Source organism: Triturus cristatus, chromosome 1_1, assembly GCF_964204655.1.
Source record: "Triturus cristatus chromosome 1_1, aTriCri1.1, whole genome shotgun sequence".
Lineage (NCBI taxonomy): Eukaryota > Metazoa > Chordata > Amphibia > Caudata > Salamandridae > Triturus > Triturus cristatus.
This window is the reverse complement of record NC_140579.1, coordinates 695,689,297-695,761,385: the sequence shown is the minus strand read 5'-3', so window position 1 is coordinate 695,761,385 and position 72,089 is coordinate 695,689,297. Positions and strand designations below refer to the sequence as shown.

The window sequence follows — 72,089 nt, the reverse complement described above, 5'->3', positions numbered from 1 at the left end:
CCATAATGGACAGACAGGAGAGAAATCTGCAGCATAACAGACCATAAAGGGCAGGAGGGACGGATCAGGGGCATTACAATGGAACAGACAAGCCAGGAGGGAGGGAATAGGGGTCTGCACATGGAAACAGAGGGCTGGGGGCAAGGGGGCAGGGCAGGAGCAGCAAGATGAGCATGGAGGTCAGGCAGGATGGGCACCAGAAACAAGAAGCACCATGGAGAGCAACAATGAGAATATGATGGCATACACACAGACCATGGAGGGAAGGTGGGAGGGGGTCAGGGGCAGCTAGCTGACCACACAGGGAAGGTGGGAGGGGCCATGGCAGCACAGAAGACCATGCATGGCAAGCTGCAGGGTTAGTGGCAGCACAATGGCTATGATGGGCAAGAAGGAGGGTGCAGGGGCATGCACAAAGGACCATGGAGGATAGAAGGGAGGGTCAGGACCTGGGCACAGACAAGAGAGTTCAGGGGAAGGGGCCTCACAACAGACCGCGCTGGGCAGGCAGGAGGAGCAGTTGCAGCACAACAGACCAGGGAGGGTAGAAGGGTGTGGCAGTAAACTGGACCATGGAGGACAGGAGGAAGGGGATAGGGGCATGGCATGTGGACAGGCAAGGTGGAGGTGGCAGGGACAGGTTACAGTCATCTGACAATGCCCTGTATGTTGGCATCCCTGGCTACTCTATGAATAACTCAGAGTAGATAGGAGTGGCAGGTGCATGGAACATGGTGGGCAAAAAGGATGGAGCAGGGGCATGCACAAAGACATCGGAGGGCAGGGGGGAGGAGAATAGGGGCAGCAAGCTAAGCACAGAGGCTAAGCAGGAGGTCAATGATGGGCCATAGAATTGGGCAATGGAAGGCGGGAGGAGTGGACTGGTACTTCATGCTAAATGGAGGGCAGTGGCAGCACATCAGACCATGCATGGCAGGAAGGAGGAGGCTAGCCCATGGATTCAGACAACAGAGGATAGGGTGGAGGTGGATGGGACAGCAAGCTAACTGTTCAGAAAAGGTGGGTATTAGGAACTTTATTGTTTTTAAAATGTGTGTCTGTGCGAACTACTTAAAATATGAACAAGTATGCAGCATAATCTCACTTTTATTCAGGAAGAAGAGGACGTTTGTGACTGTGACTCCGGGCTCACTTGGCAATAACACCCCCTGACCCTCCACCCCCATTGCAAAATATAATGCCCGTGAAAAGGGTAGGTGGACGCAGTGTTATATAGAACATAGTCCTGAGAGCACGATTGAAAATGAAAACTAGATATAGTATATGGTATAAACTATGCACCAAAAGTGTGATATAGCTGAACCGGGGCGTGAAATATAATATGCAATACATTGTGCGCAATGACAGATTCATTGGAGAGCGCGAGATAGCACAGGCACTAGCGCGTGCTATGCGATATGCGCCTTGGAGTGTAATATGCACAGGGCAGTGTTGTGTAACCTAACTAGTCTCTAAAGTTGTAATATAACATATGTGCTGGGGAGTGTAACGTTGCATATGCACTGTGACCCCTTGATGGGTTCTGACACTGTCTATGTTTGCCTCACACTAACATTTGCTTTGTGCACATTCTTTAGCTGTTCGAAGTTTTAAATATTTTAATTTAGGTAGGAATGTTATGTGACTGTTGTGGTGTAATTGGACACAAAGTCTTGTTCCTGTAAGAAAATAGTCGGTGGGGAATTGAATATCGTTTTCCTTGGGGGGCTACACTTACTTCCTGCATTGCCGGTCAGCCATCTAGAGACGCCATTTTCGGGCAGTGCGCTCTCTAGCTTTTTTTGGTTGCCGGCTCATAAATATGCACACGGGGCGGATGCGCAGCGGACGAGTGCAGCGGGCGTGCCGTTGGCGCGTCGAAGGCGCACCTAAGGCAAGCCCGTCTGCGCCTGTCAGCGTCCCGGTAGAGGTCAGGGTCAGTCACTCTGCCTGTCGGCCTATGGGCGCTCAGGCTAGGCTGGCCTACGGTAAAGAGGTGCTTGTAGCTTTTCGCAAGCCCTCAGGTCACATCCATTCTCAGTTCGACCTGCTGGCTGCCCAGGATCATGCTTGCACTGCCTGTGGCTTCTGTTTACACCTAGCACCTCTCGTTTCCCCGCTTGTTCCGGGTCCCCGGCTTAAGCCCTCTATGCAGCTTTCCATCTCAGCGGCTTTTATCAATGTGCGCTCCATGAAAAAACATCATTATGAAGTGTTTGAGCTTCTCTCTGACCGTCCGGTGGACCTTTTGTTCCTCACTGAAACGTGGCTGGATGTTACTTCCGACCCGTTTGCCACTTTGGCCATCCCTTTGGGATATAAAATTGCCAGTGCAGATCGCCTGGAAGGGAGGGGTGGAGGAGTGGCGATTTTGTTTAGAAAAAAGTGTGATTTTATCAGGGGTGATACTCATGCTTGGGGCGAGGGGGAGGCACTGGACTTTAGTTTCAGGTTCTCTCCCCATTCTCTGCTAGGTGGAACTCTGATTTATCGCCCCCCTGGTTCTGCTCGCTCTGTCTTGCAGTCTTGGGGTGATGCGTTGACCACTAGGGCTCTTCGCTTCTCGCAGTTTCTGTTTTTAGGGGATTTGAATATCTACCTTGATCAGGTGGAGTCAAAAGATGTCATCGCCCTGGGGGACATTTTTCAGCTTGCTCAATTGTCGCAATGGGTTACCCATCCAACTCATCAGGGCAGTCATATCCTTGACCCTATTTGCTCTAACTTTAGTATTTCGGTGGAGGACCCTCTGCCAATCTCATGGTCTGACCATTTTATCATCTTTTTTTTCCTGGAAGCTAGCCCCGACCTGTGGGACGGGATCTATCTCTCGGAAACCTGCTTTTAAAAAAGTGGATCCCGCTACTTTGGCGGGGGTTCTGGTGGTTTCTAGACCTGCCCTTACCCCTGACCTTGAGGGGAGTCTTGCAGGCTTTATGAATTGGTTAGCTAAGTCTATGTCTCTGCTTGCTACTCCATCCTCATCTAGGTTTTCGAGAGCCTTGCCGTTGAATCCCTGGTTTTCTTCTGATTTGCGCCTACTTAAACAGGAATGTAAAAAGCTTGAACGGATCTGGCGTCGTAGTGGCTACTGTCCCTTGGCCAAGGCCGCCCTTAGGGGCAGACAAAAAATGTATTATTCTGCCATTTTTCAGGCCAAAAAACAATATTTTACAGCCCGTATCGTGCAGGCCCATAACAATGCCAAGGAGATTTTTCATATAGTTCAGAGTTTTACGTCTCCTACAGCTCAAACGTGTATTCGCCCGGCCACCGCAGATTGGTGCAATACTTTATCCAGTTTTTTCTTAGATAAAATCTGTCTGATTCAGAAGACCTTCACTTCGTGCACGGGTTCTCCTGTGGCCGCGGGGCCTGTTGTGCCACCGCAGGGTGCCTTAAAACACGTATTGTCAGCTTTTGCCCCTGTGGATCTGGTCAGTTCTCTGAAGATCCTCAAAGGCTTGAAGTCCGGTTCTCCCACGGATCCCTGCATGGCGAGATTGTTGGCAGCAGTAGAGGAGATCATTAACCCTGAGGTTAATGTTATTATTAACGCCTCCCTTGGTGAGTCCCGGGTTCCGTTGGAGTGGAAACAGGCCAAAATACTTCCTTTGCTGAAGAAGCCTACTCTCGACCCCCTGATTCCTGGGAATTACCGTCCAATTTCTCTTCTTCCCAGCTTAGCCAAAGTCTGTGAGAAGGTGGTTACCAGACAACTCACTGAGTATGTGGAAAAATCTGATGCTTTGCATCCAGCGCAGTCTGGGTTTCGGGCCTCCTACAGTACGGAGACAGCGCTGGTTGAGATCTCTAAAGCCATCCGTGATTGCTTAGACGCTGGGGGCAGAGCAGCTTTGGTTATGCTCAATTTGTCGGCTGGTTTCGACACGGTCCCGCACTCCGAGCTGCTCACCCGCCTCACGGAGATTGGTGTCTCTGGTTTGGTTTTGGCTTGGCTAAGGTATTTCTTGGAAGGGCGGGTCCAACAGGTTTGGCCGCCACCGGCTGCCTCCTCTTTGCAGGAGGTCACTACAGGTGTTCCTCAGGGGTCTTCCCTTAGCCCCCTTCTTTTTAACATCTATGTTACTCCTTTGGTCTTTTTGGCCGAGGAGCTGGGGGCTAAGGTGATAGCATATGTTGATGACACCCAGCTCCTCTTCACATGGGGTAAGGATGCAGACTCAGTACTGCCTGTGCAGAAGTGCTTGTCTTTGGTATTTGGGTGGCTTGCTAGGGCTCAACTCAAGTGTAACGAAGACAAATCTGAGATCCTTCTTTATGGTAACTTTCCCCTGGACTTCAGAAGTAGGATTTGGCTTCCTGGATTTCCCCTTCCTTCTTCTAATGGGAAATCCGTAAAAAATCTAGGAGTTTGGTTTGAGGACAACCTCTCCTTCTCTGTTCAGGTGAACAAGATTTCAGGCTGCTGTTTTGGTCTTCTCAAAACACTCAGGAGTTTTCTCCCTCTCCTCCCTAGGTCTGCCAAAGAAACGGTTATTCGGCGTTAGTTTTGTCTCGCTTGGATTATGCTAATGCCCTGTATGTTGGCATCCCTGGCTACTCTATGAATAAACTGCAGGTGATCCAGAATGCGGTGGCCAGACTGCTTCTGGGAATCGCTAGAAGAAGCAGTGTGCGTGTTCATCTTTGCGCCCTACATTGGTTGCCTGTGGCGGAGTGGGTCAAATTTAAATCATTGGTATTTGCTCACCGGGCACTTTATGATCAGGGTCCCATTTATCTGCAGAAACGGTTCTCCTTCTATGTCCCGCCTAGATTACTGTGTTGTTCGGCTCTTTTGTTGGCTATAGTGCCGTGCTTCTCCCGCTCCAAATTGGGGGGCGGCTCTCTTGCTGTTAGAGCCTCTCAGGCTTGGAATTCTCTTCCATTTCTCTTGTGTAACACCCAAGACCTGCTCCTTTTTAGGAAACTATTAAAAACTCACCTGTTTCCGTAATTGCTGGCCCTATGTTGAACTTCCTCTTGGCTCCGCGCTGGGGCACTCTTTGGAGTAGCTATTGCGCGTTATAAAAGGATTTAACATAACATAACATAACATAACATATGGTTGCCAGATTGTAATATGTATGGCATAGCGCTGTGCGTTAAAACATAGGCATCGAGGAAAGCACGTTAGATGGGGCAATATAACCCGTGCGAAGGCAAGTGTGGCATGACATATTCACGGGGTGGTGTTACAGTGCACTTGGGCTAGAGAGTGTCATAGCATACGCACTAGCTGGTGGAATACAACACAGAGGTGTGTGGCACTCCGTGGGCACTGGTGGGTGTAACACAGCATTGGGCTCAGCCAGGAGCACGCTGTGACTCTCAAGTGAGGTTTGTCTCCTTTCCAGAGAGTAAAATAAAAAGTATTACACATCCGGCGGTGGATGTGTGTTTTATTAAGCGTGAGGGGGGTTTCTTGCATAGTTTGGTCGAATTTTTGTCGAATCCCCTTTGAATGGCTTGGTGTGCGTGTGTATTAAATGTGCCCGTCAATAGCTACCCATGTTTGTATAAATAAACAACAAGGGTGTCTACTTGGAGAGTACCCACTGGCGGGGGCGCCGGGATTAGGCACAGTAGGGCGTCAGACACGTCAGAGCTTTACTAGCGGTGTAAATACATTTCACGTGGATTCATTGTATGCATAGTCGCCTTTTAATGAATATCACGCATATCGTCATGGTGATAGGTACATACGGTCTGTCCAGCATGTCCTAGGTGTTTCTATAAATATATATTTTTTTAAATAATAAAAAACAAAGGCCGGCCCCAGGGGATGGGGTCCCCGGGGCCATAAGTGGCCTGAGGAGGGGGACAATGCAGCCCCCCTCCTAAAGAATAAAAAAAAAAAAGGCCATGACCCGGGAGTTAGGGTCCCCGGGGCCGATTAAGGCTTTGTGAGGGCCAAATTTATTTTTATCAACAAAAGAAATTAGGGTGCAGGCCCTGGGGATGGGGTCCCCAGGGCCAATAAATTAGAGAAAGAAGGGGGGGCCACACAGCCCTACTTCTTAAAAAAATAAAATAAATAAAAGACCTGCATCGCGCCGGAGGCCACACCCCCTCCTTGCAGCACTCTCCAAACACGCCCCCTGGCCAGTTGTAAGTTGTGGAATTAATTCCCCTTCAAAACTGAGGGACCCTGAGGGCCAACTAGCCCAACAAGTATCTCCAGTATGCACCAGGGAGCTGCTTTGCAGACAGGCGTTGTGAGGCCACGCCCCTTTTTACACCTCTATGCAACGTAGCTCTGTGGCGCTTACTGGAGGTACCTAGTGGGCTAGTTTGACCCTAGGGACCCTTAGGATTCAAGGGGACTTAATCTCTCAATTTAGAACGGCCACAGGGCGCGTTTACACAGTGGTGAAGGGAGGGGACGGAGTCTGAGGTGACATGTGCAAACACGCCCTGTGGCGTGTTTTAAGTTGGGGAAATAATTTCCTTTCAATCCTGAGGGACCCTGGGGGCCAACTAGCCCACCAGGTGCTTCCAGTAAGCGCCACTGCTCTGCGTTGCAGAGAGGTGGTGCAGGCTGTGCCCCTTTTTAGACCTCTCTGCAATGGCACTTACTGGACGTACCTAGTGGGCTATTTTGCCCCAAGGGACACTGAGAATTCAAGGGGACTTAATCTCCCAACTTAAAAAACGGCCAGAGGGCGTGTTTACACAGTGGGGAAGGGAGGGGTCGGGGCCTGAGGTGACGTATGCAAACACGCACTATGGCGCGCTTTAAGTTGGGGAAATAATTCCCCTTCAATCCTGAGGGCCCCTGGGGGCCCCTGGGGGCTAACTAGCCCACCAGGTGCTTCCAGTAAGCAACACTGAGCTGCGTTGCAGAGAGGTGGTCCAGGCCGTGCCACTTTTTACACCTCTCTGCAACGCAGCTCTGTGGCGCAGCTCTGTGGCGCTTACTGGAGGTACCTAGTGGGCTAGTTGGACCCAAGGGACCCTCAGGATTCAAATGAACTTAATCTCCCAACTAAAAACGGCCACAGGGCGTGTTTACACAGTGGTGAAGGGAGGGGACGGGGCCTGAGTTAACGTGTGCAAATAAGCCCTGTGGCATGTTTTAAGTTGGGGAAATAACTCCCCTTCAATCAACACAGCTCTGTGGCGCTTACTGGAGGTACCTAGTGGTCTAGTTGGACCCTAGGGACCCTCAGGATTCTCCCAACTTAAAACGGCCACTGGGTGTGTTTACACAGTGGGGAAGGGAGGGGACAGGGCCTGAGGTGACGTGTGCAAACACACCCTGTGGCACGTTTTAAGAGGTAGTTTTAATCCACTGCCCTATTATATACTAGGGGCTTACAGAGGAGGTCATGCTAATCACAGGGGGACCCCAATGCATAGTGTTCCCTAGTGTATGTAGGTGTTTTCACTGTATTCTGAGTGTCTTTTAACATAGCACTGGCTCTAGGACTGGTTAGTCAGACACAGTTACCACCAGTATCCGTCTGAAAAAGTTGAGGATACAGGATGATTTTGCAACAAGGCTTCTTTCTGCTCTTCTGTTTGTTCTTTCTGCACGTTATCCTTCTTTCTGCACTTTTCTTCATCTTTGAGGACTTCTGTTGCTTCTTTCTGCATTTCTTTTTTTCTTTATGTGTGTATTTTCTTCTTTCTTCACATGTCCTATCTCTGTAGGCATAGTTAGAAATTAGCGTTTAAAAAACCTTTGAAATTCACTGAAAAAAACATAGGTTTCAGGCACGTTATAGTTAGGAATTAGCATTTGAAAAACCTTAGAAATTCACTGAAAAAACCATAGGTTTCAGGGGCGTTATACTTAGCTGGACTTTTCACTCGTACAAAACCATTGAAATTCCCCCGTTATAGTTAGTTCAGCTAACTATAACTCGTGCGCCCACAATGCACTGCTGATGACGTTACATATTACATCACTCATGACATGGTCAGTGACATCACTCATGACATCACTGATGACATCTCAAATGACATCACTCATGACATCATCCTTGAGACAGAGTGGCAGACCTCCTCTCCCCCTAATATAACCTTTGATACGCACATTCAAAAATAGAATCTAACATTTTCAAAACAATGGACATACCAATACCAGATACAACAACCTAGTCAGTAATTCTAAGATCCACATACACATCCACTCATTCACCAACAGTCCTATACAGTCACTCATACATGTACTCACTCATCATATGTACTCATACACCTATACATCCTGTTACACAACGCCACTCATCCATAGAGTTACTCACACAAATAGTCACTCATGCTAATAAAGAATCAAACATCCATTTACTTGCATATACAGTTATACACACACCACCACACTTACTTCTACAGAAACTTACACATACTTAGTCTTTTAAACAATCACTTATAGAAACACATACTTATTCATACAGGAACTCTTTCAATCTCTCACTCTCACATATACTCACTTATATACACCAATATATACTAGTTTAAAACATATGTAGTTACTCATAAAGACACTATTGAGACAGTCATTCACTCACTAATACACCCTTGCACACACTCATCCACCCATACAGTCCTGCACACATGCTGTCTTCAACACATACAAACAGTGAGTCACTCATTCATGCACCTATGCACTACATAATACCCCCACCGAACCATACAGACACTCAGACACTCATACTGATACTCAAAAAAACAACTAATAACCTATATAGACACTCATGTAGCTACTCACCAACCCATGCAGCCACTTATACACAAAGTGAGAGACTGATACAGATATTTACATATTTAAACATTACTCACTAAGCCATGTATTCACTAAGATACACTTAATCAGTCAGTTATACAATCAATTTTACAAAAATGAATCATCCATTTAAACACTCATATACCCATTTATTCTTCCATCGACCTTGAGATATACATATATAAAACATATGTAATTTTCAGAAAAACACACATTGACTGGATGATGTCATCAGTGATGTCATCGGTGATGTCATTTGAGATGTCATCAGTGATGTCATGAGTGATGTCACTGACCATGTCATGAGTGATGTAATATGTGACGCCATCAGCAGTGCATTGCGGGCGCGCGAGTTATAGTTAGCTGAACTAACTATAACGGGGGAATTTCAATGGTTTTGTACGAGTGAAAAGTCCAGCTAACTATCAGTGTCTATATGGGTTATTGGTTGGTTGTCTGAGTATCTGTATGGGTGCCTGAGTGTTTGTGTGGGTAGTGTGTGTGTGACTCTGTGACTAGATGTGTGAGTGGGTGATTCAGTGGGTGCATGTTTTTAAGAGTGTATCTGTGATGGACTGTATGGTTGGGTGAGTGTATGTATAGGTGTGTTAGTGATTGAATGTATATCTCAGTGGTACATGTGTGAGTAACTACATATGTGAAAGGCAGTATATATGTGTGTAAGAGTATATAAGTGGGTATATGTGAGAGTGTGTGATTGTGAGAGTGGCTGTATGGATGAGTGTGTTCTTGTATCAGTGATTGTATAAGAGCGTAAGAATGTGGTATTATTTTTATGAGTAAGTGAACTTGTGTGTGTATAACTGCATAGGTGAGTAAATGGGAGTGTGATTAATTATTTGCATGACTGACTAGGTGTGTGAGTATGTCTATGGATGATTGGCGGTGTTTGAGTGTCTATGTAGGTATATAAATGCATATGATAGTCCTGTACTGAGTGACTGTAAGTATGAGTGACTCTACAGGTGAGTGAGTGGTGGTGTGTGTAGACCTAAGAGTCAATGAGTGTGTATGTAGTTATTGGTATTGGAGTATCTATGGTTTTGAGAATGGAAGTCTGAAATTTTGAGTCGGTGTATCAAAGGTTATATTAGGGTGTGAGAAGATGCATTATTTTATCACATGAATGACGTCATCAGTGATGTCATCAGTGATGTCATTTGAGATGTCATCAGTGATGTCATCAGTGATGTCACTGACCATGTCATGAGTGATGTAATATGTGATGTCATCAGCAGTGCATTGCGGGGGCGCGAGTTATAGTTAGCTGAACTAACTATAACAGGGGAATTTCTAGAGTTTTGTACGAGGGAAATGTCCAGCTAAATATAACGCCCCTGAAACCTATGTTTTTTTCAGTGAATTTCTAAGGTTTTTTAAAAGCTAATTCCTAACTATAACGTGACTGAAACATATGTTTTTTCAGTGAATACATATATATATATATATATATTCACTGAAAAAACATAGGTTTTCAGGCACGTTATAGTTAGAAATTAGCATTTAAAGAAACCTTAGAAATTCACTAAAAAACCAGAGGTTTCAGGGACATTATATTTAGTTGGACATTTCACTCGTACAAAACCTGAGAAATTCAGCCATTATAGTTGGTTCTCCTAACTATAACTCGTGCACTCGCAATGCACTGCTGATGACATCACATATTACATCACTCATGACATGGTCAGTGACATTACTGATGACATCACGGGTGACATCACTGATGACATCATCCCGTGACTGTGTGTTTCTGTAAAGTTTAAATATGTTTAATATATATAGGCCAAGGTGTATTGAACAATGAGTGGGTGTATGAGTGTCTGAATGGATCATTTAGTAGGTGCGTGACTGACTCTATAAGGGAGTGATTAAATATATCTTACTGAATGCATGGGTTAGTGACTAAACTGTGTCTATATGGGTTATTGATTGGTTGTCTGAGTATCTGTATGAGCGCCTGAGTGTTTGTGTGGCTGGGGGGTATGTGACTCTGTGAATAGATGTGTGAGTGGGTGATTCACTGGGTGTATAGATTCAAGAGTGCATCTGTGATGGACTGTATGGGTGGGTGAATGTGTGTATAGGTGTGTTGGTGAGTAAGTGGATGTTTCAGTGGTATATGTGTGAGTAACTACATATGTGAAAGGCAGTATATGGGAGTGATGGAGTATATAAATGACTATAAGTGAGAGTGAGTGATTGTGAGAGTGGCTGTATGGGTGAGTGTGTGCTTGTATCAGTGATTGTATAAGAGTGTAAGTATGTGTTAGTATCTGTATGAGTAAGTGAGGTGGTGTATGTATAACTGTATAGGTGAGTAAATGGGAGTGTCATTAATTCTTTGCATGACTGACTAGGTGTGTGAGTAGCTCTATGGATGAGTGCAGTGTGTGTAGGTCTATATAGGTGTTTGAGTGCATATGATACTGTACTGATGAGTGACCAAAAGTATGAGTGATTTTATGGGTGAGTGAGTGGATGGGTGTGTAGACCTAAGAATCAGTGATTGGGTATGTAGTTATTGGTGTTGGAGTGTCTATGGTTTTGAGAATGGCAGTCTGTAATTTAGAGTGGGTGTATCATTGGTTATATTAGGTTGTGAGAAGATGCATCCGATTATCATGTGGATGATGTCATCAGTGATGTCGTCATGGATGTCATCAGTGATGCCACTGACCATGTAATCAGTGATGTAATATGTGACATCATCAGCAGTGCATTGCGGGGGCTCGAGTTATAGTTAGCTGAACTAACTATAACGGCTGAATTTCCCAGGTTTTGTATGAGTGAAATGTCCAACTAACTATAAAGTCCCTGAAACCTCTGTTTTTTTCAGTGAATTTCTAAGGTTTTTTAAATGCTAATTTCTAACTATAACGTCCCTGAAACCTTTGGTTTTTCATTGAATTTCAAAGGTTTTTTAAATGCTCATTTCTAACTATGCCTACGGAGGTAGGACATGTGAAGAAAGAGGAACAAAGGCACAGAAAGAAGCAAGACAAATGTAGAAAGAGGGAACAGAAGTCCAGAAAGACGAAGAAAAGTGCAGGAAGAAGCAAGAGATGTGCAGAAAGAAACAATAGAGGAATAGAAAGTCCTCCTGTGCACCCAACTTTTTGCTGACTGGTACTGGTGGTAACTGACTCTGACTAACCAGGCCTGGAGCCAGTGCTATGCTAAAAGACACATAGAATACAGTGAAAACAATTACATACACTAGGAATCACTATGCATTGGGGTACCCCTGTGATTAGCATGACCTCCTCTGTAAGGCCCTAGTACATAGTAGGGAAGTGGGATTTAAACTACCTCTAAGTCAGAGGTGCAAAAAGATGCTTCTTTATGTAGTAGTCACGTTTGCAGAGTGGTGGAGAAAGTGTGCTGGTCCTCTGACCAGCATTCAGGTATTCAGCTGCGTGGGACTTACAGGAGGTACCAGTAGGGCTTCTTGGCCCACAAATTGCCCCAGGATGATGTCCTCAGTGATGTCATCAGTCATGCCATTTGTACCATGTCATGAATGATGTAATATGTGACATCATCAGCAGTGCATTGCGGGGGCATGAGTTATATTTAGCTGAACTAACTATAAGGGCGGAATTTCTATGGTTTTGTATGAGTGAGATGTCCAACTAACTATAACGTCCCTGAAACCTATGGTTTTTCAGTGAATAAATATATATATATATATATATTCAGTGAAAAAACCATAGGTTTCACACATGTTATAGTTAGCTGGACATTTTACTCGTAAAAAACCAATGAAATTCCCCCGTTATAGTTAGTTCAGCTAACTATAACTCGCGCGCCCGCAATGAACTGCTGATGACGTCACATATTACATCACTCATGACATGGTCAGTGACATCACTCATGACATCACTGATGACATCTCAAATGACATCACTGATGACCTCACTGATGACATCATCCAGTGAATGTGTGTTTTTCTGAAAATTAAATATGTTTTATATATGTATATCTCAAGGTTGATGGAAGAATAAATGGGTATATTACTGTCTAAATGGATGATTTCTTTTTGAAAAATTGATTATGTAACTGACTGATTAAGTGTATCATAGTGAATACATGGCTTAGTGAGTAATGTTTAAATATATAAATATCTGTATCATTTTTTCACTTTGTGTATAAGTGGCTGCATGGGTTGGTGAGTAGCTACATGGGTGTCTATATAGGTTATTAGTTGGTTTTTTGAGTATCAGTCTGAGTGTCTGCATGGTTCGGTGGGGGGTATGACGTAGTGCATAGGTGCATGAATGAGTGACTCACTGTTTGTATGTGTTGAACAGAGCATGTGTGCAGGACTGCATGGGTGGATGAGTGTATGTATGGGTGTGTTAGTGAGTGAATGACTGTCTCAATAGTGTCTTTATGAGTAACTACATATGTTTAAAACTAGTATATGTGACTATTGGTTTATATATGTGAGTATATGTGAGAGTGAGAGATTGAAAGAGTTCCTGTATGAATAAGTATGTATTTCCATAAGTGATTGTTTAAAAGACTAAGTATGTGTAAGTTTCCGTAGAAGTAAGTGTGGTGGTGTGTGTATAACTGTATATGCAAGTAAATGTATGTTTGATTCTTTATTAGCATGAGTGACTATGTGTGTGAGTAGCTCTATGGATGAGTGGCTTTGTGTTACAGGATGTATAGGTGTATGAGTACATATGAAAAGTGAGTACATGTATGAGTGACTGTATTGGACTGTTGGTGAATGAGTGGATGTGTATGTGGATCTTAGAATTACTGAAGAGGTTGTTGTAACTGTTATTGGTATGTCCATTGTTTTGTAAATTTTAGTCTCTATTTTTGAATGTGTGTATCAAAGGTTTTATTAGGGGAAGAGGAGGTCTGCCACTCTATCACAAGGATGATGTCATCAGTGAGGTAATCAGTGATGTCATTTGAGATGTCATCAGTGATGTCATGAGTGATGTCACTGACCATGTCATGAGTGATGTAATATGTGACGTCATCAGCAGTTCATTGCGGGCGCGCGAGTTATAGTTAGCTGAACTAACTATAACGGGGGAATTTCATTGGTTTTTTACGAGTAAAATGTCCAGCTAACTATAACATGTGTGAAACCTATGGTTTTTTCACTGAATTTCTAAGGTTTTTTATATGCTAATTCCTAACTATAACGTGTGTGAAACCTATGGTTTTTTCACTGAATTTCTAAGGTTTTTTAAATGCTAATTCCTAACTATAACGTGTGGGAAACCCATGGTTTTTTCAGTGAATTTGCAAGGTTTTTTAAATGCTAATTCCTAACTATAACGTGTGTGAAACCCATGGTTTTTTCAGTGAATTTGCAAGGTTTTTTAAATGCTAATTTTTTTTTTCTTCTATTTTTTCTAACATATTTTTATTTTAATTTTCTTACCTTTTATAAAGACTATGATTAAATTTTGAAAATTCTTAAATATGTTTTTTTTTATATATTTTTTAAAATAAACATGTAAAATTTATTTGCAGTACTTTTTTTCTAATTTTTTTTTAATTTTTTTAGTACGCGTACCGTAAGCTCACGGTAAGCGTACGGTTTACGCAACGTCCGTAATTTTCCTACGCTGCTTGCGTATAGTTACGCAATTTGCGTAGCCGCGCGTACTCCGCGTGGGACGCGTACGCGTGTACGCTACACGCGCACGTTACGCGGAAGTGCCGGGAGTCACTGTTATGCGCATGCGCGCAAGCGCGTGTCTTTTTTACGCGCATGCGCACTTTTGCCGTAAGCGTACCGTAAGCGTACCGTAAGCGTACGGTAGGTCATGTGATCATGAAACACAACTTTTGATTGGTTGAAACTACTTTCAGTTCTAGAACTCTCCTACACCACACCCATTCCCCTCATTTCTGCTTGTGATCCCTTGGGAGAAGGAGCTGGTTTGTCTTTGGGATACGATGGCAGAACAGCAGAGCTCTTCTGAGAGTGAGGCTAGCACTAGCAGCACTGTCTTGAGGCAGAGATCGAGGAAACAAAAGCCCTCTTATGTATGGGATTATTTTACTTTTCCTGAAGGCCAGCAAAAGGTAAATGCACCCTTAGTGACTTGTAAGCTGTGTAAGCGTGTACTTTCTAGAGGTAATCCTAACAGGAAGTATTCCTTTGGGAATCACACCATGAAGAGACACCTCCAGGATGTACACAGAAGGACACATGGTCATCTTTTTGGAGGTAACTCTTCAGAAAGACAAGCCAGTACATCCACAGCAGCTCAGCCTGAACCATCATCTGCAGGGCTGACTCCTTCTTCTGCAGGTCAGGTGAGCCCTTCATCTGTGGGGGGAGAATCTCCTTTTGCTGGCCCTCTGGAAATCAACCCTCGATTTCGGAAGGTTGATATTCGATGCACATTTTGTCAAGATCTAATTTGCTATAGGGAGACCAGTGTTTCCCTAGTGAACAACAAAATAGATCAACACATTTGTCGCTTTGAATAATTTTCCCATGCTTCCTTTCCTCTGTCCCTGCATGAACACAACGGTTCTTTTAAGAGCCAACCTTATCTTTCATCTTTTTTTTACATATGTTTTTAAAAACTTTTTTTTATTTTTTTTTTACCGTACGCGTACGGTGCGCGTACTTTTTTTTTTTTTTTTTTAAAAACACTAAAAATCAATAAACACATTACATGAAAAAATATTTATTCATTTGTTTTTTTTAAAAATAGTTTTAAAAATGTTTGTAGTTTTCGAAAATTTTCTATATCTATCTGGAAAAAAAGAAAAAAGTATTAATATTTTTAAAACATTTTATAATACAGTACACATATTTACATTTTTTTCCATAAAATATTTTTGCCTTATTTTTGCTGTTTTCAGAATATATTGCATTTCACTATAAATTGTGAAAGCAATTGCATTCATCATTTTACAGCGGGCAAAAAAAAATAACAATCACAAAGATTGTATTAAAAAAGCCCTGATTCTTTTTTTACTTAAACTTAACATTATAGAAATGCATAATATTCTAAAAAAATATCATCTAATACCAATACTTATTTCTTTAAAATACCGTCTGATATGTTTGTTTCAGAAGTATAATCACAATATTATATCTCAAATAACTCCAAAATACATCTGATTTCATTTCCTTTAGACCAAATAGTAATTTTAAAATTCTTTTTTGATTAAATTTCCAATGGTAATCCAATAAAATTCTAAAGTTTTATTTGTACAGATCTCACCGATTCTCTGTAACAATTCCTTTATTGTATTTAAATATATTACTACATTTCTTTTCACAATAGTCACAAAACGAAATTTCTATGCCAATTTGAATGCACACTAACTGCTCTTTTTTTTGGGCAAGTGAAAATCACTTTTACAAACTGTCACATTATGAAACCACTTTTCAGATTTTTTAAAAAGCCCATGTCCAGACTGCTACACTACAGCAAGGGCAACCAGCCTTAGTGATGCTGAATGTATTTGCATTACAGACTGAAACCTGAAAACCCCACTCGCTTGTAAATACTGTGCATGACTATACATGGCAAGCACATGGGTGTGTGCTAAGACTCTGCTTCTTCCCCCAAAAATTCGCTCCCCCTTTCCATCTAATGCAACTGTGAAATCACCAGAGCAAGACGCAATAAATCTCTGCCTATAATTCCTCTCTGCACACAGAGTCATGTTTTCACATTAGTCCCAAAACAAAATTTCTTTGCCAATTTGAAAGCACACTTACTGCTCTTTTTTTTTCGGGGCAAGTGAAAATCACTTTTACAGACTGACACATTATGAAACCACTTTTTTTGATTTATTTAAATGCACATGTCCAAACTGTTTTTTCAGACCACCACCATGTGTATTCTCGGTGACTGCCTACACTCCAGCAAGGGCAACCAGCCTTAGTGATGCTGAATGTATTTGCATTACAGACTGAAACCTGAAAACCCCACTCGCTTGTAAATACTGTGCATGACTATACATGGCAAGCACATGGGTGTGTGCTAAGATTCTGCTTCTTCCCCCAAAAATTCGCTCCCCCTTTCCATCTAATGCAACTGTGAAATCACCAGAGCAAGACGCAATAAATCTCTGCCTATAATTCCTCTCTGCACACAGAGTCATGTTTTCACATTAGTCCCAAAACGAAATTTCTTTGCCAATTTGAAAGCACACTTACTGCTCTTTTTTTTTTCGGGGCAAGTGAAAATCACTTTTACAGACTGACACATTATGAAACCACCATGTGTAACTACAACAAAAACAATTTCCATTTCTATTATTCATTTCTTAAGTTACCACATACATCCCCTCTCAAACTGTAAACTCACCTTTAAAATTAGTTAGTTGTGAAAGAAATGTGACACTCAAACAGCAGATTATCAGAGCCAGGATCTCTGTTGTGTTCACCTCTCTCCTCTCAGCAGAACCAGATAATGGCAAACTTTCCCTCTATTTTTCCACACATATACTTGTAAGTTTCAAATCTCAGTGCTTCCCCCTTTTTTTCAAATGTAATCACACATTTCTATTGGTTGAAAACCAACCCTTTTCCAAAAGTACCCTTCCCCCAACTTGACTTCTGCCTAGTACCCTTCCCCCAACTTGACTTCTGCCTGCTACCATAGCAACAGCTCATGGAACACTGCTGTGTTGAGTTAGGTCAGAAGTTCGCCAAACAATGTTTCAATTCCACAGAGCAAGAGTGCTTGACTTTTCAAACCTAACAGCAAATCCATAGTACTGTTCTTTGGTTACACATTTTTTTTTACCAATACAAAACATGCTTCTATTAATTTACACATACAGCCTAGTTTTTATTCTAGAATGGTATGAAACAGCCAATCAGTTCTTTTTGTTTTGTAAAAAATATGTATGCCTCCATTTCCAAACTGTCTTTCTTTTCATATTGCCATTCTACTGAAAGACACCTCCTGAGTGCATCCAGTTCTCCTTTGAAGATGTTCACAGTGTGGATTGTAGGGCACAGCTATGTCTTCTGGAGTGAAAAGTTTGCAGAGAAAACAGGTATGGTGAGAGACCTTGCTTTGCCAAATGTAGACATTAAATGGATTGGTCAGAGAGGGTTAAAGTGGCACCAATTGATGCCATTGGTGAAATCCTTCATTCAAATCCAACACCCTGACCTCATAATAGTGCACTTTGGTGGCAATGACCTAGGCACTTTGACTGGGGTAGGTCTGGAAATGCTTATGAAGGACACCTTTGCACAACTGTTTACACTTTTCCCTAAAACTGCCTTTGTGTTTTCCAACATATGCCAAAGGCAAAAATGGAACTGGTCCAATCATTCTGTTTCTGCTTTCCTCCGTGACTATGGTATGGGTGCCATTTACCACAACAACTTGCGTTATGACATGCAAGACATTTATAGAGGAGATGGTGTGCACTTCAATGATGAAGGGAACAGAGTCTTCCTCTTGAACCTTAGACTCTGCATCGGTACTTACTTGTAGGTACCACCTAAAAAATGACTTCATAAACACAACAGCTCTTTTTAGAGCTCCCTAATATCTAAACTCTTAAATCTGCTTTTCATTTATTTTTTTTTATTTTTTTTTACCGTACGCTTACCGTAAGCTTACCGTACGCGTACCCCGTGATTTTTTTTAAAATCAATAAATGTTTTTTTTGTACTTTTCTGTCCTTCTTTGACCCCCTTACAAATGTTAGGGGGTCTGTAACTCTCCTCATTGCCCCCTTTCCTTGTTTTCACTCTTTTTTTTCCAGAGTGAAATACACAAAATGGCGGCCGCCGCTTCCTGGTTTCGACCGATTCGAATGTTTACTAAGATCTAAGAGCCAATCAGAATCGCGCTCGCGCACGCCACCGTATGCTTACCGTAAGCGTACGGTAAGCGTACCGTAAGCGGGCTCAGATATATATATTGATTTAAAGGCTATTTTCTCAGAATCTACTGAACAGATTTACACCAAACCTACAAAAGGCACTTCCTTGACCTAGGGACTACCTCTCTGCCAAATTTTGAGTCCCCCCTTTTATCTCAGCCCCCGCTTGACGGATCCCCCCGAGACTTTCAGGGTAGGAGCGGAGCGTAGCGCCCCACCTATTTTGAATATCGCGAGGATTCGTCAACCGGCGCCAAAGTTATTCAAAATAGAATGTTGCGGATTTCCTATGGAAACGTGGTCCTAACTATAACTACCTACTGGCGACCGCCAGTAGGTAATATATATATATATATATTCACTGAAAAAACCATAGGTTTCAGGGGCATTATAGTTAGCTGGACATTTCCCTTGTACAAAACCCTAGAAATTCCCCTGTTATAGTTAGTTCAGCTAACTATAACTCGCGCCCCCGCAATGCACTGCTGATGACGTCACATATTACATCACTCATGACATCGTCAGTGACATCACTGATGACATCACTGATGACATCTCAAATGACATCACTGATGACATCACTGATGACATCATCCATTGAGTATGTGTTTCTGAACAGTTTTATTATGTTTAATATATATAGGGAAAGGCCTGTTGAAAAATAAGTGGGTGTACAAGTGTGTGAATGGATGATTTTCTAGGTGCGTAACTGACTCTATAAGTGAGTCATTAAATGTATCTTACTGCAGACTAGTGACTAAACTTTGTGAATGTCTGTATGTGTCTGTGTGTTGGTGTATAAGTGGCTGCATGGTTTTTTGAATAGCTATATGAGTGTCTATATGGGTTATTGGTTGGTTGTCTGAGTATCTGTATGGGTGCCTGAGTGTTTGTGTGGGTAGTGTGTGTGTGACTCTGTGACTAGATGTGTGAGTGGGTGATTCAGTGGGTGTATGTTTTATAAGAGTGTATCTGTGATGGACTGTATGGTTGGGTGAGTGTATGTATAGGTGTGTTAGTGATTGAATGTATATCTCAGTGGTACATGTGTGAGTAACTACATATGTGAAAGGCAGTATATATGTGTGTAAGAGTATATAAGTGGGTATATGTGAGAGTGTGTGATTGTGAGAGTGGCTGTATGGATGAGTGTGGTCTTGTATCAGTGATTGTATAAGAGCGTAAGAATGTGGTACTATTTTTATGAGTAAGTGAACTTGTGTGTGTATAACTGCATAGGTGAGTAAATGGGAGTGTGATTAATTATTTGCATGACTGACTAGGTGTGTGAGTATGTCTATGGATGATTGGCGGTGTCTGAGTGTCTATATAGGTATATAAATGCATATGATAGTCCTGTACTGAGTGACTGTAAGTATGAGTGACTCTACAGGTGAGTGAGTGGAGGTGTGTGTAGACCTAAGAGTCAATGAGTGTGTTTGTAGTTATTGGTATTGGAGTATCTATGGTTTTGAGAATGGAAGTCTGACATTTTGAGTCGGTGTATGAAAGGTTATATTAGGGTGTGAGAAGATGCATTATTTTATCACATGGATGACGTCATCAGTGATGTCATCAGTGATGTCATTTGAGATGTCATCAGTGATGTCATCAGTGATGTCACTAACCATGTCATGAGTGATGTAATATGTGATGTCATCAGCAGTGCATTGCAGGGGCGCGAGTTATAGTTAGCTGAACTAACTATAACAGGGGAAATTCTAGAGTTTTGTACGAGGGAAATGTCCAGCTAACTATAACGCCCCTGAAACCTATGTTTTTTTCAGTGAATTTCTAAGGTTTTTTAAATGCCAATTCCGAACTATAACACCCCTGAAACCTTTGGTTTTTTCAGTAAATTTCAAAGGTTTTTTTAAATGCCAATTCCTAACTATAACGTGCATGAAACCTATGGTTTTTTCAGTGAATTTCAAAGGTTTTTTAAATGCTAATTCCTAGCTATATCAGGCCTGAAGCCTATGTTTTTTTCAGTGAATTTCAAAGGTTTTTTAAATGCTAATTCCTATCTATAACGAATCTCTGAAGATATCATGTTTAATGATTTTGATTGGATTTCTATATTTTTCAAATTCAGTGTGTCATTTCATTAATTACATTTTTGTTAAAATACTTTTTTATCACCATTTTTAAATGTATTTTTTCAATTAATTCTTTTAAAAATTAAAAAATAATATTTGAACTTAATGGGTTTTTCAAACATATTTTTTTATATTTTTCAAAATATTTTTTTAACTATATGGGCAAAACTTTATTTTATATATTTTTTTCAATGTTTTTGGATCCGCACACCCTAAACGCACCGTTCTCGATCCCTACGCGATAGCATGCGCGCATGGTATGCGTCGGGTACGTGGTTAGTGCGAGATTTCAATGCGACTGGTACGCGACTCCTAACCTATACGCGACACGTTCGATGCACGTAATGCGACGTTTACGCGCTTCCGCGATGCGTCATCTGCGTCTATGACGCCGTAGGTCCGCGGATCCCGCGAAAAATGTAACATTTAAAAAAACATATTTATGTATTGCATGTGAATATTAATTGAAGACAAACTCTAAACTAGTCTTAAAACTAATATATTTTGACATCTAATCCTATATTTCTTTTTAATTCAATTTCGCGGATGCGCGCTGGGTGCACGCTGCATAAGCGCACGGTGCGCGGATCCCATGTGACCTGCAAAAAAAGAGATTTGATTGGTTCATTACACTTCCTGTTCTAACTACTGAAAGACCCCACCCATTTCAATCATTCTTCTTTGAGCTTCTTTGGAGAACCACCTCTTTGGAGAGAAGAACATTTTTTAAACTAAGTTTACACTTAGCTCTAATTTTTTTCAACCATAAATGGCTTCAGGGCAGCAGGCATCACCTGCATCACCTCAAACCTCTGAGGATGAATTTTTGCCGGAGTTAGCACGCAAAGAACGTTTCACTTCAGTGGTATGGAAATTTTTTACTTTTCCTGAGGGGCAGAATAAAACCAATGCCACCTTGGTCACATGCAAGATTTGCAAAAGAGTCCTATCGAGAGGGGATCCTAACAAGAAATACTCTTGCGGCACGGCAAGTATGATGAAGCACATGAGGACTCTTCATCCAAACAATCTTGCAAAAGAAGAGTGCCGACGGATGAGAAACACTCCTGTTCCTGCACCATCCACCTCATCGCAGCCGAGCACATCAAGAGTGCATCCATCAGACCAAACCTTGGACATCCGTCCTCAGTTTCAATTTTTAAAAGTGCTCTGCACTAAGTGCAATAAGACTTTGTGCTATGGCGAGCAGTCGATCGATCTGATCTGCCGCCGCCAAGAAAGTCATATTTGCTAGTTTTAAAAAAAAAAATTTTTTATTGTTCCCTGAAGTTCCTTCTTTGGTTTCTCCTGTTTTTTTTTGTTTTTTTTTCAGAAAAACCAAAAAAATCACAAAATTGTTCAGAAAACCCCCCAAAAAATATAAAAGAAGAAAGAAGAAAAAAAAAAGTTCTTGTAAGAACTAACTTTCCTGGTTTAAAAAAAGAGCTAAATTTCTTTGTTAGTGTATGAAAGTTTAGATGAATGTATGTGTAGTACGTAATTGACTGAATGAATGCATTAGTAGCGTATGGTGAATGTATAAGTGCAGAACTATAAGGAAGTGCTGCAGCATCACACAGTAACCTCTTTAGCTGCAGTGTGCTGTAGTACTTCCGAAGCACAGGGATGCAACATATGTACATAAATATGTTGCAAATCTATGCTTCTGCTTAAACTGCAGCCATGTGGTGACACAGGCACCCTTGCACAATAGTGCAAGGATATCTGTGTCATGTGCTGTTTGTTTTTCGACAGGAAGACACAACTTCCTGTACAAAAACAATGAGAAACTGCATTTTTCTCCTTCAATGTATGCTGAACATTTCAGCATGCATTGAAGATATAAAAATGTGGAGAAATTAAAACAATTCTCTTTGTTGTGCTTTCCTACCCCAATTGTAGAATGGTTCACCATTCACACACATATCGAGATTTATGATTTCTGATAAATCTAGACATGTGTCTTGTTCTATGAGTATTAAGTGCAATCATGCACAACAATACTTATAGAACACCCTTTCAACACTTGGGTGCCGATTCCGGTCCGTTAAATCAATTTACCGTCCGACTCGTATCCGTAATTTTTTACGTACGAATCGTACAAGTACCTTACAAACTGCGAAGTATGATTCGTACGTAAAAAATACATACGAATTGCGTCGGGAAAATGGTCCGAGAGGGAGCCGTAAATTTTTACATCCGATTAGCGTCGGGAAAAGTGTCCGATAGGGAGCCGGACATTTTTACGTGCAAATCGTAAAACAGAAGTCCGAGCGCGCAAGTACGATCCGTACCGGATGTCCGAATACACAACCGGATGTAAAAGGCCCCGTACGGAGCGAACGCTGTAGCCTACATGTACACGGGTAAACTTGTGCCCGAATACGAGTTGTACAGCCCCTCTCACTCCGCACATCTCAGCACCGTACCCCCGTATGTCAGCACCGTACCCCAACACCGTAGCACAGCCTGCACCTATACGCGCCGCACCCCAACACCGTAGCACAGCCCAGCACCTGTACATGCCGTACCCCAACACCGTAGCACAGCCCGCACCTGTACACGCCGCACCCCAACACCGTAGCACAGCCCGCACCTGTACGCGCCGCACCCCAACACCGTAGCACAGCCCCGCACCTGTACGCACCGTACCCCAACACCGTAGCACAGCCCGCACCTGTACGCGCCGCACCCTATCACCATAGCACAGCCCCGCACCTGTACACGCCGTACCCCAACACCGTAGCACAGCCCACACCTGTACGCGCCGTACCCCAACACCGTAGCCCAGCCCCGTACCTGTACGCACCATACCCCAACACCGTAGCACAGTCCGCACCTGTATGCGCCGCACCCAACACCGTAGCACAGCCTGCACCTGTACGTGCCGCACCCCAACACTGCAGCACAGCCCCGCACCTGTACACGCGTACCCCAATACCGTAGCCCAGCCCCGTACCTGTACGCGCCGCACCCCAACACCGTAGCACAGCCCACATCTGTACGCGCCGCACCCCAACACCGTAGCACAGCCCGCACCTGTACGCGCCACACCCCAACACCGTAGCACAGCCCCGCACCTGTACGCACCGTACCCCAACACTGTAGCACAGCCCTCACCTGTACGCGCCGCACCCCAACACCGTAGCACAGCCCGCACCTGTACGCGTCGCACCTTAACAACGTAGCACAGCCCGCACCTGTACACGCCGCACCCCAACACCGTAGCCCAGCCCCGTACCTGTACGCGCCGCACCCCAACACCGTAGCACAGCCCGCACCTGTACGCGCCCCGCACCCCAACACCGTAGCACAGCCCGCACATGTACGCGCCACACCCCAAAACCATAGCACAGCCCTGCACCTGTACGTGCCGTACCCCAACACTGTAGCACAGCCCTCACCAGTACGCACCGCACCCCAACACCGTAACACAGCCCGCACCTGTACGCGCCACACCCCAACACCGTAGCACAGCCCCGCACCTGTACGCACCGTACCCCAACACCGTAGCACAGCCCGCACCTGTACATGCCGCACCCCAACACCGTAGCACAGCCCGCACCTGTACGCGCCGCACCCCAACACCGTAGCCCAGCCCCGTACCTGTACGCACCGTACCCCAACACCGTAGCACAGCCCGCACCTGTACGCGCCGCACCCTAACACCGTACCACACCCCCGCACCTGTACGCGCCGTAAAACAACACCGTAGCACAGCCCGCACCTGTAAGTGCCGTACCCCAACACCGTAGCCTAGCCCCGTACCTGTATGCACCATACCCCAACACCGTAGCACAGCCTGCAGCTGTACGCGCCGCACCCCAACACCGTTGCACAGCCTGCACCTGTACTTGCCACACCCCAACACTGTAGCACAGCCCCGCACCTGTACGTGCGTACCCCAACACCGTAGCCCAGCCCCGTACCTGTACGTGCCGCACCCCAACACCGTAGCACAGCCCGCACCTGTACGTGCTGCACCCCAACACTGTTGCACAGCCCGCACCTGTACGTGCCACACCCCAACACCGTAGCACAGCCCCGCACCTGTACGCGCCGTACCCCAACACCCTAGCACAGCCCTCACCTGTATGCGCCGCACCCCAACCCCGTATCACAGCCCGCACCTGTACGCGTCACACCCCAACACCGTAGCACAGCCTGCACCTGTACGCACAGTACCCCAACACCGTAGCACAGCACCCTCACCCAGCATCGCGTATGTACGGACCGTACCTACGCGAAAAAGACTCGTACAGAACCAGGACACTGTAAAACAGCACAAGGAGGGTCAATTCGACTCAAACAACACCACAAAACACGTCAACATGACAAAATACATCTCTATGACTGACCTGCCACATCCAAACAGGCAAACAGAGGACCAAATCACAACCACCTCTTATAACACACCCACCACAAATACAAACACAGCCACACCCACAAATGGACCAATAAAAAGGACACACACACACAACCCATGAGCCATTGCAACAGACCCACTGCTCACAGACACCACAGACAAACAACTGCACCTTACTCACACCTTAACTACACCTTCACTTACACACCTTCACACAACCTCCTTCACAAACACCCCCTCTTCACATTCACACACACACCGTCACATTCACACCCACACACCCACAACCATCCACACCCACACCCCACACCATGCCCACTGACAAGAATCCAAAGTTCACAACGGCGGAGCTGGAGCTCCTTGTCAACGAAGTCATCAGAGTCGAGCCACAGCTGTTTGGAACATTGGTCAGACAGACCAGCATAGCCCAAAAAAACAGCCTGTGGCAGAGGTTCGTCGATAAGGTGAATGCTGCTGCGCCCATCCGAAGGACCAGGCATGAATGCCAAGCCAGGTGGTACGATCTGCGCAGGGCAGTCAAGAGGAAAATGAACGAGGAATATGCCCAGAGTAACATCACTGGAGGTGGGCTGCCCTGCAGACCCGTACATTACCATCCCTGGGAGGAGAAGGTGATGGCCACGCTTCCGCCGGTGGGAGTACACAGAGTCGAAGGAGTCGCAGAGCCTGGTGAGTACACAAACAACTCACGTAACATGGGGGGAATGGCATCCACACCCCAACTACAACAAATGCACTCACCTACCCCCAAGCCCTCACCGCACACAACCACACCCTAAAAACCACGCTCATGCCACTAACGTCTCCATGCCCCATTCACAAATAAAGGCAATGCCATGTCCTAGGCCACACCAACCACAAACCCAAGACTGGATGTCCGGGATGCTGGGAGGGTGGGCCTCACACAACACATTGTGCAACTCAGAACCAGACACCAATGCCCACAGCCCATATGGCCTAGGTACATACCCATGCACCATGCCCAATGCACAGGGATTGGCAAAGTAATGACAAGGTAGCTGACACTTGGCCCTGCTGTAGGCAGCACAAGGCCCTCCCGTGACCACTGTACACTCAAACAACAACTCCACTAGCTCACATACCCAGCACAGGAACTCACACACACTATCATGCCAGCATGCACCATGAGGGGACAGACACATCACCTGGAAGACCCAATGACAAATCACACTACACACAACAGCAGGCCTGGTCACACCCCCCCCCCTCACACAAGCACACACCCCCGGGGCAGGCAACGGATTTACCCACTCTCACAATGGACATGTGACACAACAAGCCCAATCCATAGCCAAATAAGCATCCCAGCCAAAAATCGCCTGGCAAACACTCAGGAGCACATACAAATCTGTCCCCCGCAACATACCCATCCCCAAGTGGACATTGAGAGGAATGCTAGGCACATCCAACCACCTGGAGGAACTGTGACTACTTGAATATGTATGAAACATAGATGTGGCATGAAACAGCATTACCATTGTCTCTCTCTCACACACAGGGCAACGTTATCGACCTCCCCCCAACAATGGGGGGGAACAATCACAGTCCCAGGCTCAGCGTGAAGATGATCCCACCGGCAGCGACGACTCTCACCACTCCGTGGATGACCCCGACCAACCTGGCCCCTCTGGTGCCCAAGCCCCTGCAGCACCTGCGTCAGGTACATCTGTGCCAAACCCCACCCCTGCCACATCCCAGGAGACACCCAGGAGCCCTGCTCGCACCGAACAACACAGCCAGTCTGACCAGGAGGGACAAGGTTCTCCTGGCACCCAGGAGGAGGCAGACGACCACGCTAATGCCATCCCTCAGGGGTCCCGTAGACCCGATGTGCCCACAACGGCAGGCCAGGCTCGTGTGGGCAGGGGTGGTAGGAGTGGAGGCAGGCGGAGGCGAGAACCTGACCAGCCAGCTGAGGGAACCGGTATGGCACACATGCGCCACATCCTGGACACATACCGGCGTGACACCAGGGGCATCAGCCAGGTTGTGTCGAGCCTCACAGACATCAAGGGGACCCTCGACGAGATGAAGACCCTGCAGGGCGAGCAACATGCCAGTCAACAACAACACCAAGTACGGATGGAGGCAAGACTGGCTGAGCTCCTGGCGGTGCAAACGGACATGAGCCGTTCACTCCGTCGGATTGCCGACAACATGGGCAACCCTCCCTGTACACGCCGCACCCCAACACCGTAGCACAGCCCGCACCTGTATGCGCCGCACCCCAACACCGTAGCACAGCCCCGCACCTGTACGCACCGTACCCCAACACCGTAGCACAGCCCGCACCTGTACGCGCCGCACCCTATCACCATAGCACAGCCCCGCACCTGTACATGCCGTACCCCAACACCGTAGCACAGCCCACACCTGTACGCGCCGTACCCCAACACCGTAGCCCAGCCCCGTACCTGTACGCACCATACCCCAACACCGTAGCACAGTCCGCACCTGTATGCGCCGCACCCAACACCGTAGCACAGCCTGCACCTGTACGTGCCGCACCCCAACACTGCAGCACAGCCCCGCACCTGTACGCGCGTACCCCAACACCGTAGCCCAGCCCCGTACCTGTACGCGCCGCACCCCAACACCGTAGCACAGCCCACATCTGTACGCGCCGCACCCCAACACCGTAGCACAGCCCGCACCTGTACGCGCCACACCCCAACACCGTAGCACAGCCCCACACCTGTACGCACCGTACCCCAACACTGTAGCACAGCCCTCACCTGTACGCGCCGCACCCCAACACCGTAGCACAGCCCGCACCTGTACGCGCCGCACCTTAACAACGTAGCACAGCCCGCACCTGTACACGCCGCACCCCAACACCGTAGCCCAGCCCCATACCTGTACGCGCCACACCCCAACACCGTAGCACAGCCCGCACCTGTACGCGCCCCGCACCCCAACACCGTAGCACAGCCCGCACATGTATGCGCCACACCCCAAAACCGTAGCACAGCCCTGCACCTGTACGTGCCGTACCCCAACACCGTAGCACAGCCCACACCAGTACGCACCGCACCCCAACACCGTAGCACAGCCCGCACCTGTACGCGCCACACCCCAACACCGTAGCACAGCCCCGCACCTGTACTCACCGTACCCCAACACCGTAGCACAGCCCGCACCTGTACATGCGGCACCCCAACACCGTAGCACAGCCCGCACCTGTACGCGCCGCACCCCAGCACCGTAGCCCAGCCCCGTACCTGTACGCACCGTACCCCAACACCGTAGCACAGCCCGCACCTGTACGCGCCGCACCCTAACACCGTAGCACACCCCCGCACCTGTACGCGCTGTAACCCAACACCGTAGCACAGCCCGCACCTGTAAGTGCCGTACCCCAACACCGTAGCCCAGCCCCGTACCTGTATGCACCATACCCCAACACCGTAGCACAGCCCGCACCTGTACGCGCCGCACCCCAACACCGTTGCACAGCCTGCACCTGTACTTGCCACACCCCAACACTGTAGCACAGCCCCGCACCTGTACGCGCGTACCCCAACACCGTAGCCCAGCCCCGTACCTGTACGTGCCGCACCCCAACACCGTAGCACAGCCCGCACCTGTACGCGCTGCACCCCAACACCGTTGCACAGCCCGCACCTGTACGTGCCACACCCCAACACCGTAGCACAGCCCCGCACCTGTACGCGCGTACCCCAACACCCTAGCACAGCCCTCACCTGTACGCGCCGCACCCCAACCCCGTATCACAGCCCGCACCTGTACGCGTCACACCCCAACACCGTAGCACAGCCCGCACCTGTACGCACAGTACCCCAACACCGTAGCACAGCACCCTCACCCAGCATCGCGTATGTACGGACTGTACCTACGCGAAAAAGACTCGTACAGAACCAGGACACTGTAAAACAGCACAAGGAGGGTCAATTCGACTCAAACAACACCACAAAACACGTCAACATGACAAAATACATCTCTATGACTGACCTGCCACATCCAAACAGGCAAACAGAGGACCAAATCACAACCACCTCTTATAACACACCCACCACAAATACAAACACAGCCACACCCACAAATGGACCAATAAAAAGGACACACACACACAACCCATGAGCCAATGCAACAGACCCACTGCTCACAGACACCACAGACAAACAACTGCACCTTACTCACACCTTAACTACACCTTCACTTACACACCTTCACACAACCTCCTTCACAAACACCCCCTCTTCACATTCACACACACACCGTCACATTCACACCCACACACCCACAACCATCCACACCCACACCCCACACCATGCCCACTGACAAGAATCCAAAGTTCACAACGGCGGAGCTGGAGCTCCTTGTCAACGAAGTCATCAGAGTCGAGCCACAGCTGTTTGGAACATTGGTCAGACAGACCAGCATAGCCCAAAAAACCAGCCTGTGGCAGAGGATCGTCGATAAGGTGAATGCTGCTGCGCCCATCCGAAGGACCAGGCATGAATGCCAAGCCAGGTGGTACGATCTGCGCAGGGCAGTCAAGAGGAAAATGAACGAGGAATATGCCCAGAGTAACATCACTGGAGGTGGGCTGCCCTGCAGACCCGTACATTACCATCCCTGGGAGGAGAAGGTGATGGCCACGCTTCCGCCGGTGGGAGTACACAGAGTCGAAGGAGTCGCAGAGCCTGGTGAGTACACAAACAACTCACGTAACATGGGGGAATGGCATCCACACCCCAACTACAACAAATGCACTCACCTACCCCCAAGCCCTCACCGCACACAACCACACCCTAAAAACCACGCTCATGCCACTAACGTCTCCATGCCCCATTCACAAATAAAGGCAATGCCATGTCCTAGGCCACACCAACCACAAACCCAAGACTGGATGTCCGGGATGCTGGGAGGGTGGGCCTCACACAACACATTGTGCAACTCAGAACCAGACACCAATGCCCACAGCCCATATGGCCTAGGTACATACCCATGCACCATGCCCAATGCACAGGGATTGGCAAAGTAATGACAAGGTAGCTGACACTTGGCCCTGCTGTAGGCAGCACAAGGCCCTCCCGTGACCACTGTACACTCAAACAACAACTCCACTAGCTCACATACCCAGCACAGGAACTCACACACACTATCATGCCAGCATGCACCATGAGGGGACAGACACATCACCTGGGAGACCCAATGACAAATCACACTACACACAACAGCAGGCCTGGTCACACCCCCCCCTCACACAGGCACACACCCCCGGGGCAGGCAACGGATTTACCCACTCTCACAATGGACATGTGACACAACAAGCCCAATCCATAGCCAAATAAGCATCCCAGCCAAAAATCGCCTGGCAAACACTCAGGAGCACATACAAATCTGTCCCCCGCAACATACCCATCCCCAAGTGGACATTGAGAGGAATGCTAGGCACATCCAACCACCTGGAGGAACTGTGACTACTTGAATATGTATGAAACATAGATGTGGCATGAAACAGCATTAACATTGTCTCTCTCTCACACACAGGGCAACGTTATCGACCTCCCCCCAACAATGGGGGGGAACAATCACAGTCCCAGGCTCAGCGTGAAGATGATCCCACCGGCAGCGACGACTCTCACCACTCCGTGGATGACCCCGACCAACCTGGCCCCTCTGGTGCCCAAGCCCCTGCAGCACCTGCGTCAGGTACATCTGTGCCAACCCCCACCCCTGCCACATCCCAGGAGACACCCAGGAGCCCTGCTCGCACCGAACAACACAGCCAGTCTGACCAGGAGGGACAAGGTTCTCCTGGCACCCAGGAGGAGGCAGACGACCACGCTAATGCCATCCCTCAGGGGTTCCGTAGACCCGACGTGCCCACAACGGCAGGCCAGGCTCGTGTGGGCAGGGGTGGTAGGAGTGGAGGCAGGCGGAGGCGAGAACCTGACCAGCCAGCTGAGGGAACCGGTATGGCACACATGCGCCACATCCTGGACACATACCGGCGTGACACCAGGGGCATCAGCCAGGTTGTGTCGAGCCTCACAGACATCAAGGGGACCCTCGACGAGATGAAGAACCTGCAGGGCAAGCAACATGCCAGTCAACAACAACACCAAGTACGGATGGAGGCAAGACTGGCTGAGCTCCTGGCGGTGCAAACAGACATGAGCCGTTCACTCCGTCGGATTGCCGACAACATGGGCAACCCTCCCTGTGACACCAGGCGAAGACCAGCACCAGCCACAGGGAGGGAGGAGGAGTAGGAGGATTCGTCCGACGGAGCATCACAGACATCGTCAAGGCCTGCATCTGAGGGTCCCCGGAGGAAGGTGGGTCATCCACGGAAAAGACCGTGAGAGTCAGCGGACTATCCACATCTCCCAGGTCACCTGGCCTGGCACCTGGCCCTCTGGCGCAACAGCACCACCTCACCCAATGAAATTCTCTGCCACATGGACTTGCTGGTCACAGTCTGACCAATGATGACTAACACTGTGGTCTGGACTCTGATGACTCCAACTGACAAGGATGCCATCTCCCCCTGTGAACTTTGGATTCAATGCACCCGGTAGAGCACTTTACTTCATCCACCAAAAGACTTACCCCACCAAAAATAAATACTTAATTTTGTAATGAGATGTTGCTGTCATTTGGCATTATTCACCAACATATGTGTGTGTAAATGTCAAAATATGCCTGAGTGTTGAACTAACTCCACACATCCATTTCCTGGGATCGGAGTCTGGTGCAGGACACACATGGGTCACAATGTATCATGCAATGCAGACATGGAGCACAATACTCACCAGTGATGGCCTCAAGCTGCTGAGGGAGTGCTAGGGAAACTGTGAGGACACACCTATGTGGAAGAGTAACATTAAGGCGTAGAGGTCATGCCTCATGTGGAGGTTCCCGGAGAGGGAGTCCCAGGTATGTGTTCCCAGGTGGGAGAACTATGTCCTGCATGCAGGAGTACGGTGGATCAGAAGAATGGTGGCCAGTTCAAGGTTGGATGCACGGAGATGGCACTACGGGGTCTCGGATGACAGTGGTACAAGGTTGGTTTTGGGTCAGGGTTGTGGCCTGCCTCCTGAGTGTGGGTGCGGAGTCTGAAGGTCATCCTGCAGCACACAGTGATCCATTGCAGCTATCTCTGCTGGACGGTGATGTGTCTGGTGTGCGGGATGTTGACGCTGAGGTGTGCAGATGCAGCCTGGATGTGGACAAGTGTCTCTGGATTATGGATGTGGCTGCTCTTTAGAGGGCAGGGCAGTATTTGACACGGATGTTGTCGTGGACCTGGGGGATGGTCCGTCTTACCTTGGAGTGAATCTATCTGGGGATCATGTGCATAATGCTGAGGGTGTTGCAGTGTGAGGTACAGATGCTGATGATTACCATGGCAAATTAGAGCAAGCAATCCATGATGCACAACATCTTGTGTGCGTGGACACCTGGTGCCTGTGCAGGGCTTCTGTGGGTGGGACACAAGCAGTTGAGCCAGCTGTAAGGGGACAATCCTCAGATGTTGACCTCAGTCCTGTACAAGTCCAGCCTCAGGTGGCTGCTGTTCTGCCATTCATCTATGGATCCCATGCAATCTTGAATATCGGAACTGGAAATGTCTGCGTCCTTGGTGAGGGTGAGGAGCGCCTGGCAGTCAATGGCATATGAGTTGATGATGAGGTCGTGTGCGCATGTGATGGTGGATAGGGGGGTCCTGGACACATTGTAGATTGACACGCTGAAAGATGATACCTGTGCCATGTGCCTCACGACGAAAGCATACTACATGCAGAAGCCTTGAGTCCCACTCCCATGGCCTTGCAGGGGTACAGATCCGTTGGGGAGTAGGAGGGACATGACCTGGTGGGTATGACAGGTCTTGGAAGGCGTGGCAGCGCTGTGTAGGCAGTCAGAGTTGCACACTCATCATGCAAAGGTGTTGTGTGTGCGCTCAGTGCATGCCTGAGAGCAGGCGGGAGATGTGTGGATGGACCTTGCTTGGAGGGTGGCTGCAACATCACTCTGTAGTGTGATGTGGGTCATGCAAGGACCTGAGGGTCATGCATGTGCAGACGGTCCAGCCTTTGGTACCGTGTGGCCGCAACTGTGGCACAGACAAGCCGAAGACAGCCAAATGAATGTGTTGAGGGAGGAAGGGAGGAGCACCTTTGATGTGTGTGTGTTGCCAAATCTGGAAACTACGTGTGCCCTTGCTGCAGTGGCTGCAACAGCAGGCGGCATGTCCTGGGAATTATGCCACAATATCCACACAAAGACTAGAATGTCAGAAAGGACTACTGCAACAGGTGTATGTCAAGGAAGGAGTTACCGGTTTGCAATGGCACACCCAGAGACAAAGGATGCACAATCACCAAAGATGACTGACACCGGATCATGAAACTGAAGGCCGAGCTGCGTACAGGAAACACACCCCAGAAGGTGTTGACGGCCCGTGGGGGGGACTAACATGCCAAAACACATACACAGCCATGGACATCATGCACAATAGAGAATCAAATACATGAAGAACAGCATGCAGGTTGCTAATCTACACATAGACTCATATACACAATCCATGACAACCATGCCAGAGATGCCGCATGCACAGTGGCAAGAGACCTGCATTGACAGAGATGAGGCACCTTGGAAGCTGGGGAACACCTTTATTACTCACGCTAACACCGATGCAAAAGCATCAACATTAACAGACTCACAGGTTTATTGGATTAACATGTGGGACCTACACCGGACACCCCCTTTGCACCACAGATGCTGTAAATCCATTGTACTGGTACACAAGTGAAGGGGTTGAGCCAAACATCCCCTTCTGCACACTGAGAGGCTGTAATTCCCCATTGAGCATCATATGGGGATGTCCCGCAATATGTCCACCCGTAGCCTCCTGTATGTTTCAGAGGGAAGTTGTACACACATTGATGCCTTCATTACAAACCACAATCCCATAACAGATGACTGTCACGAAGTGTGACTATCAATTCATGTGAGTCATGCCACATGTCATGTGCCCCATGGTGAGTCGACATGTATGCATAGTAACATAACCTGCACAGGAGCAGTGCCCACACATTACAAACAACTACCACACCCAAAAAGCCTTGCTGCAATCCTTACCCAAAGGAGAATTTTCACCATGTCCGTGCATGTAACGCTGATTCAGCACACGTTGCATTACTCATGAGGAATAGCAGGAGCACAACGATGCCACGAGCAGACAGCATGCGTAACTACCTGGGGATGAGAGACACACAAGAAGTCAGGAAAAACAGTCATCCACATGCATGGTCATGTACTCTACATGAATAAGGTTGACACCATGCCAGTTGTCAATTGAGTGTGTCAGCTAAAATGTGTGGAATGACATCAGCACTCGAGTGATACATCAGCACACACCTCAAAGTCACTTAGCATACAGTCAGCTGGACACACACATTGCAACACATGCCACACAAGGCTCAAAGCGTGCACACTCAGACCCAGGGACTCACCATTATGAGAAGAAGTTGCGTATGAGCGGACTCCGGATGTCCTCCTCCTCCTCCTCCTCCTCCTCCTCCTCACTTGCCTCGTGACCAAGGCCATCATCCTCCAAGGGTGGATGTTCCTGCTCATGGGGATCCAGGATGATTGGCACAGCTTTCTCCACTGCCATGTTGTGCAGCATGCAGCACGTGAGGAAGATTTTGCAGACCTTCACCGGTGCATATGGGAGGGACCCGCCGGTCTTGTGGAGGCACCGGAATCGGCTCTTCAGGAGGCCAAACGTCCTCTCAATCACTCGCCTGGTCTGCCCATGGGCGTTGTTTTAACAGGGATCTGCAGCTGTTCTCGGGTTGCAGAGAGGCGTCACCAGCCATGGCATGTTGGGATAGCCAGAGTCCCCTACATGGAAACATCATGTAAAGAAGTGGGTCAGGAGATGCCATCACATACTAAGATACCGCAGAATACTGGACAAACAGAGTCTACTCAACAACAAGACATGCTCGTTCTTTGTGCAGCTGCATCATCATTTCTGGCATCCTGCTACGCCTCATGATGTAGGCATCGTGTGCTGACCCTGGAAAACGTGCACAGACATGGGAAATCACCATGTTAGCAAGACACACCACAAGGGCATTAATGGAGTGGTAATGTTTACGGTTACAGAAGGCTACCTCCTGTGCCTGTGGTGGTACCAAAGCCACATGTGTCCCATCAATGGACCCAATTACATGGGGCATCCCTCCCAGGGCATAGAACTCACCCTTGATACCTGTCAACTGCTCACGAGTTGGAAAATGGATGAATTCATCCAGGTGCTCCAACATGGCTTCTAAAACATCATGCAGGACACGGCTGAACATGGTCTGAGACATACCACCCACATCAGCTATGGTCAATTGAAACGTACCGGTGGCAAAGAAATGTAGGGCTGCCATCACCTTCATCTTGGGGGTCAGCGCAGTCGGATAACTGTGTCGCGGTTGGAGGTGTGGTGCCAGCCTGTTTGTCAGGTCCACAATTAACCGTTGGGGGAATCGGTAGCGGCGTATGCAGTCACGTTCCCTCATGGCAGCCAAGTCTGGCATTGGTCGGGGCAGAGGCGGTGCCCTGCAGAAAATTGGAAGGAATGACGAAGATTGAGTACATTACTACACCAATGTCAATGAACTGAGCACATGTTCAACAGCTAATACACATATGCCACATACAGAGTCTGGTCTGTGCAATACATCCTGCACACGTATGCCAGCCAGGTGATACTCCTACCAAGAGCCAGCTACAAACATGGATTGTCAAGGTCTACATGACATGCCATGAAAGTAGCTGTGGGCCAGTGTGAGTGAACAGCCAGACACATTACAGGAGTGACATACATCCACATATATGCATTTGAAGGATGTCATCTCATACAGACAGCTGCCGGCAAGCTAGGCGCACAGGTCACATGTCATGGAAAAAGGACAGACCACACACCTTGCCATGAAGGGGTACATGTCAAATATGATCACACAGACATTGAGACTACGCAGATATGTCCTAAGCTCGCAAGTCCCTGTTAGATGCATACAGACACACGTCACGTGTTATTCCACATGTTTCCTGGTGTGCGTAATAGTGTGACGTGGGCATCTACACACAGACACATGTTGGATGCAGCTACAGCAGATGCCGTTGACGGAACACCAACAGCAAGATCATGGGAACACATGACACACACATGACATAGTCACATCGTGGCACGCTGGTAGTGAGATGTCAGTTTCATCATCCGTGTACCTGGCATCAGGGGACATTTGCGGGTGTTGGGGACTGTGCCATGCCAGTGATGCAGTGCTTGACAAGTTTGAAATACATGCACACATGTAAAAGGTGTGAAGGGGAAGTGCGCCACATGGTGCCCCATCACACATGACATGTGTACACAGGTCATCACACAACTATTGGGTTAAAACATGAGGAGACATGTGCCAGCTCACTGCCTGACACACTTAGGCCCTACACATGATGCACTGCACTGACAATGACTTGATGTCCATCCTTGTGCGAGTCATACACCTCCATTCCTTTCCTGTGCGCCTCCTATCACCAGTGTAAGCTGTGGAATGCACCGTACACACGCTCTGAGGGCGTGTGTGCGGTCGTATCACAATATGGGGTTTGGGTAGGAGTACGCGTGTGTGCAAGGACCGTACACACGTACGTGTACACACTGGTCCCATCCCCATGGTAGTGTTGGCGTAGGCGTACGCCATAGAGATACGGCTCGTACCCGTGTATGTACAGCCCGTAGCACTATGGCGTACGCCTACGGCAACACTACCATAGTGCTATGGGCCCTACACACGCGGGTACGGCCTGTAGCACTAGGGTAGTGTTGGCGTAGGCGTACGCCATAGAGATACGGGCCGTACATACACGGGTACGAGCCCTATCTCTATGGCGTACGCCTACGGCAACACTACCATAGTGCTACGGGCCCTACACACGCGGGTACGGCCCGTAGCACTAGGGTAGTGTTGGCGTAGGCGTACGCCATAGAGCTAGGGCTCGTACCCGCGTATGTACGGCCCGTATCTCTATGGCGTACGCCTACGGCAACACTACCATAGTGCTACGGGCCCTACACACGTGGGTACGGCCCGTAGCACTAGGGTAGTGTTCAAACAAGCCCAATTGTTCTAATGTGTGTCTCTGTGACATGGAGCAGGTGTATTGATGTTGTCTCACTTTGTCATCCTCACAGGTAGCCGCCTACGCCAAGGGGGAGATTTGGAAGCAGGCCGTCAGGGCCGTGAGGTCGGTGGAGGGTCGCAGTCGGCGCCTGGCCCAGGTGAGGAAACGCTGGCAGGATATCCGGTGCTGGACCAGGAGGATCGCCTGGGTCCTGCTGGAGGACTCACCTCCACGCAAACACTGCGGGCGTCGGCGCCTGACCCACCAAATGAAGCGTGTTCTGGCGGTGGTCTTCCCTGACATGGATAGGCGGTTACAGGAGAAGCAGCAGCAGGAAGGGGGTAGGTACATGTGTGTTTGTTGTGTGTCACCAGCTTTTGGAAGTGCTCAGTCGCCTGGATACACTGCCAGGGTTTATATGTGCAGTGCATATCCTGTTCCCCAAAGTCAACCGGTCCTGTTCTTCCTCCCTTCCCCTCCTTGACATGTGTTCCGTGGTCTGTGTGTAGTCACTCTTGCACAAGGTAATCTAGGCTGGCAGTTAATCCAAGTGCCCAATGCTTGCAGCATCATGTGTGGGGGTAGTCTGTGACATGTGTTGGGACCTTGCCTGTGCCCTGTCCAGTTCAGTCATTTGGGGGTCCATGATTGTTGGCACTGATGCAGAGTCTCAACATAGGAGTGTGAGTCTTAAAATGAACTGCCATACAGCATGCATGACCGATGTTGTGGCCACAGACATGATGTGCATGAGGGGGAGATATGCATAGTGCGGGGACGGTTGCTCCTGTTGCAGTCAGATCTATCCAGGACCATGGAGCAGTGTGGCCACTACAGTCCCCTGAGACACCTTTTCCTAGGAATCATGTGTGTCATCCAACACTGTGGACATTCTCAGTGTCTTCAGCATAGGTTGGCCTCTGTGGCATTGTACCCTGGCCACATTTGTATTTAAGTAAAGTGTGATACATGTGTACACTGTACAGGGTGACCCAATGTGGCTTGTGCATCCTCACACTGGCCAGTGCCTGTGTGTCTGTGTACAACTATCTGATGATGGTTGTTTGTCAATATTATGTGTGGTCCCCCCCACGAGGGGTTGTTAGAGTGCAATTAGGATTTAATGGAGCCCATTTTTGTGATCCCTGATTAAGAGGTGTAAGTCCTTCCTCTGTCTCAATCACATTGTCTCAGGTAGGGGGGGGTTTGTGCGGGCAAGGCCTACATGTCCAAAGCTTATGTCTCCTTGCCAGGTCTGGCTTGTGTGTGATGATAGTCGGAACAGACACTCAACAAGTATTGACCCAGTCATGTTGTGCAGGGTTTAATGTTTGTGCATTGCAGCATTTGTCAAAAGTTAAAAGGCATGGTTCCTGCTCATCCATTTTTGGCAACGGTGTGTGGTCCAGATGCTGTGCTCGACTGTCCACAGACACTAGCTTCTCTGTATAATTCGATATCAAGTTCTTTGCTGTTGTGTCATGCTCTCCATTGTCTCAAAGTGGCATGGTGGGTCAACCAACTGTGTAGTGCAGGGCCTACATATGTGCGTAGTATTGTAGATGTTACTCATGATGCTTTTCATGCTATGCACTGTGACCTATGTAGTTTGGACTCATGTGTCATATGTATACAGGTGTCTGATTATTTCCTGTCTCTTCACCTTGCCCACAGCATCGTCGGGGGACACCGAGGGAGACACCGGCACGGACGTGGAGGAGGGATCCAGCACCGGTGCCACCAGTGCTGGGGAGTCTGGCACCGCAAGTGGCACGGAGGGCGAGGGGAGTCAGGCGGAGGACCTGTCAAGTCCCAACACCGACTATGACGGGTCCGAGGCTGAGCTCCCAGAGGGGGTGGAGGCTGCTCCCACAGCTGAAAGCAGCAGTACATCTCTCGCCGCCCCCTCCATTCCCATCACCGCCCTCCCACTTGCTCGGGTCCCTTCTGTCCGTGCTAGGTGACCACATGTCTCCTTCATGCCAGGCACCGCACCCCCTGCCCATGTCTCCCCTGCTGCCGTCAATGCCGAGTCTGTGGTCATCCTGCGGCAGTTGCAGGTTGGTCAGACATCGCTGCTTAATGTCCTCCATGGCCACACCAGACTGCTGACACAGATGGTGTCATACATGGAGGGCTTGTCATCAGCGATGTCTGACCAACGGATGTTGCTGAGGTCCATGGACTCGTCACTGACGGCAGCAGTGGGTCTCCTGCAGCGCTCCATCCCCCCTACCCCTGCCCCATCCACACTTCCCACTCCCATGCCTGTCCCAAGCACACCCAGACATCCCCATGCACGTACCCCACCAGACACAGGCAGCACACCAACAGGGAAGGCCAAGCGCACACCTCCAGTCACGCACACACAGGGGGAAGTAGGCACACCCACTGGGTCAGGGGGCAAACGGCAGCCACGCAGCCACAGTGAGAGTCCGCAGTCCTCATGACCCACTTCCTCCAAAACCACTCCCCTTAGCTCCCCTGCCCAACAGTCGGACAAAGAGTCCTTCATGGCCAGTCTGTCCCTCAGCCCCAGTTTGACACCACCCCGCAAGCGGTCGAGGAAGTCCCCAGGCAGGGGAGTTGAGTCCCCCCCCTGTCCACACCCTCCCCCAGTAGCGCTGCAAACCATCCCTCTGACCCCCCCCCCTCCTTGGGGCCTGTGGTTCCTTCGGGTGCAGGGGAGATGCTGGCAGACCTTGCAACCGTGTGCAGCGCCATCCTAACCACCACCTTTGGCACTGCCCCACCCCCTGTGGTGGAGTCGTCCGTCCCTGCACCCACAACACCTACCCTTGCCCCTCCTGTCCCTGCGGTGCCTGGTCCTTCCCCCCCACATGATGCCCCCCCGTGGATGGAAAGGAACTCTGAGCTGTGCAGGCAAGCTAGGGGAGACGCGGCCCAATGTGTCCCCCTCCCCGGAATTCGCATATGGACTGGCCTATGGGCCTTGTATAAAGTGTACATTTCAAATCCACTCTTTTTTTATGCTGAATAAAGCATTTTGTTTTTCATTTGCACACAAATGCTTTTCTGGTATTGCTGTTGGTGCTGCTGCTCCCTGAGTTGGGGTGGTGATAATGTGTTAGGTGTCTGGGAAATGTTGTAGTGTGCTGCTCATGGGGAGGACCCTGGTATCTGTATGCCATCACAAGGTCTCTGCAAATAATCTTTGGTCATGTAAGCTCTTACTCTATGTTGACATTGTCCCAAGGAGTGTTCCTTCCTCTGTGGCACCTGACTTCTTCCCTGCAGGATGTTTCCCAATTGTTGTGCTGACCTGTGTCTACATTTCCTTGCTGTGTGAGGGATCCCTTCAACTTTGCCTATGCCTGCTCAGCAATGTCTCCGCCTGCATCGTCTGTACCATCCTTGGTAGTCACTGTACTTGTGTATGGAGTATGTTGCCATGGCTTCATGTGGACATGGTCCCTTTTCCGCACTATGCATGTGTGTACTCCCAGCCTAGCACACATGTGTTACTTGTTCTGCAGGGTATTTGGGCACCTGACTGACAATTGTGGGCATTGTATCTGTGGGTACTCCACCCTTTTCCTTCCATGGGAGGCAACAACTTGTTGGCTGCCCCAGCACCTGTACATTCCTATCAGTCCTGGCATGTGGGTGACAGTGTGTGTTCCCTTAGGCTCTCTTAGTTTAGTGGGGTTTCACATGAGGATACAGTCTTGTTGCATGATCTCAGTGTGTGTATTGTGCTGCCACCGCCAGGGGTGGGTGTGCATGTGTAATTTGTCATCACACCCACATGTGGTGTGTCATGCAGTGGGGGAAGGACATCCATCCTCATGGGAGTGGGACACTGCTGTCAGTGATGTGTTGTCATGGCACTATCAACATAGTCGCACATTGTGGATGCCTTCATGCACCCATGGAGTTTTGCTAATGGGAGGATGATGTACACACCCCCATGTCTCTGTCCACTGCTGGGAGGCCTCTGCACCCACACCTCATTTGCCCACACCCCTCATATGTCTGGGCACTGCTGGGAGTGATAGACACCCACCCCTCATATGTCTGGGCACTGCTGGGAGTGATAGGCACCCACCCCTCATATGTCTGGGCACTGCTGGGAGTGATAGGCACCCACCCCTCATATGTCTGGGCACTGCTGGGGGTCCTCTGCACCCACCCCTCATATGTCTGGGCACTGCTGGGAGTGATAGGCACCCACCCCTCATATGTCTGGGCACTGCTGGGAGTATTAGGCACCCACCCCTCATATGTCTGGGCACTGCTGGGAGTCCTCTGCACCCACCCCTCATATGTCTGGGCACTGCTGGGAGTGATAGGCACACACCCCTCATATGTCTGGGCACTGCTGGGGGTCCTCTGCACCCACCCCTCATATGTCTGGGCACTGCTGGGAGTGATAGGCACCCACCCCTCATATGTCTGGGCACTGCTGGGAGTCCTCTGCACCCACCCCTCACATGTCTGGGCACTGCTGGGAGTCCTCTGCACCCACCCCTCATATGTCTGGGCACTGCTGGGAGTGATAGGCACCCACCCCAATGTCTCTGTCCACTGATGTGAATCGTAGCATGACACCCACCCACCCGCCCACACGCTCTGAAGGCCTGGGTACGGGCCGTACCAACATTGTTGGGGTGACGTAGGGGTACGGCCCGTACCCAGGCCTACAGAGCGTGGGTACGGGTCGTACCACGCCTACCCCTACGTCACCCCAACAATGGTGGTACGGCCCGTACCCACGTTCTGTAGGCCTGAGTACGGGCCGTACCCCTACGGCACCCCAACAATGGTGGTACGGCCCGTAGCCACACTCTTCAGGCCTGGGTACGGGCCATACCAACATTGTTGGGGTGACGTTGGGGTACGCGTGGTGCGACCTGTACCCACGCTCTTCAGCCCTGGGTACGGGCCGCACCACCATTCTTGGGGTGACAGGGGAACGCGTGGTGCGACCCGTACCCACGCTCTTCAGGCCTGGGTATGGGCCGTACCACCATTGTTGGGGTGACGTAGGGGTACGCGTGGTGCGACCCGTACCCATGCTCTTCAGCCCTGGGTACGGGCCGTACCACCATTCTTGGGGTGACGTAGAGGTACGCGTGGTGCGACCCGTACCCACGCTCTTCAGGCCTGGGTATGGGCCGTACCACCATTGTTGGGGTGACGTAGGGGTACGCGTGGTGCGACCTGTACCCACACTCTTCAGGCCTGGGTACGGGCCGTACCACCATTGTTGGGGTGCAGTAGGGGTACGGCCTATACCCAGGCCTACAGAACGTGTGTACGGGCCGTACCACCATATTTGGAGTGGGGTAGGCGTGGTACGACCCGTACCCACGCTGTTCAGGCCTGGGTACGGGCCGTACCCCCAATGTTGCGGTGACGTAGGGGTAGGCGTGGTACGACCCGTACCCACGCTCTTAAGGCGTGGGTACGGTGCGTACCACAATTGTTGTGGTGACGGGACGCGTCCACGTCCACTTCCGTTGTGGTGGGACGCAGGCCTTGGTGGACACGCCCCTCCCCCGGAGTGACCAGTCCCTGGAGGTACGGTATGTACAGGGCATGTATACATTTTGCCTTGGGTGGGGGTTATGTTTCCTGCCCCTGCCCCCCACCTTTGCCCCTGGGTGTTGTTCTGTCCTTCTGCGGCGTCTGCGTCGGTTCCTGTGCACCAGGTCGTAGGCTATGAGGGCCGGGATGACACGTAGGATGAGGTCCATGGCTGTCCGTCGCGTACAGGTGCTCCTTCCTCGCGTCATCCTCAATTTCCCAGCAGTTTTTGGCTCCCGTAAAATATGCTACATGCGGAGTGACATAGGCACGAATCGTACTTGCTGGTTCGTAAAACGCTGCCTGACTCCGTCCGGACGTCACATACGCGGTGTCCCGGATCGGAATTGTGGGTATATTTTAGCCGGTCGGTGTTTTGTATGAATCGTACGGAAATGGTATTTCTGTACGAATCGTACTTGCGGGTTTGTAAGGTGGTTTTTCTGGGTACGAGTTGGACGGAGAAAACGCTCCGTACGACGGTTCGTACCCGGGTTTTACAGGATCGGAATCGGCACCAAAGTGGTCTAAATGATGAGGTTGTATTTACATGGAGTATAAAAAGTGCACAGAGTGCCTTTTCCTCTCTTTGTAAATATAAAAGCGTGTCTTGCACAATAACTATGTTCCAAAAAGTGACATATTTCCGTTTTTAAATTTCCTTGCGAATGATAAAAGTAAGCACAGAGTTTTGTCTGCAAAGATGTTCAAAGAAGAATGATTGAAATGATTGCGGTCCTTCAACAGCTAAAAACGTGAAATATTATGAACCCCTCAAATCTCTTTTTTTGCAGGTCACATGATATGTGATTATGGTCAGATTTCAAAACTACATAAACAGAGTGTTTTTAGAAACGTGTTTCAACTTTGAAGCTTCTTGCAGGCCCCTTCAATCTGCATATTGAGACTTAGTTAAACTTACCTTCACAGTAATAGGAATAAAAAATTGCATTCATTTTTTGCTGTTTTTCATTCAAATACAAATTGTTAAAAATTGCTTATTTTAAAATTTGGATCTGTGAAAGAAAAAAAAAAATTATAACATATAATAATACATTTTTTACAACACAACATAATTTCCACAAAGTAATTTGTTTGCCTTTTTTGCTGTTCTCAGAATATATTGAATTTCACTAGAAATAGTGATTTCAATGGTACTCATCACTTAACAGCGGACAAAAAAAAAACAATCAGAAAGATTGTTAAAAAAAAACAACATACTATTCTCAGTAAAATACCAGAAAATACAAATCATACATATATAAAATGCTTACAGATTACAACATTTTATAACTTTAACTTATAAAAACTGTAAATGTTGCCGCATTAAAATAATCACCAAATAAATGACCACCAAAAAGTCCATAATTCAAAAATATACCTTTCCTTGAGGCCAAATGGTATTTTTGCACTTCTTCTTTATGTAAATTGTCCAATGGTAGTCCTATTACATTATAATAATAAATACCTCAGAGAGTGAATTATCTTCCTAAAACTTTGGCTTTAAAAATATTAGGTAGGAAGTTTGTAATTCCCTAGGCAAACATTATTTGAAAACCAACTGGGCATCATTACAAAGTGTCCAGCCTTTGTCACATTTTAGATAGGTAGTGTAATGTCCAGATGTGGTGGAAGGACCATCATGGAAAATTATTGCAATTGCTACAAAAGTCCTTCCTGATATTGATACTTGTGTTGCTACAAACTGCTTTATTAAAGTATCCAATTTTCTTCCATCAGCTGTACAACGTTGCATCATTAAAATGATGTATTTTCCATATTTTGTTAAGAATAATGTGGATAACATTTCTGATTTACATTGGCTACACTCCATGTTTTGAATTGCACCTTTCACTAATTTATTGAAAGAAACTGATTTACAGTCTGGTAATGTTAATTACAGAAATCTCTCAGTGTCTACATTGGTGCTACATGTATACATGCAATTTTCACAATACTTTACCCATTTGTAAGAAAGGCCAAAAATATTTTCTATTTCTACACCTTCATTTTCAAAAATTGTAAGCATATACATTAAAAATTCCTGAGAATCTTTTTGGATATTTTGTGTAAATTGTGTAGAACCAGAACACACATCCAAAAGATTACGAACATCTGAAACAGATTGTATTTTACTTCTATCTGTTGCCAATTTTTCATAAACAGAATGCAACAGAGAACAAAATCTTTTTTCCCGATTCAGCATAATTTGTGCTTGCAAACCTTCCAGATATAAAACAACATTGACCACTACATTAGCATAGCAGTTGACACCAGAACTATTTTCAAATTGATAACCAACAATCTCTTCAACAGTGTCCAATTTCTTTTTACCTGCAATCGCAACATTATCTTGCTCTTTTCCCTTCTTGACATCTTCAGTACAGATATTCTCTAACCTTCTTTTTCGACAAACCACACACTTTTCAAATACAGGATATTGACCTAAATTTGGAGCATACACCCTTCTTAACCTATTATACTCTTTTACACAGTTTGCATCTGCAGTAACCTTTGTCTCATCAAAATCAATCAAAAACAAACCAGATAATGTTCTAACTCGCGACAAAGCCATACCCTCTTTAAATACAGTAGATCCAATGTTCACCAATGCACTGTCTACACTTAATCCTTGAGATTTATGAATAGTCACTGCATATGCCAGAAAAAATGGAAATTGTTTCCTACAGACATATAAATCTTTAACAAGCAAAAAACGAACTGAACAATGACCAATTTCTTTAACTTCATCAATCTGATCAAATTTAATTTTTAAAAATTCAATTCATTCTTTTTTCTGATAATTCACAAAATCCACCACTTTACCCATTGCACCATTAACTAAACCTTTCTCTACATCCAAATTACGCCTTAAAATTACCCAACAGTTTACACACACATACAGAGTCTTTTCCAAACCAGCAGTTTTAGATATTTTTTTTTCTAAACAATCTAGTTTTGATCTCAACTTACCCGTCAAAATAATAGTGATTCCTTCATGTAGTATTTGGCTTCCATTTTAACAATTTCTTCATTTTCCAATTTTAATAATTCTTTGTTAAATATTGAACACTCACGCAGTGTCGGCATTAAGCAAATCACTGACTTATTTTTAGCAATTTCCACGTACACTTTTGCAGCAACTGCATTTTCATTTGGAAAGACATTGCAAAGTAATCGACTCTCCAAAGCTTCTTTCCCTTTTTTTGAAAGAATTTCAATTCTTATATCTTGAAGAATACTTCCATATTTAGCATCATTTACCTGTCACATATTTGTTGTCAGTTCTTTGTATTCAAAGTTACTCCAAATGTTCACATCACCAACACTGCCAAGAGACTTTCTGGTATCTTCATGGGCAAGTGTTTTAAATACCGGTTGTCCTTTTACCGGTGTCAGTTGCAGTAGATCTCCAAAATCTATGACGTGTTTTCCTCCAAATAACACATCATACTCTGTTTTAAGAATTTGCTGCATTCTTAAATGCAAAAAGGCAAGCATCAAGTTTGAAACCATGCTCACCTCATCAATAATGAGAAGTTTCATTTTCTTCAGCACTCTTGAAACTTCTCAACAAGCTTCTCCAGATAGCTTGTGGTATTCCAATTTGTTTTCATGCTCTACTGGCAGCATTAGTAAACGATGTAAAGTAATTCCTTTAATGTTATGTGCTGCCAACCCAGTTGGAGCAGTGACAACACAAGCCAAATGCGACTCAGTTGTTTTTTGCAGATAACTTGTAATTACTTTAATTAAGAAACTCTTTCCTGTTCCAGCTTGACCACTCACATACATTCGGATAGGTTGAAATGATGTACATGAGCACACTCTCTTTTCATGAAGTAATCTATGGTCAATCTGCTCTTTCACTTGCTGATATATTTGTTTCTGTTCAACATTAAGGTGCCGATTACGATCCTGGAAAAACCAGGTACGAACCGTCGGACGGAGCATATTCTCCGTCCGACGCGTACCCGGTCGGAACAATATACAAACATGGAAGTACGATTCGCACGGAAATACCATTTCTGTACGATTCGTACAAAACACCAACCAACGAAAATACACATACAAATGTGATCCGGGAAAGCGCCGACGTGACGTCGGGACGCACGCAGCCTGCCATTCACGAACCAGGAAGTACGATTCGCACCGACATCATCCCGCACGGAGAATATTTTCCGGCAGCCGGGAAATCAGGACGACGCGAACAAGGAGTACCTGCACGTGACGAACAGACATGGACCCGAACCTACGTGTCATCCCGGCCCTCATAGCAGTCGACCTCCTCTACAGGTTCCGACGCAGACGCCGCAGAAGGTCAGAACAACAAAGGGAGGGGGAAAGGGGGGTGGGGGGGCAGGAGCAGGGGCAGGCCACAAAACCCCCACCCAAGTCACACAGCACACATGCCCTGGACATACCTGACCCCCAGGCCCTGGTCACTACGAGGGGGTGTGGGCGTGTCCAGCAAAGCCAGCGTCCGCCACAACGGAAGTGGTTGACGACACGAACCGGTAACACAACAATACAGGTATGTCCCGTACCCACGCCTTAAGAGCGTGGGTACGAGTCGTACCACGCCCACACCTACGTCACCCCAACAATGGCGGGACTCGTACCCACATGGCAAAGGCCTGGGTACGGCCCGCACAAGCATTCCACAGCGTGGGTACGGATATGTACGGACCGTACCCCCACCCGCGTATGCATGGAGCATACCCCCCACCCCAACAGTGTACGTACGGACCGTAACACCACCCCCGTAAGTATGGAGCGTACCCCCCACCCCAACAGTGTACGTACGGACCGTACCCCCACCCGCGTATGCATGGAGCCAACCCCCACCACAACAGCGTATGTACGGACCGTAACACCACCCCGTATGTATGGAGCGTACCCCCCACCCCAACAGTGTATGTACGGACCGTAACACCACCCCCGTATGCATGGAGCCAACCCCCACCAGAACAGTGTACGTACGGACCGTACCCCCACCCCCGTATGTATGGAGCGTACCCCCCACCCCAACAGTGTACGTACGGACTGTACCCCCACCCGCGTATGCATGGAGCCAACCCCCACCACAACAGCGTATGTACCGACCGTAACACCACCCCCGTATGTATGGAGCGTACCCCCCACCCCAACAGTGTACGTACGGACCGTACCCCCACCCGCGTATGCATAGAGCCAACCCCCACCACAACAGCGTATGTACGGACCGTAACACCACCCCCGTATGTATGGAGCGTACCCCCCACCCCAACAGTGTACGTACGGACCGTACCCCCACCCGCGTATGCATGGAGCCAACCCCCACCACAACAGCGTATGTACGGACCGTAACACCACCCCCGTATGTATGGAGCGTACCCCCCACCCCAACAGTGTACGTACGGACCGTACCCCCACCCGTGAATGCATGGAGCCAACCCCCACCACAACAGCGTATGTACGGACCGTAACACCACCCCCGTATGTATGGAGCGTACCCCCCACCCCAAGAGTGTACGTACAGACCGTAACACCACCCCCATATGTATGGAGCGTACCCCCCACCCCAACAGTGTACGTACGGACCGTAACACCACCCCCATATGTATGGAGCGTACCCCCCACCCCAACAGTGTACGTACGGACCGTAACACCACCCCCGTATGTATGGAGCGTACCCCCCACCCCAACAGTGTACGTACGGACCGTACCCCCACCCGCGTATGCATGGAGCGAACCCACACCCGTGTATGTTCTAAGCGTACATATCCTGATATAGGAGGGGTGGGTGCAGAGTCCTCCCAGCAGTGCCCAGACACAGGAGGGGTGGGTGCAGAGTCCTCCCAGCAGTGCCCAGACACAGGAGGGGTGGGTGCAGAGTCCTCCCAGCAGTGCCCAGACACAGGAGGGGTGGGTGCAGAGTCCTCCCAGCAGTGCCCAAACATAGGAGGGGTGGGTGCAGAGTCCTCCCAGCAGTGCCCAGACACAGGAAGGGTGGGTGCAGAGTCCTCCCAGCAGTGCCCAGACACAGGAGGGGTGGGTGCAGATTCCTCCCAGCAGTGCCCAAACATAGGAGGGGTGGGTGCAGAGTCCTCCCAGCAGTGCCCAGACACAGGAGGGGTGGGTGCAGATTCCTCCCAGCAGTGCCCAAACATAGGAGGGGTGGGTGCAGAGTCCTCCCAGCAGTGCCCAGACACAGGAGGGGTGGTGCAGGGTCCTCCCAGCAGTGCCCAGACACAGGAGGGGTGGGTGCAGATTCCTCCCAGCAGTGCCCAAACATAGGAGGGGTGGGTGCAGAGTCCTCCCAGCAGTGCCCAGACACAGGAGGGGTGGGTGCAGAGTCCTCCCAGCAGTACCCAGACACAGGAGGGGTGGGTGCAGAGTCCTCCCAGCAGTGCCCAGACACAGGAGGGGTGGGTGCAGAGTCCTCCCAGCAGTGCCCAGACACAGGAGGGGTGGGTGCAGAGTCCTCCCAGCAGTGCCCAGACATAGGAGGGATGGGTGCAGAGTCCTCCCAGCAGTGCCCAGACATAGGAGGGGTGGGTGCAGAGTCCTCCCAGCAGTGCCCAGACACAGGAGGGGTGGGTGCAGAGTCCTCCCAGCAGTGCCCAGACACAGGAGGGGTGGGTGCAGAGTCCTCCCAGCAGTGCCCAGACACAGGAGGGGTGGGTGCAGAGTCCTCCCAGCAGTGCCCAAACATAGGAGGGGTGGGTGCAGAGTCCTCCCAGCAGTGCCCAGACACAGGAAGGGTGGGTGCAGAGTCCTCCCAGCAGTGCCCAGACACAGGAGGGGTGGGTGCAGATTCCTCCCAGCAGTGCCCAAACATAGGAGGGGTGGGTGCAGAGTCCTCCCAGCAGTGCCCAGACACAGGAGGGGTGGGTGCAGATTCCTCCCAGCAGTGCCCAAACATAGGAGGGGTGGGTGCAGAGTCCTCCCAGCAGTGCCCAGACACAGGAGGGGTGGTGCAGAGTCCTCCCAGCAGTGCCCAGACACAGGAGGGGTGGGTGCAGATTCCTCCCAGCAGTGCCCAAACATAGGAGGGGTGGGTGCAGAGTCCTCTCAGCAGTGCCCAGACACAGGAGGGGTGGGTGCCTAACACTCACAGCAGTGCCCCTGGAAAGAAAAGGGTGGAGTACCCACAGATCCAATGGCCACAAATGTCAGTCAGGTGCACAAAGACCCTGCAGTACATGTACCACATGTGTGCGAGGCTGGGAGTATACACATGCATAGCACCGAAAAGAAAACATGTGCACATGAAGTCATGTCAACAGTCTACATACACAAGTACAGTGACCACCAAGGATGCCACGAATGATGCAGGTGGAGACATCGCTCAGCATGCATGGCCCAAGTCTAACGAGTCTGTCACACACCCAGCCAATGTAGACACAGCTCAGCACCACATATTGGAATGACCCTGCAGGGAAGATGTCAGGTTACACAGAGGAAGGAACACACCTTGGGACGATGTCACCATGCAGTAACTGCTTACATGAACAAAGTTATGTAGCCAACAGCTTGTGATGGCACACAGATACCAGGATCCATCCTATGACCAGCACAAGACTACAATTCCCACACACCCAACACATTACCACCACCCAAAATAATGGAGCAGGTCCACCAACAGCAATACCAGATAAACAGTAGTGTTCTATTTAAACAAAAAAATAAATGCTTTATTCAGCAGGATCTAACTAATAATCCTTATAAATGTCAATATATACAAGGCCCATAGGGCAGTCCATGACTCCAATCCAGAAGGGGGACACAGTGGGACGCGTGTCCCCTAGCTTGCCTGCACAGTCAGACTCCTTTGTCTTCCAGAGGGGGGGGGCATCATGTGGGGGGAAGGACCAGGCACCGCAGGGACATGAGGGCGAAGGGTAGGCGTCGTGGGTGCAGGGACGGAGGACTCCACCACAGGGGGTGGGGCAGCGCCAAAGGTGGAGGTCAGGATGGTGCTGCACACCTCAGCAAGGTCCCCCAGCGTCTCCCCTGCACCCGAAGGAACCACAGGCCCCAAGGAGGGGGGGGTCGGAGGGATGGGTCGCAGCGCCACTGGGGGAGGGTGTGGACAGGGGGGGCCTCAACTCCCCTGCTGGTGTCCTGCCTCCACCGCTTGCGGGGCGGTGCCACACTGGGGTTGATGGACAGACTGGGCAGGACTGACCCTGTATCCGACTCTTGGCCAGGAGAGCTGAGGGGAGGGGATTTGGAGGGAGAGGACTTTGTGGAATGCGGACTCCCACTCTGGCTGCGTGTCTTACGTTTGCCCCCCGACCCAGTGGGTGTGCCTACTGCACCCTGTGTGTGCGTGCCAGGAGGTGTGCGTTTGACCTTCCCTGCTGGTGTGGTGCCTGTGTCTGTTGTGGTGGGTGCATGCTGACGTCTGGGTGTACGTGGGACAGGCATGGGAGTGGGAAGTGTGGATGGGTCAGGGGTAGGGGGTTGGACGAAGCGCTGCAGGAGACCCACTGCTGCAGTCAGTGTCGAGTCAATGGACCTCAGCAAGTTGCGTTGGTCAGCCTGCGATGAGAAAATGCCCTCCAAGTGTGCCTCCATGTTGTTTAGCACTTGGCTGTGGCCATGGAGGACATTAAGCATCGCAGCCTGACCAACCTGCAACTGACGCTGGATGTCCACAGACTCGGCATTGGCGGCAGCAGTGGAGACAGGGGCAGGGGGTGCGGTGCCTGGCAGGAAGGAGACATGTGGTGACCGGGCACGCTGGGAAGGGACACGAGCAAGTGGGAGGCGGCTGATGGCAATGGAGGGGGCGGGAAGAGATGTTGTGCTGCTGTCAGCTGGTGGTGCAGCCTCCGCCCACTCGGAGAGCTCAGCCTCGGACCCATCAGCTTCATATTCTGTGGTGGCACTGGACAGGTCCTCCGCCTCACTCCCCTCCGCCTCAGTCCCACTCGATGTGCCAGCCAAGATGTCACTGCTGGCACGGTCTGTGCTGATGTCTCCATCCGTTTCCCCCGACGATGCTGTGGGCAAGGTGAAGAGACAGGAATTAATCATACACCTGTATACATATGTCAAATGAGTCCAATCTACATAGGTTACAGTGCATCCCTCACCAAAATGGAAGATCTTCACTTAGTGTGATTCCAGTGGTTACAGCGGTATTCATTTACCATTCATTTACTATTAAAATATAGTATTTATTTAGTATGCATGAAGACTATGTAGTATGCCCACAAGCCGAAATATGCAAATGAGGGAATACTAGTTCTACTCAACTACCCTTCAAATACACGATAAACACTTCAATTGATTGCTAAAAGAAGACTAGTAGTATTCTAGAAGAATAGTATTTGAAGCTTAGTAGTATTCTAGAAGAATAGTATTTGAAGCTTAGTAGTATTCTAGAAGAATAGTATTTGAAGCTTAGTAGTATTCTAGAAGAATAGTATTTGAAGCTTAGTAGTATTCGGTTAGTGTTTATTTGCAGCTCTTGTGCTATTTCAAGAGCAAAATGAAGGCTAGTCTCATTGATTGTGACCACTGTTTGAAGACTAGTGGTATTCTTTGTGAGCAATATCTGAAGATTAATGGCAATGACTGTCAAGGGTTAAGTAAGACTATAGCAGAATTCAAATAGAAATGTTAATTGAACACAAGTCGCATTAATTCTGATTAATTTATAGCAATTTTATTCATTTGGTTGCTTGCACAAGGCTTCTTTCAATGATGGTTTTTAGACTAATACGCCTGTTACAAACTCATTAGTCATGCATTTAGTAAGCATTTTATAATTGTGGTATGTGAGAAGACCGGAGCAAGAGATCGTAGGAGAAGCACAAGGCAAAGGAGCCAACCCAGACATACACAGGATTGTACCAGGAGACCCCTCCTCCTGCAAGGAAAGAGCCAGTTGAATTGTCGAGAACATGACTGAATTCCCACTTGGTCCATGACAAGACAGGATCACCACCGTTTGTTTTCAGGTTACCCAAAATGAGCAATTGTGCAAAATTCAATTAGATGTCAGATAAAAAAAGTAATTGTTCTAATTCCTCCTGTGTTGATTGTCCACCAGACTCCATTAATGTTAGAACTTATAAAACCAATTCACTAAACACGTTTGTACAAGGCGTTTATGGCATTGACTTGTAAATTCTTTTAAAGGAAATGCAGTTGGACACAAAAATGTGTGATATGACATTTCAATGATATTTGCCTATGGAAGAGCTATTGGCTTTGCCAATGTGTTTTAGCCATGTTGTGCACTAGCTAGTGGTGTGGAGTGTTGCAGTGTGGAATTGCGAATATTGGAATAGAGTGTTGAAAAATGGAGTGGCAGATAGTGTCATGTATTGGAGTGACAGAGTGGAGTTGCGTAGAGTGGCGTGCAGTGGAGTGGCATAGAGCAGAGTTACTAATCTGTTGCAGCATAGTGGAAGTCCTTTTGTGAAGGTTGATGGGTCATCTTTCTGTAGCCTCTTGCTGTATTTGAGTTTTAAAGTAGTGCTTATGGAGTAAAACCTTTGCTAAGCCAGTGTCAACAACAATAAAAATGCCAAAATAATAAATGCAAAAATAGGTCACAAAATGTGCTGCATTTGCCTACAAAATTTGCCTTTTCTTACCACATAATTTAGTCAACTATGCCCCATAACTTGGGCTTCTTCAGCTGCATAATTCCAGTGGCCCCTACATAGATTGACAATTTCCTGAGATAATGTAAATACAGTTGCATGTTGATTCTCAAATATTTACCAGCAGCAGCGAATAAGAAGAAAAATGTTTAGTGGTGAGTAGTGTTACTAGGATGTGTTGTGAGTGGGTGATGGTATAGTGAGCAAGAAGCACAATGGCTTTGAGTAGGGTCTGGCAAAACTGAGAGGGATATTGAGTGGTTTTGTTAATGACTGAAGATTAGTACTTCAACGAGCCTACAATGCAGTAGGCGTTTCTTCTTATTTTGTTTTTTAAGGGTCTGCATTTGGTAAACAGAAACTTATTTCCGAGATAGGCAGGTGAGGAGTACAATGGGAAAGTGCCAGATAATTAGGTGTTTTGGGTTAGGTGGTCAAAGTTGCTGCTACTCACTTGGTTTTAAAATATGAGTTTCACTTACCTTTTTAGCAACCATTCTTACCTTGAAATGTTCTTATTTTTCCGACCAGTAGCAGGGCAATCTGATGAATAGCTGTAATAATTGACGAGGAGATATAAGTGATTTACTAATGTACAAAAGTATTTTGTAAATAGGCACATAACATTGTGAATTCAACTTCTTAAGCATAAACTGAGACAGAATGTGTGGTTGAGTTTCACTAACCATACACCATATTATGGCATATTGAGTGGTGAATATCATACATTTATTACACAGTCACCACAGTTTAGTTCTGGTTTGGCCAGAGAAGGCATTTTTTCCTTTAATAGCCTTGGTACCGTTTCATTAAAAACATTTTTTTTAAAAAACAAATCACTTTGGCTTCATCATGGAAAGTTATGCAAAATTATACCAAAATTGATCAGCAAAATGTTAGAACTTTATAGAGAAAACCTGCTTTTGGTTATTTGGTGTAAATCTGTTCAGCCACTGTTGAGAAATTAGCATCAAAATGGAGATCATGATGAGCTGGTCTCTTGTCTTCGTGGACTAATGCATCCACTGTAGGAGTCTATTCATGACCTCACAGCAACGAGTTCAAATCCCAATCCATTCAGCCTTTTATCCTGAGGTTGATAAAATGAGTACCATTGAGTTGGGTAACAACAAACATCTATTAATGAGCAACAAGATTCCTTTTCGCTGAACGTGTGCATTACAAATGTACATGTTATGTTAGGGTAAACACCAGTTAAAACTTAAAAATAAATGAACCATTGGTGCCAAATAATCTGCGATTGGCCCATTCAAAGTGAAAGGGTGGAGCCTGATTGGCTGCCCACAAAATTGAGAATGTTGGGTCAGCCATCTCAATCCTCTAGTCCTGAAGGGGGAAAGACAACATGAAAGACCACATAGGGGTCAGGATAGGCATGCCTTGCCTTTGAGACACCCCACTTTAATTCCCAACAGGTAAAAACAGAAAAGAAGAAGATTGGGCCGCAGGTACCCCGGTATCAGTGCCTGGTACTAGGGTAGCCAGCACAGTAGCCACTGTGGTACCAATAAAACATTGAAATATAAAATACAAAACCTACGGCCAATCACCACTTTGCACATGTGAAAGACAGGCACCATCATATCATGGAAGCCAACAACAGGACAGGAATTCCTACCATTATACCCAACCCAGCATTTTACCAGAGGTAGCCAACATATCATGCGTGCTCACATATGGCCAAGAATGACCCTTTTTGTGACTTGGACAAAGTTTTCCAAAGGTTGGGTATCATGCAATGGTTGCCAAGGAAAAACCATTATGTGAGGGTCAGCATATCACCAGTGTTGGCAATGGGAGCAAGACTACTTCCTCAGGCACTCACAGAGCCTTAAACGTTTTTGTAGCTTACCTTTTACAGCTGTCACGACGCCAAATGGTGCTCCAGGCTGCCTTCCTTTTCCCCTCATGTAGACAGCAGCAGTTCCCTGATTAGTACTCCTGGGAGAAGTGGACGTGAGTCCTTTTGGTAGACTGCAGGAGACAACTGGGAGAGAATGACACGGCCTGGGGGAGGGTTTGAAACAGGAGAGCATGAGAGCAGCAAGCAAGAGCGGGAGTGCATGGATAACTGGACACTGCAGTGGTGAGAGACCTTGTTATGTGAAAACTGTAGGTGTGCATGAAATCATGAGTGACTCCTCACCCGTGTAAACATTTACAATTTTTCTGATAGGAACATCAGGAAGAATGAAGTAAATGAGAATGCTAGCAACTGAGGGACAGTATGAGTTAGCATACACAAATCTTTTATTGGTCCATCTATTTAAACTCAATTATATTTGGTGTTAGAATTTCCTATGTAGAAGCCTCTACTCCAGTGGTGGCGACTTTCAATAGAAAGTGGTAGGGCAGCAGATATTTAAAAAAAGAAAAAAGGACTTACCTGCCGCTGTCCAGCTTCTTCCACGAGCGCAGTCCAGCTCCTAGACTGCACACCCAATCTTGAAGCTGCTCTCATGGTATTACCCAGCATGACAGCATCACCAGGATTGGCCTGAGCGGACTGGTTTAAAATGCTCACTAAGGCATATGAGTCTGTGGCTTTTCTCTACCTGGAAATACAACACAGCTGGGTTAGAGAAATGCAAGTGTGCATGTTGGTTTGGCCGTCCCTGCTATTGTCCCTAGAGGATGGCCCTGCCATAGACTCAGGCCACTTGACCTAGACAAGGAAAAATAAAATGATAAATTGTTTTATTATATTATTTTTCATCTGCTGGCTTTTAGCGGGGGGGGGCACTCCTTTGCCACTACGGAAGAGCCGTTGCTGCTCTATTCTCTACCCTCCCAACCCCACCACCTTCAAACCTTACCAGGAGAAAAGACAGAGGCGAAGATTAGGTAGTGTTTGAGAGATAGAGAAAGCTGGGAAGACTGGGAGCCTGGGTGTTCCCATCAGGTTTCTTTGGCCTTGAATATTTATGTAGTTGTGCCTCTATATATGATCTAACTTTAGGGTAAGAGCAAAATAAATCTGGTGGCATAGGATGTAAGTGGAGGAGGGATAGAAAGTGGGAGAGGGAAGAACTATGAAAACAGTGGTCTAGATGGATGTTTCTTTGGGCATGCAGAGCAGGTGGTTACGAGCAATTTAGTACTGTGAATATTAGTGACACTTTCCCGCGAGCAAAATCAAGCAATGAAGATAAGCGAAATCCCCTTTAAAAAGAATCCTCCTAAGTAGTCTGCTTCGTGTCATGAGCCATCCAAGCGCACTCTGTCAGTGACCCACTCGGTGCCACTGCACAGACAGGGCAGGCAGAGAAAGAGGGTAGTCATGAAAATATAGGTTTTAATAGGTGACTAAGACCAAACAGCTCATCCTATCATCGCAACTTTCCTGCATAAGTACCTCAAGCAAAACTTGATATTCAGCTATTAAGTGATGTGCCCAGAATCACAGGATGGGGATCCAATGCTAGGACTCGAACCCGTGGCCAAAGTTTTAAAGTCTGCAGGTGTGATTGCAAGGCCATACCAATGGCTAGGTATGGCGATACAAATCCCCACATTCAATCGCTACCACACATGCTTTTTATTAATAGATCATGTCATTCATCTGAGCCTGAAGCGCCGATGTTACCAGGAGATCTCAGACACACTGCCTCAATTGGAAGTCTCACATTCAATGCCCTGCAGCGTCCCAAAAGCCCACAAATTATGGGATCTAAAATAGCTGCCAAGGTTTCGGATTGCTGATGCGAGGCATTTTCTGATTCAGTGTGATTACGAGTGACATTACAATAAGTATGAGTGGCATTTCTCATGAGCAAAATTAAGCAATAAAGATGAGGGAAACATAGAAATTTCGGAAATTACAGCCATTTAAGCAACGAGAAACTCTAAGACCATCTTAAAACTTCTGCAAAGCACCAGAAATGGAAGAGCTTGACATCAGGGTTTTTAGTGGGATGAAAAAAGTGGGAGTCTCTAAAAGGGGCATGCATGTAATTAAGCGTATGGCTTAAACACAAACCAAATTTCTCCAATGGCAGCACCTTGCAGGAAGATTTACTAGTAAAACAATGTTATTGCCATCTTATATCACAGTCCACAACTGGGGAAGAAATGTGCATGGGACAATCACAACAAAATGCCCAGTCTTAAAAAAAATGCTTACAAATTCCTGTAGTGTTTCAGTGATAAAAAAAAAAGGTCCCCCCTTAACTTATTGCCTGAAACTCTTCCTATCAAAATGAGAGAATGAATGAAAATGTAAAGTTTACGGGGGCTTGAAAGACACTGCTATGTACCATTTGACTCAACTGGGACACTTCTGTATACCACTAGAAGGAGTTTAAAAAACGTGAAGAACTATCCATGGTAAAGTGTCGAAAATCAACACGTTGTTTATGTCTGCTTTCATTCTCTCGAAATAGTAATTTAAATAAACAATTGTCAAGCTTCGGACTGAGAGTGCAGCAGCCAACTCATACTAGAATGGGTAGATAGAATGGGTTTTGACACTCAGTCTAGCGACTGTTAAATGCTGGTGTATTGGGTGAGCCCTCTAGATCTTTTCAACTATCATTCCGATTTTTCTTCCGCCCACCATGGCCTACAACATGGGGTAACCCACATCACCCACTGGCATCCAAGCAGTGGCAATGGCATCATTTTAAGTGATCACACGTGAACATTAGCAGTGTGCTTCATTGCGAGGGCTTGTGGACAAATAAGTTATAATTGCCAATGTGTTGTGTGTATAGATTATGCCTTCAGATAACTAATTCAAAACCAATATTACATATTCTGTGTGTCAAACTTCTTTTCCAATGATACTTTCAAACTAAAAATTATTTTTATATCCAAGCAAGCCTCATTATAGGAAGAACCCATGCTGCTCGATTAAAATCACAAAGATTTATTTATATGTTTTAATGCAAACATACTGTCACCGTGTTCAGACAATAGCATTTTTTTGCTGCATAGGTTTAAAAAAAAAATTATATTTTATATATCCGCAGCACTGGATTGCTAAGGTAAAACATATTGGCTTTGCCTAACCGTCATCGGTACGGTAATCTTTCTCCTTTGGGCAAAAAGTGAAGGATTACTCATACTGCACCTGGTGACAGCTCTCGACATTCTTCCTGTGGGTTCTCTCGTGCGGAAGGCGCAACTCTCTACTCTGCGCTGCAAATGGTCTCAAAGGGGGCCTTTAGATCTCTTAAAGTGAGCTGCCACCCTTATGTACACGAGCTGTACTGAACCGCTAGTTCCTAGCTTTCATCGCACCCACAGCTAGCATACTTCAGCATTTTGCGAAGCAGCGCGCGCTACGAAATTCGTTTTATTTATTTAATTGTTTACTTACCTGCAATTATCCATATTCCGGTTTTTAGAACCCCCCACCCTGCCCCTCCCCCGCCTCGCCTTACCGCCCCACGGAACTCCCTCCACGGGCCGCGGCTGGGAACACGAACCCAAGGCTGCAGAAATAATAAAACAATACGTTGTCATTTAACATAGCTTTGAAGCTCCCATCTTATGATGATACAATTTACTCGGCTACCTTTTCAAAATAGATGCCTTAAATTCAATAAATATAAGGTTACTCCAGGAATCCTATATCATTCTTTAGTAATTGGTTATTTGTAAAACTATTTTTAACCGCTGTCGTTTTAGGCGTGAAGACACATGCATTGCTCATGATATGAATACTTATGCTTGAAAATGGCCACTACCGCTTGTCCACGAAGACAGATAAGTTGATACTATATTTGCCCCTTTTTTGTTTCTCTCAGGGAAAGTTCTTAGAAGACGGGTGTTGTGCAGATTGCGTTCCAATGAACTTCGGGGAGCATTTCCGATTGGTTTAGAAGCGTCTGATCTTGACATTGGCCCGAGAAATCTCTCATATTGGCCGATGTAATTAAGAGCGTGGCTTAAAACACTTATGCTAAAACTCTGTATTAGCATACTGTGCTGCCCCACTGGTATTTTGCTGCCTTATTTGTCCACGTGAGCTCTTTCGTGCACTGTGGGAGAAACACTTGGGTAGGAGAAAGCTGGCACCGTGAGCTCTCGTGTAACGTGTGCAACTGGGATAGAAAAGCTGGGGCTGATTTCTAACGCTTAGCTGTATCTGCTGGCTTGTTCTGTACGCCTCATCTGCACGGGGACCTATTTAGCCCCTAGCACGGACTGTCCCCGCGCTGCTTCTAATGGAAGACAACTGGGGCATTTGGCTCCTGTCAATGCCACTCATGGCCCATCAGGTAACCTCACGGCTGCTCAAGTGCAGGTGTATGATCCGTCTTTGCAGCGGGCGCCTGGAGGACAAGGGCTCGGATTTGAGCTAACATATATAAAAAGCAACTGTTTGAAAATAAACTGAATTTGGGATTTATTATCTGCATAGCACATAGGCCTTCTAGCATTGAAGTCTCTGCTAATGCGTGCACTGTAGGTTTAATTGCAGAGTTGAAAACACCCTAAACCCTAAAACACTATACCCCCAGCACGGCCCTCCCCCGACCCCCAGTCCAGTCCCCACACTCAAACAGTACCCTGCACGACCCCTCAGCACTACCCTAAAATACTACCCTACACTACACTACACACACACCACAACACTACCCTAGAACACTACCCCCAGCACGACCCTCCCCCTACCCCCAGTCTGGTCCCCACACTCAAACACTACCCTGCACAACCCCCCACACTACCCTAAAACACTACCCTACACTACACAAACACCACAACACTACCCTAAACCCTAAAACACTACCCCCAGCATGACCCTCCCCGACCCCCAGTCCGGTCACTTCACTCAAATGCTACACTGCACGACCCTCCAGCACTACCCAAAACCATACACTACACAAACACCACAACACTACCCTAAAACACTACCCCCAGCACGACCCTCCCCCGACCCCCAGTCCGGTGCCCACACTCAAACACTACCCTGCACGACCCCCCAACACTACCCTGAACTCTAAAACACTACACAAACACCACAACACTACCCTAAACCCTAAAACACTACCCCCAGCATGACCCTCCCCTGACCCCCAGTCCGGTCCCTTCACTCAAACACTACCCTGCACGAACCCCCAGCACTACCCTAAAATCATTCACTTCACAAACAACACTACCCTGAACCCCAAAACACTACACCCAGCATGACCCTCCCCCGACCCCGAGTCTGGTCCCCACACTCAAACACTACCCTGCATGACCCTCCAGCACTACCCTAAAGCCTAAAACTCTACCCTACACTACACAAACACCACAACACTACCCTAAACCCTAAAACACTACCCCCAGCACAAACCCCCAGTCCGGTCCCTACACTCAAACACTACCCTGCACGACCTCCCAGCACTACCCTAAACCCTAAAACACTACCCCCAGCACAACCCCCAGTCCGGTCCCTACACTCAAACACTACCCTGCACGACCCCCCAGCACTACCCTAAAACCTAAAACACTCCCCTACACTACACCAACACCACAACGCTACCCTAAACCCTAAAAGCTACCCCAGGACAACCCTCCCCAGACCTCCAGTCCGGTCACCACACTCAAACACTACCCTGCACGACCCCCGAGCACTACCCTAAACCCTAAAACACTACCCTACACTACACAAACACCACAATAGTATAATAAATAAGGCATACAAATAGTATAATAAATAAGGCAACGATCTACCATTCAGCATGCAGCTTGAATAGAATGTTAATAGTAGTCTGGGTAAAGTCCAGTAGTATTCAAATTGTTTGTATTCACTAAATGTTCTGCATTGTAAATGAAGACTATGCGATTACAAATAAGTATGTGCTTAGTATTCTGTTAGTATTCGAGAAGACCCACTCACATATCAGTAGTCTTCATGCACTAGCCTTCCCAAAAAGAACACTATTGAATACTAAAATTGGCATAAATTAGTCTTCGAATGCTATAAAAAGACAGGTTAACCACTAAATGTAGTATTCGACTTCGGTAAGGGCCTGTAAGCCAGTCACCATACTGCTGTGGTTCAGTGCTCAGATGGGGATGGGGAGCCTGTACATATTCTCCATGAAGGCTGTACAATAAAGCCGGTGGAGAACATGCAAAGTGCGCATGACTGTTTGGCTGGCCAGCGATGGCCGGCTAAACATTAATGCACACTTAGAGAATGCCACCACTCCTCCTCCCTGCTTTGCCCAGCCCAGCCCTGCCCTGCCCTACCATACAAAATCCTCAGCACTGAAAAATAAAATGATAATAACATCACGTTGTTATTATTTTATTTTTCCTTTTTTACAGTGCTGGAAAGCAGTGAGGCAACGCTCCTCCGCCTTAGCGAAGGAGCCAGCCTTGAAAGACAGATAATGATGATAGTCTGCAAGATATAGCACCACTGCTGAATGATGCACTTAGGAAAATTAAGTGTAAATTATAGCACCACTGCTGAATGATGCACTTAGGAGAATGAATTGAAAAAAAAGAAACACCTCCTCAATACACAGATCACCTTGAGTAATTTTATGAGGTACAGAGAGAAATTAGTTTCTACATTCTGCATTGCAGTAAAAGGAGGTCATTATCCTTCAATAACCATGACTGCATGTAGCAAACCTCAGCTTAGCACATATTATTTTATATTTTTCACCTACGACTTTTATTAACACAAGATAAGATGTTTCGCTAGGTGGATGGTATTATTGGCACGTGAAACTTTAATTTGTGGCGCATTTCATGCTAAGTGATCACAAACAACATACAAACCCTCTTTCTCAGTACATATGCACATTCACTACTTTCTCATGTCAGTGCTATTTGATGTGATAGAGAGAATGTAGGTATTGCATTTAGGTTGGAGAAGTATGTTGACAATATGTACATGTTGTAGGACGACATTCATTACGTTTATCAATGCTTCCATCCTCACTAACAATGGTTTCAACACTTATGGTGGTTAAGGCCTTCTCTTAGGGAAGCAGACCAAAACGACTTAGGGAAGCTTAAGCATGCAAGGGGACCATTTACAAGTCCCCTGCGCTGTCGGAGCATTACTTTTGTCAGCCCAGATTCCAAAATCATATCTATGATGCCGCGCATGGTTTTGAATAGCCTCGTAGAGATGGAGAAAAGCAAGGCAGTGTAAACCGCTGCTTACTCTGCGCTCGGGAGGCATTTCATGGGCCTTGTGATGGGCTTTCCCACACAACACCCATGGATTTTGAAGCTGCCCCAGATTTACAAGATCATGTAAACCTGGGAAAGCTTACGCTTCTCGAGGTGAGGAGAAATATCTTGATTCCTCATAGTTATTTCCTGTCCTGCAGCATATTTAGAAAGATGAAAACACCTCTTAGGATTGTTTCTGTGCAGGAAGGTGTCCCTTCCTGCAGAAAACCAATCCTTCAAGCAACGGTACGCTTGAAGCATGGTGCAAGGATGCCTACGTTGGTGCTTGATGAAAAGAAACAGGCTGAACAGTGGAACCCATAGACCTCTGCACCTAATCCGCTATCCCTAATCAACATGAATGGTGTGGAATTATCCAGACACCAAGGGGCCGATTCCATTCCAGCCGCAAATCGAACGTCTCCTTCATGCCTACAAAACCCAAAGGAAAAAAGACAAAAAAAAGACCAAACAAGCAATGACAAAGCCAATAAATATCAAATTAAAAAGACCTGGGACAAAGACACACCCACAACTCCGACTATATAAAGGACTGCAATCACTACCATGATCCCTTGCAAACAGGAGACACAGCCAGCAGCAAACATCATCACACAGCAACCACAGACACACTCACAACTCACCCATCACCCATCACACAACTCACACACCATCAGCACCTCATCCAAAAGCACACACATACAGCTTGCAAAACCAACACTAACCCACACTCACTTGCACCCTCACACACACATCACTCACCACCACCACCCATCACCATGCCCCCAAAGAAGAATCCAAAGTTCACAGATAGTGAGTTAGAAGTCCTGGTAGACGAGATCATCAGAGTAGAGCCACATTTGTTTGGTACATTGGTCCAAAGGACCCCCATGTCACAGAAAACCAAGATGTGGGCGAGGATTGTGGAGAAGGTGAACGCTCAAGCACCAGCAAGGCGCACAAAGGACGATATCCAGAACAGGTGGTATGACGTGCGCAGGAGGGTCAAGAAACTCATTGAAAAAGATCACGCCCTGAGTCAGTGCACCGGCGGTGGCCCTCCTGCCAAACCAGTCTACTTCAGGACCTGGGAGGAGAAGGTGCGGGACATCCTACCACCAGAGAGCGTCCATGGTCTAACAGACATACCAGAGCCTGGTGAGTACACAAACAACATACCCAATATTCTGTGGCAAGGGGACAGTGAATCCATGCACCGCAAGCAAAGCCACAGTCACCAATAGATAATCATCCCAAGATGTGTATGCCAGTCAGACAAACACAATACCTGCCATCTCATAGTGACTTGGAACTGTGTCATGACATGCACCAACCTACAAACAAATAGAGCAAGGCAGTGGCACAAAGCTAAATAAACACTGCCAGACAGTTTGCCACCACAAACACACTACTTCACAGTGCAGCTGACTGACAGGAAGGAATAGTGGGGATGCAGGTGAAGTGAGTGTATCCAAAAGCATGATGGGGGTTGAAGTCACAGATAATGCTCCCCCTCCTGATTGGCCCATCAAGACCTCACTGAAACATGCCCACATCACAGGGAGTGGAAAATGACTGACAAGATGGCTGACACTGGGTCCTGCTGTGGGGAGCACAAGGCCATAGTAGGGCTTGTGCGCAAATCAGAAGCAGGACACCACTGACTGACATCCTGAAAGACAACTTGCACGCCCTCCGATGGAAGCACGTTTCATGGTGGGATGTCTGGCCGGGTGGGAAGGAAGACTGACAGCTCTGACCATACTTACCAGCAAGTGGAGACACACCCCCCTCAACACAAACTCCACACCACTCACCGGGTAGAATGCATTGACCCACACCTCTGTGAAATATCAGCAAAAGATACCCCGTACTTGGTGGTGCTGTGTGAAGCACAGGGGCTCTCTTTGGACTTGTAGCCAAACAAACAACAGGATTTCACAGTCAGCCATCTTGCCATTGCTGTCACACCCACATGCCCAGCAAGCAAACACTGAACCATGCTCACCTCACAGGGAGTAGGAAGGGACTGACAAGATGTCTGACACTGGGCTCTGTTGTGGGGAGCACAAGGCCATGCTGGGAAATGGGCAACAACAAACACCAGGACTTCACAGTCAGCCATCTTGCCATTGCTGTCACACCCCCTCACAGGGAAGCAGAGTCAAGAGGGAGGGAGTATGGGCATGCTGGGAAGGGGGGTGTAGCCAAGAACATGATGGGAGTTGCAGTCCCAGACAATCCCCACCCACCCACATGGCCCAGCAAGCTCACAATGAACCATGCTCGCCTCACAGGGAGTGGGAAGGGACTGACAAGATGTCTGACACTGGGCTCTGTTGTGGGGAGCACAAGGGCATGCTGGGAACTGGGCAACAACAATATCAAACTCTATCCGTGACAAGCTGGGAAAAAGCAGTGTACAGGCAGACATCCATTCGTACATTAGAAAATGTCATGTTTGTGAATCATTGATGCCTGTAGAAACATAACTTACATTGTGTGTCTCTTCCAAACACAGGTGGTGCTGGGGACCCAGCACCAAATGAAGAGGATTCACAGTCCCAGACTCTGGTGGAGACTGAGCTCTCTGGTTTGACTCTGTCTCTGTCCTCTTCGGATGACGATGACCAACCTGGCCCCTCCGGTGTGAGTCATCATGCAGCACCAGCAGCAACAACATCTGCACCCCCTGTACCCATGCCTTCAGCATCTGGAAACCGACAAGGCACCCCCACCAACATGGACAGACCAAGGCCACTGAACACCCACTGCACAGGGACACAGGACCCCCCGGAATCTACAGCAAACACCACGAGCAACACCACCCAAGGGCTCCCAGTGTTACCTGTGCGTCCCGCCGCTGGTCCTGCCCATGTGGATAGGGGTGCTGGGAGGGGTGGGAGGCAGAGGGTGCGCCTTACAGAGGGGTCTGGACTGCATGATGACCCCCAACTGGCACGCATCATAGATGCGTACCAGGATGGCACCGGAGGATTTGGCCAGGTAGTGGGGATCCTCAAGGACATAAAACAGGAGCAGGCTGCCCACCATGCCCGCATGGAGGCAAAGTGGGATGCCCTTACTGCGGTGCATCGGAACATACTCCAATGCCTCCGCCAGATCCAAACCTGTCCACACCTCCCTGTGTGGCCACAACATCTGTTGCAACACCATATGCCAGTGCCACAGGGAGGGAGGAGAGCTCTGGCAGAGAGTCCCCTGCACTGCAGAGGCCTGCACCTGAGGATCCCTCCCCCAAGAAGAAGAGGGGTCGTCCTAAGAACGACATGTGAGAGGCATATGTCCCAGCACATCCCCCAGGGCCTCTAAACCTGTTCTGGATAATGTTCTTTGTGCGCAACCCGTTCACCTTGTTCAATCGCACACAACTCGCCCACATGACATGGAGCGTTCATGTTGGTCCAATGTAGCAGATGACTGTGGACTTTATTCTGGACATTTCATCTACCAGCACTTCCTACACTAATGTGAACTTTGGATTCCAAAACCAATGTACAGCACCCACCATCCTGTGCACTTTCCTCACACATGTTCGAAAATAAACTCACCTGTGCACCATACTTGCCTCTGTTGTGATTCCAACTTGTCATGTGTCATGGAGATGTCGATCTGCTACACAACACAGTGCATACCAAATACTGCAACAATGTGACCAACGTTAGGTGAGTCATGGTGATGTGACACATGTGAGGGAGACACACCACTATGGCAACACAACACATACTCACCATGGTCATGTTACTCATCCCACACAATGATGTTGACCTGAAACACATAGGTATGCCCAAACACAACACCTATCCACAGTCATTGGTATCAAGTCCACAGGTGAGGTAAGCAAATGTCACTCAGATGTGGGAAGATAGGCAACGAACCTAACAAAGCATAGCACAGGTTTATTACAAATCAGCAACATGTTTATTAGACAATAGTTGCAAGGCAATTGTACTTTACGGTGGACACACGGTCACAGAGTGTCTGAGAATTGGAGTCCAGGGGTGTGTGGCACATCACTTGATGTCAATTGACTACTCCCACACTGGTGTCGGATTCTGGGTGTTGGGGGTCAGTGTTGACCAAACAACAGGCAAATAACCCTGTGAAGGACAGACACAAGACACAGTCAAAAGCACAGCAGAACAGGAGAGAAATGCAATACACATGAACAAAACATGTCACAAGAAACCTACACAGAAACAAGTTAGCAGTACTAACCTATTGTGGAGTACACACCACCTGAATGGACACATCACTGCACTCATCCAGTCAAGTGGCACACAGACACACTCATACAGCAACAGGGCATCCACAACACATTCCAGGCTAACTCCATACATTGACATAACAACCCTGGAAACTCACATTCAGGTGATGAAGTTGTTGATGAGCTGTGAGCAGACATCACCCTCATCCTCATCATCACTGGCATCGTGGCCCAGGCCGGTATCCTCCACAGGTGGCGGAGGTTGGTCATCGTCATCCTGGATGAGAGGCACCTTCTTCCGCACTGCCATGTTGTGTAGCATGCAGCATAAAAGGATTATTTTGCACACCTTTGCAGGCTCATATGGGAGGGCCCCTCCGGTCTTGTCCAGGCAGCGAAAGCTGCTTTTCAGGAGGCCGAATGTCTGCTCAATCACCCTCCTGCTCCGACCATGTGCCTCATTGTAGTGCATCTCGGCTGGTGTCACAGGGTTCCTGAGGGGTGTCAGCAACCACGGCATGTTGGGGTATCCGGAGGCACCTACACACAAAAAAATGAACAAGTAGCTGAGTTTTGTAGGAGTGCGGAATACAACATTGCCAAACACACACAATGGTAAACAGTCAGTACACACTGACAAGCCAGGCACGCTGATCTGGCATCTGTTACATCAGCGTTGCAATGCGACTACTCCTCATTATGTAGGCATCGTGCGCAGAACCAGGGAACCGTGCACACACATGTGTGATAGACATGTCAGCAAGACATACCCCCAGAGCATTGATGGAGTGGTAGTGCTTCCAGTTCCGGTATGCCTGCTCATGTGCCTGTGGTGGTATCAGGGCCACATGTGTCTCATCAGCAGATCCAATGACGTTCCGCATCCTCCCCAGTGTATAAAAGGCATCCTTTATTTCAGGGAGTTCAGCTGGGCTAGGGAACTTGATGTACACGTCAAGGAAATACAACATCCCCTCCAAGACATCGCGTAGCACACAACTAAACATAGTTTGCGACATCCCACCTGCTGTAGCCACAGTGTACTGGAAGGTACCAGTAGCAAAGAAGTGCAGGGCTGCCATCACCTTCACCTCTGGGGTCAGTGCTGTAGGGTATGTCTGGCCAGGTAGCAGATGTGGCACCAACTGCTCCGCCAACTCCTCAATCAGTGGCCTGGTGAAGCGGTACCGTCGGATGCAGTCGCGTTTCTGCATGGTTTGAAGGTCTGGGAACGGTCGATGGACAGCTGGTGCCCTGCAGAACAGAGATGAACAAAGGAAGATTGTCGGTTCATCCACCCATGGAGCAATGACCTGGCTCAATATCACATGATACATCATGACATTACACATTGTACTGAGGTGTGTGTTGTTAGGCATGGACACATATGTCACCTACATGACCATTCACCTCACATCTCAATTCCACATGTCCACATAAGTCCCATGTAGTGCAATGTCCAATAATTTGGCTGTGTCACCCGACCTATGTACTGCTGTGACGTTACAAATGCACACCACAGTGACAAGTGAGGCCTGATGTCTCCCAGGCATCACAGATCTTTGCCATGCATATACCCAGGGTCCTTGTATTGCCACATCGACACTGGCATGCACATGGCGTATCACGTACACACCACAAGGCAAGCATGAGTCCCACAGGTAGTGGCCACTGTTGTCCCTGCAGGCCCTACATGTACGTCTTTTAGACACACACACACCATCAAGGATGCTGCATATACAACATGGATGTGGAGACTGTCTCCCATTGGGCACATTTGATCAGACACATCTGAGACACAACATGCACACAGACTGTGGGTGCACATCTGAATTGTGGCTACAGGTCTCACTGTGATGTATATGCCATCACACCCAGGACTCAGGGTGTATGTGACATGTCCTAAACATATCCAACCTGCAACTGTGTCCGTGACTCATGCCCATTACTGTACATTTTCACATCACAGTGGTAATGTGCACAACACACAAAGGATTCTACCCCCATGTACACATGCAGAGCCTGGGAGTGGCTGAACAAAAGCGCCACCCAACAAACCAAATGTTGCCCCCCAACACATAGGGAATGCAGCCTTACATGCCATGGGACACTGTGTGGCCAATGCTGCAGTGTGGTAGGTGTGCACATGTGTCCCTGGCAAGTAATTGTGTGTTTAATCTGTCAAATAGTCACATCAATGAGGTCCGACGCGGGTGACAATGCGTACGCATTGCACAGTTCATGACCGAGCCGGGCGCATGCTTTGCCATTGACTGTAATGAGGTCCGACGCGGGTGACAATGCGTACGCATTGCACGGTTCATGACCGAGCCGGGCGTACGCTTTGCCATTGACTGCAATGAGGTCCGAAGCGGGTGACAATGCATACGCATTGCACGGTTCATGACCGAGCCGGGCGTACGCTTTGCCATTGACTGCAATGAGGTCCAACGCGGGTGACAATGCGTACGCATTGCACGGTTCATGACCGAGCTGGGCGTATGCTTTGCCATTGACTGCAATGAGGTCCGACGCATTTGACATGATTACGCATTGCACAGTTCATGACCGAGCCGTGCGTACGCTTTGCCATTGACTGCAATGAGGCCCGACGCGGGTGACTATCATGCATGCGCGTCGGGCAGGCATGGTCCGAGACAGGCGTATGCCTTGGCTATTGAATCGTATGGAGACGGGTGCATGTGTATGTTCAAAAATATGCGTTGTATAGTCAGTTAACTGAGCCGGGCGCACCCATTGGCTCTGGACTGTCATGGAGACGGATGCGGATTCAAAACATGTACGAGTTGTGCGCTGGAAATTCAGTTGGATGCCTACAACAATGTTGCAATTCCTAGTGTTTCATGAAGGTGAAGATTTGAACGATTCGGAAGGCGTGTACGAGTCTTACATTTCCATGGATTCGCCAGATTCATAGAATGCAACTGTGTTGGACCTATCACTTGGGACACATGGCACATATTCTGCCTCTGCAGCACAGATACAAGGCTGGCTGGCCCCCAGGGAGCTCGCTTGCCTGCACTACATGCTCCTGGACCACATCCCTGCTACCACTGCTGCTGTCTCTGCATCCTCTGGCTCATGCTATGGCACATAATTGGGAAAGGGCCCCAGCCTTCACTGAGGAGGAGAACCAGGCCCTGCTGAATGGGCTCCTTCCACAGTACAGCAAGCTGTATGGGAAACCAGGGGTGCAGCTGAGTGTGTAGTCCACTGCCTTCCTGATTGTGCATGTTGTCTGACTAGCAGTACTAGCAGTGTGTACACCAGTGGCAAGCATTCTCACTGACTACTTTCATCCCCCAAAGTGTGTAGGTACATGTAATGAACAGGTGTTTTGCTGCTAAAGTGCATTAGTGCAAGCTTAAACTTCCCATGCATTGTTAACATGTCAGACATGCAGGTTATTTGTCCTTTCCCATGGTTGCACTACCTGTGTAACTCATTTTCCTTTGTGATGATGACATGTATATCCAAATGTGTGAAGCACAAATATGGGGCATGTGTGTTAATGGAATTTTAACTTTGTCATCCTCACAGGTTGATGCCCACCAGAAGCAGGAGATATGGCTGACCATCGCCCGGGCAGTTCGTTTGGTGGGGGTCTACAAGCGCCGGATCAGCAACTGCCAGAAGAGGTGGCAGGACCTTCGGGGCTGGACCCGGAGGATCGCTGGAGTACAGCTGAAGCTGTCACCTCCACGCAGGAGGGGCAGACACCGGACCCTGACCCTCCACATGCTCCTGATCCTGGCGGTGGTCTTCCCGGACCTGGATAGGCAGCTGAAGGCCAGACAGTAGCAAGGAGGGGGTAAGTCCATCCCTAATCTGTGTACTATATCTGACATGCTAATTTCAGTCTTTTGGCCTGGTCACACTTCCACATTACGTAGGTCTTGTAGTCAAATGCTCAGGTCCCTCAATTGTGTGATGCACCCTCCCCATCTATTCCACAGGTGTGGCCCTTACAGTCTGTTGCTTGTGTCACTAGGGCACTGTGTCCCTGCAGTCAGCTATGCTTCAGATTCCGGACAGCATCTGTTCCCGTGACTCTGTTGTGTGTTTCATAGGTGGTTAGACTGTTTACCCAATGCCTGGGATCTGACATGTGATCTGTGTGTGCCCTTGATATGTGTTACAATTGCTGGTCTGACTCGCCACATGTGACTGGGGTAATTCAAACAAACCCATGCAGCAGGGGACTCCAATTTGTGGGCCTCAGGAGTATGTATATAAAGTATGTCACACTTACTTAGCCACCTGACTACTGTCCAGGGCCAAACACTGTTTCACGTAGACATGGGCAGTCATGCCTCCTCAAGGGCATTTAGAAACACTCTGTAATCCCACTCCTGTGTATCAACTTACAGGTTGTGCTTAGTGACATGTGCCTTCAGGTGTCTGCCTTTGTGTCATTATGGTGTGGCTTCCTGTTACGTACAACTGGGGTGTCCATGATTTTGAGGTTCAGCAGGACATCTGAGATGTGACTGTGAGAGACAAGACCTGTGTGACATATAGGTGTGTGATCATCTGACAGCGCACAATGGAAAAGAAACAGGCTGAACAGTGGAACCCATAGACCTCTGCACCTAATCCGCTATCCCTAATCAATATGAATGGTGTGGAATTATCCAGACACCAAGGGGCCGATTCCGATTCCGGCCGCAAATCGTACCGACCGACACGGACCCGGACTGGAGACCGACCGACACGGACCAGCGGCATACGACCCGTGCAGTACGATGCAACGCGTGTGAATTACAACCGGCACGTACAGAATATAAGCCGTACAACTGAGCCGTGGGAAAATAGTGATACGGCCGAAAAACCGACGTGAGTTGCACCGACCGACACGAACCCAGAATGAACCCGACCGACCCGTACCCACGATGTCCGATCCGGGCAGTACGATGCAATGCGTGTAAACCCAGACCGACTCACACGGAGACCAAGCCGCACGACCGACACGCACAGAAAACCGGGACCACAAGTAATAGAGATCTCCGCGACCGACGCATATGAAACACATTAGATAGTCAGCGTGAACGAGGCGGAGAAGTACGCACAAGCCAACATCAGCGTCCGTTTCCGTCAGAAGAACGTCTCCTTCATGCCTACAAAGCCCAAAGGAAAAAAGACAAAAAAAGGACCAAACAAGCAATGACAAAGCCAATAAATATCAAATAAAAAAAACCTGGGACAAAGACACACCCACAACTCCAACTAAATAAAGGACTGCAATCACTACCATGATCCC

General features: G+C 47.9%; 1 long non-coding RNA gene across 1 annotated transcript; it reads right to left on the bottom strand.

The window, feature by feature from the left end:
* Nucleotides 1-53,668: 53,668 nt before the first annotated feature.
* LOC146870892 (uncharacterized) lies at nt 53,669-55,982 on the bottom strand. Its single transcript, XR_014959476.1, has 3 exons — nt 55,838-55,982; nt 55,304-55,458; nt 53,669-54,520 (listed from the first exon to the last, which is right to left on the bottom strand). It is a non-coding gene; the product is annotated as an uncharacterized LOC146870892 (long non-coding RNA).
* Nucleotides 55,983-72,089: the final 16,107 nt, after the last annotated feature.